The sequence below is a fragment of the Pelobates fuscus genome, chromosome 4, assembly GCF_036172605.1.
Source record: "Pelobates fuscus isolate aPelFus1 chromosome 4, aPelFus1.pri, whole genome shotgun sequence".
NCBI classification, from domain to species: Eukaryota; Metazoa; Chordata; class Amphibia; order Anura; family Pelobatidae; genus Pelobates; species Pelobates fuscus.
In genome coordinates, this window is record NC_086320.1 from 134,541,623 (window position 1) to 134,613,711 (window position 72,089).

Sequence of the window (72,089 nt, forward strand, 5' to 3'; positions counted from 1 at the left end):
CATCTGCTTTTCAAAATAGTGGATCCATGTTTTCAATTTTAAATGGCTTTCTCTTTCTCTGTATTATTAGGGGAGTATTTAGAGTTAACTCTATTTTTAAAGTGAATTGCATTATTTAAGTCAAAGAAAAAGAAAAATGTGTTATCTTTAACATAAACAATTGTTATGTTATATGGTTATATAAAAATAATAAAAAAAAATGAATGGATGTATAGGATAGGTTTTTTCCAAGATTAAGATTCATGTAGTATGCCTCATTGATTATAGCGTAATGATGAAATGGTATTTTTAATAGAGATCAGACAATTTCTGATGATTATATGTGAGGCAATTCTAAACTACTGTATTGGTAAATTGAAAGCATTTTGCAGACCCAGAAGAGAATAAATAATATAATAATTATAAAAGGAACCATACTATGGGAAGAGATAACCCTATTAACTCGCTAAGGGGTTAAACTCATTTTTGATAAGCATATAAAATGTAGTTTTTGTGGTTAGACTTTTGATACTCAATTTGAACTCAATTGAAGTATTACAACCATATCCTTGAAAGTGTAGGAAACAGCTGCAATGTGATTTTAATATTTGCAATATATTAGTGTTTTCAATGTATTCTGACAATGGAAAAGTACCTAACCGCATGTCTGCATTACACCCATGACCCAGACTGTCAGTATTGCACACCCTGTATGAAGACTCTGCTTTCACTGTTTATGTATACACCCCTAGACAACCGTGCTATACATACACAATAAATCTTCAAAAGCTTATTAATATTATATCTGTGTGGTACACAAAGAGGGGGGTTTGAGTTAAGTAATCTTGACCTACATATGGAATATGCTTCCTCCTTGCCCACTTTTGGTCAAACTGTTGGTCTGTGACTGGCCCTCTTTGACCCCAACTGAATTTCTTGAGAAGATTCATGAGAAAGATTGAGCAAGTTGTTTTGATATAAAGAAATAAGGAAATTAGTATGTTGTATAGGTCACAAAGGATTGTGATCTTAAGCAGACGAGACAAGGACATTTGGGAGGTGATAGGAGATTGAATCAGAAAAGTTTTAGAGGCAGAGGTAGATAATTTGATCAAAGGGTTTAACTTTTGTAGAGGTGGCAACTTCAGCACTGTTTTAATTGTGGATATCATGGGTTCACCCCAAGGTGCTCGTGGTGAACACGGTTCTCCCGGTCAAACTGGCCCCACTGGTACTCCTGGTATTGCTGGTGCCCCTGGCGTCCCTGGTGCCTGTGGTGCTCCTGGACCTCAAGGCCCCGAAGGTTCCCCTTGACCTAAGGGTAACAATGGTGAACCTGGTGCTCAAGGAAACAAAGGAGAACCCGGTGCTAAGGGAGAACCTGACCCAGCTGGCGTTCAAGGACCCATCCTGGCAGGTTTCTTAATACCAACCACAGCTTCCAACCTATACCCAAACCCAACAACCCCAGCCTAATACACAGATGGTTCATGTTTTTAATACTTTATATATAGTTTTGAGTGATAAAACAGTATTAATGCTGGCTCTTAGAGGATGTACAAGCTGAAGTTGGGACCTAGACATTGTTTGCATAGGCTGCGCAATGTGAAATAACTAAAATAAAATAGGATAATAATAAGTATGCTTAGTCAATTTGTAACGTGGTATCATAGAGGCATCTGCAATAAAATAAGTGGGTTTCCAAGACCTGACACGTGAGGGCTATTTAATATAACATATGTCTACAGTTTGCTACCCCTTCCTTATCAGAGGCCACTTGCAACCTTAACACAGCAAGACAACTCTTCCGAAACCTGTATTAAACAAAGCACTTTAGAACAATAGTAATTCATTTTGTTTCTCCTATTTCATTCCTAGTTGTTCTGAAAAAAAATACAAAGACATTCTAAAGAGAAATTATGCATTAAAATTTTATAAAGGACAAATTCAATTAAATATAAGCAACACTGAGAGAAGTACATGTTGCACAAGTTAAGGATTTAACTTTAGTCTCTAATTTAAGTTTAGCCTAGATAATTAATTTATTGATGTCGTACTGATCCTTGTGTTTGTATCATTATAGAGACCGTACTGGAGTATTTGTGCCGCCTGATATTTGGGACTACACACCAATCTCTCTGACTGACCTACCTGCCTACCTACCTTTTTTGCAATTAAACCTGTTTGGTCAAAATCCATGCTGGCCGAAGAAACTGAGATGCTTACTTATGAGGACATAAACTAACTTTGAAAGTCCTGAAGGTGCAGTGCTGTCTAATGCCGCTATTTCTGTATTAACCCTTTCAACAATTGGGGTGTTGCACAGAGCATTGTGGTGAACATCCAGCAAACAGAAGAATTAAGTGACAATGACATTGTCTTGTTGTCAGCCATATTGCTACCCTTTGCTATGTTATGGTGTCTAAGATTATGAAACAAAGTTTATGGTGTCTAAGATTATTTATACTCCTTGAAAGACTTATTCTATTTTTCTGGACTATGCTGGACTATTGAACAATTTTTTTATTTTTATTTTTGTAGAGTTAGCTGGAGAGAGAGGAAGTGTTAGCTTACTCAGGCATAGATGTACTATGTGTGTCATTGATGTATGTTGAGTGTACCAAGGATGGATTCCCATGTATTAAGTGTGGATATGACTGGACCATCGATATAGGGATGTGATTAGGAGGCATATGATGCAAGGTCATGATTGGGATTATTGTTAGAATTGCAAACTGATTATAAGTTATCTCATGATTTAATATGTAAATGGGACTTTTTAAACTAATCAAGAAGTGTTTTGCAATCCCGATACCCAAGCTATTTACTTACAAGTGCGGGTTTTTATAAGTCACTAATGATGTCAACGTGAGGGGATGACATGTCTATACAGTCATGGCCCTCACTCAGGGTTTTCCAGATGTGCTTTTTTCCTCAAATATGAGTTTTTGCCACTGGGTTTTTTGACCTGGCCCCAGATCACCGGGTGGTCCAAAGATGGGGATAGATATTATTCCTGTTTTGACTATATGAGCTTACGTTATGAATTATAATAATAATAATATTCCCGTTGTTGGGAATAATACACTTCTTTCTGTATTGACCCATGGCTCAAGCTAAAGATAACATGATTGTCAGTCTGTTTAAAAATGGTTAACATGTCAGCTGTTTGAAATATTTTACTTGTACACTTAAAAGATGTATTCAACAGATAATTAAAAAAGCTGAAATCAACAGCTCGAACTTCTCTTAAAGGGAAAACCTATAGCACAGAGCAAATGGGGGAAATCAAGGTGAAGAAATGACGAAAACCCGCAGACGTGATAAGCACGTCTGAATATACCTCCTTTCGTTTCTCTGCCGCAGGCCTCCCATGGATATTTTCCGTAAGGTAGATCATGATATGATCTAAGAGGGGAATTGTAGGTACAAATATCCATCTCACTATCTATCCTAGCTGTTCATATAAGGGTTAATTTGAACCAAGAATACATTTGGAATTGTGCCAACTGCTGTGGCTTTCTGCAGTGTGCATACCTGCAAGGAGGGCAGGGTTGAGGAGTGGGTGGAAGATGATGTGGAGGATGATGAGGTGCTAGACCCCACATGGAATCAAGGTCATGTGAGTGACAGGTGCAGTTTGGAGGAAGATGTGCTGGTCGCACAGAGGCACCAGCACAGCATAAGAGGGAGCAGGGTGCAAAAGCGTAGCGGCCGTCCCTAGCGCTCATTGGCATGTATTATCTTTATAATTCCCACAGTTATCCAAGTAACAGTTGAAGCGATAAAAAGAACCATAGCAGATTTAATGAGCCTTCGCGGTCCGGTGACCAGGACCCAAACACTGTCTGGGTGGCGGTCGGAAGACCGGGACCCAGTATGCCTGATGTAGAAGTTAGGAGTCACAGTGTGGAATGGATTAGCAGGGTCTGGTGCAGGGTTACCGCACGCCCCCTGGTGTTGAGCACCAGCGTTTGTGCGGCCACGTACCAGGACCCTGATACAGCTTCAGTAAAAAGAGTACTGGATACCAGAAGCCACCACCAGACTGATCCGCAACTTGGAACAGGATGTGACATTCACTGTAGCGGCTGTGCGCACTTTCGGCGCCTCATATGCGACGTGCCCACAAGGTGGAACTCCACCTTGCACATGCTGGAGAGACAGTTTGAGCAGCAGCAGGCGATAGTGGAGTTTCAGCTGCAGCATGCACGGGTCAGTGGCTCTGCACCAGACTTCCCTCCAATTGATCAGAGTTAAAGGATTTCAAGTGGACTCATTACAATTACAGTGCCTCTAAAGAGTACTGTATTGCTATTTGTCATCACTACCTCCCCGGGAGTGGGTCATTTGTGTGCCTGCTGCCTTCCTTGCATGTGGTAGTCGTTTGTCAGGGACGGAATTGAACCCTGATTCCCCATTACCCGTGGTCACCATGATAGGCGCAGTCAATGGCATTGAAAGTTATTATGGATTGACATATGAATGCGTCGTCACCTTCTCGTTGGGGAGCACATTGAAAAAGTGCTCTAGCATGACGAGCTGGGTGATCTCCTCCGGGAACTTGGCTTGATGGGAGTTGAACCAGTTCTGGGTGGCCCTTGTGAGCTGCTGCAAAAAGTGCGGGCCGTCTTTGCGCGCTTTTGGCGCTCTCACCCTGCTGCTGCTCGCTTGTCTGCGCTGCAGCATAACTTCGGCCTTCTCGCTCACCGCCTCATGAGACTGTGCGAGCAGCAGCAGACGATAGTGGAGTTTCAGATGCAGCACGCACGGGTCAGTCGCTCTACGGAACAGTTTTCTTTATTTGTATGTTCCAATACTTTGGGGGCTACCCCAATTAAAATAAAAAATATATATAAAAAACAGTGTTGGCTACCTCCTCCTCGCTACCTCCTCCTCCACAGCTGCTTCCACCTACACTGCCATGGTCACTACCTCCTCAACCTATGGGTCATTTAGTATAAACTATGTACACCATAGCAGAGGCTTGTGAAGGCCTTTTCTCCATGCATCAGGAGTTGAGCATTTCTCCATGCATCAGGACTGCAAGAAATGCACCGCAGGCCGCAAATGTTTCTTTTTTTTGTATGTCCCAATATTTTGGGGGCTACCCCAATTAAAATTATATATATATATATATATATATATATATATATATATATATATATATATATATATATATATATATATAAACAGTGTTGGCTGCCTCCTCCTTCTCCACGACCGCTTCCACCTACACCGCCACGGTCACCGCCTCCTCAACCTATGGGTCACGTAGTATAAACTATGTACACAATAGCAGAGGCTTGTGAAGGAAAAGAGAATTCATTGTGAAATGAAAGAGAATACCCTGCACTCCAACCCTCTCAAATGGATAATTCTGGTGATCCTCCTGACAGCCATGCTTTAGATTTTGCTTTATGTTTTTCCAAAGCTAAAATCAAAGATTCCATCTAGTGCTATTTTATGGCTCAGATGTATTTTACATTTTATTTTGTTATTTTAAGTGATTTCCTCATCACATTTGTTTGCAGGGCACTTGTCCTACTCTTACCCCCATTTTACTTCCTTTTGCAGCCCTCTAGCCCTTTCCAGGACTTTTTTAGAGGCATTTTTGTGGCCAAAAGTTCGGGTCCCCATTGACTTCAATGGGGTTCGGGTTCGGGGTCAAGTTCGATCACGAACCCGGACTTTTTTTCAAAGTTCGGCCGAACCCGCCGGACCCGAACATCCAGGTGTTCGCTCAACTCTGATTGTGACATTATCAATCTACTAATTGCAAACTCTCATGGTCACTACTCTATCCTAATTCTCCTTGACATTTCCGCTACTTTTGATACTGTTGATCATCAACAGCTTCTTCTCATCCTTCATAATCTGGGTCTACGACATATTTCTCTTTCCTTGTGCTTCTCCTATCTCACCCAGCGCTCTTTTAGTGTTTCTTACTCTGGCTCTGCCTCTTCCTCCCAACCTCTCTCTTTTGGTGTTCCCCTAGGTTCAGTGCTTGGTCCCCTACACTGCATCCCTTGGTAAACTTATCAGCTCCTTTGGCTTCCAATATCACTTCTATGCAGATGACATGCATTTCTACCTGCCCTCCCCTGATCTCTCCCCACCCCTCTTGACTAGTGTCTCTGACTGCCTCTCTGCTATTTCTAACTGGATCGCTGCCCACTTCCTTAAACTCAACTTGTCCAAAACAGAACTTTTGGTCTTTCCTCCCTCAAGTGTTGCTACTCCCATCTCTGTCTCCCTCCATGTTAATGGTGGTACCATCAGCTCAATCACACAGGCTCGCATCCATAGTTGTTCTCTTTGACTCCGACCTCTCTTTCACCCATCATGTCCAGTCGATCGCCGAATCCTGCCGCTTCAATCTCAAAAAAATTATGCGCATCCGCCCCTACTTAATGCCAGATGCGGCTAAGGTGCTGGCCCATGCCACTGTCCTCTCTCGCCTCAACTACTGCAATCCGCTTCTTAGTGGTCCTCCGTGCTTCCAACTTGCCCCATTGCAGTCTATAATGAATGAGGTGGTGAGGCTTATCTTTTTGTTTGCCCACACCTCCCATGCCTCACCCCTCTGTCAGTCCCTGCATTGGCTTCTTGTAAGATTTAGGGTTCAATATAAAATTCTGGTTCTTGCTTTTAAATCTCTACATAATGCTCCCTAATACACAAGTATGTCCAGTCTAGGCCCATACGCTCTGGCGAAGACCTATGTCTATCCTCTGTTCGTACTCCCACCTCTGATGCTCGCATTCAAGATTTCTCTAGGGCTGCACCATTCCTGTGGAACTCCCTTCCCTTCTACGTTAGACGCAGTCTCCACTCATTCAAAACATCATTAAAAACTCACTTTTTCACGAAAGCATATCAATTAAACTGTTAATGGCTCCAAAAAAAACCCACAATAAGTCTTCTTAGAGTATTATTCTACCAATTTACTTCCCTAATACTTCCCTTATGTTTTGTGTCACTATACCCCACTCCTTCTAGCATGTAAGCTCATTGAGCAGGGCCATCAACTATTCTGTTTCTGTGCACCAAACTTGTCTGGTTACAATTGCATGTTTGTTAGTCCACCCATTGCAAAAGTGCTACAGAATTTGTTGGTGCTATATAAATATAATAATAATAATAATTATTATTATTATTATTATTATTATTATGATGATTATTATGAATTTCAACAATTAATATAACTATATGGAAAATTTGGTAGCCAAGAAATTTAACTTTAACCTTATTTCTTTAAAGAAAAATCTAAAAAGTTAAATCTTTAAAATAAGAATGAGCAGAAAGCAATGTTAAAGCGGCACTGTCATGCTGAACTTACCTTCAGTTCTTCATGTCTGCACTAGTTTGCTTTAAATCTTAAGCAAAAGTAGTGACTATATGTCTTATGGAGGTTTCCTACTCCTGACCAGCTCTGACCAGTGGAGGAACAAAGTGTGCTCCGTTTGCTGTGGTCAGAGAAATTTTCCCATAATTCCTCCTTTCCTCCGTGTTCTCGCGATGTTTCCTGTCAGTATTCCCGAACATACTGTCACTTAGACAGAACGCCGGCGAAACTACCGAATTTCGTCTTAACAGAATGAGAAAAGTTTCTCCATTCATGTTAGGATGCAACTCAGGACTTTGTTCAGATCGAAATTTCATTTGAATGAATGAAACTCTGATCCTATTCGTGCCACGGCTGCTGCTTGCAGCCGCTTAGTAAATTACTCCCTAATTCCAACGGTATTAGGGAGCTGTCTACCAAAAGGCTGAAAGACCTAAATTGAGTATTTTAGGTATTTTAGGTCTAGTATTAGTAAATTCTGCCCTTACTCGCTATGCCGCAAGTAGGGTTATGTCTACTAAACAGTGGGTAGCCAGTGGCGAGGGTGAGAAGAGAAGGTAGGAATTTATTTCATTTTATTTGGGTAGGGTGGTTACTAGGGGCTTGGTGGCACTACTTCCTGACGCTTCTATTTTTAAATCTTACAAGGAGGGAGCTGCGCACTGATAGCTTCCTCCTTGAAATAAACTAAACAAATGAACACCGATATTCTGTGTTTGTCTGTTCGTCTGACATTTCTATTCATTCCTTAGTCTTTCTGACCAATGAATGACTAGATTAAATTCTTGTAGCGAATTCCCAAGTGTTTAACTGGGAATGCGCATTAATTTCACAGAACTATCTAGTGTGGGCAGATGACGTGTCCCACCCAAAGATGGCGGCGCCCAGGACCTAGGTCTGGGCACAAAATAAAGATTTAAAAAGAGGTAATATGGGGGGCTTAGGGGCATTTGGGAGTGGCTAAGGGGACAATTAGATGTAGTGGAGTCGGGAGGGGGGGTTAAAAAAAACTGGATTCGGCCATGAAAGTGCCACTTTAAGTCAATGATCTAAATTATAAGACAGTATAAAATGACCTTTTATTGGTTAAAATGTCCTAGGAGGAAAGGGAAGTTCTGAATGGCAACCGGGAGGGTTCAAATGATGAGCTGTAATCACTAGCAATGTACAAGATCTCTAGTAAGCCCAATGAGCAGTATGCTTGTGTAATAAATCCTGTATAGTTACAATCAATTGTCCCATTGTTCCATTTACATGTTCTACCATTGTATATCATTCTCTCAATATGGGCTATTCACACAATAGCACACACACAATATGTCTCTGGCCCAATAGGAGGGGGGTTTTCAACCACTAAAAGAATGGTCATATAGGTTTATGACCACCAAAAAGATGAAATTCGGTGGCATTGCCACCAAATATGAGGTATGTACCTAGGTGTTGCTGACCTATCCCACACACACCAGTCTCCGTAGATATGTAGACTTGTATAGCTACTGGGGCCCTATACCAATGGGACATACATTTATAGGTTGTCTCTTGAGTGCATGAGGAAATAGAGCAATATTGTGTAAAAGTGCACATTTTCTTGCCACTATTAATTAGCCAAATGAAAGTGTAATTCTTCATTCTATTTGTCCCTGTATGGGAGCTAGTGGAAGTGGATGACATAAGCAGGGTATAACTGATTGATACCATGGGAAATAGTGTTCTGGCAAAGTTTTTCAATATAAGATCAAGGGTGATCAGATTGCAATGTCCAAAAGGTATAACAAATGTGTGGCTCAAGACTCAGACCTGTCCTGCGAAATGGTCTGTCCCTCTTCTTCCATTAGAGGGACCACTGACATCTTCCAGGCAGGTATTGATCCCTCTGTCTGTCGTAATTCTTCCAGGCAGGTATTGACTCATCTGCCAATCCTCCTCCTTCCAGGCAGGTATCAAGCTAACTGTCTGTCCTCTTCCTTCCAGGCAGGTATCAAGCCATCTGTCAGTCCTCCTTCTTCCAGGCAGAAATTGAATCTTCTGCCTGCACTGAACCCAATTACTGTCTTTACAAAAGTCTAGTTCCCACACTTTTTTTAGGGTGTCAAAGATGATGTGGACCAATCAGAATGCTGATGTATATATGCTTAGGTTTTTAGCTCCATAGTCTGTTTTGACCTTGCTTCGTTAATGGCTCTGTATTGTTCTTTATCCTGACCTTGGCCTGTTCCTGTTTATATTTTTTTTCTCTTTTCTGTTTTTAGCCTGGCCATTTTAAGGAAATGCTCTGTCCAGGGGCTAAATGCACTTTCCTTAGTGTAAGCACGTTAACATGCAGGTTCCGGGATGGTAAATAGGCCGATATATGGTATATAGGTATATATACAGGATTGTCCAACCACACATGAGAAGCTCATTTAATTGGTACTCATAACAAAAGTGAATTTTTTACCAGTGCGTAAAAGTAAGATGGAAGCAGAACCAAATGGATTCTGCTTGAGGTGCTAGATAGAGAGACCAGGGCTGTCTAAAAGCGTAACCCTGATGATTGGTAAGTAACAAGACAAGAAAAAAGCATGAACTCCCCCTCCTTTTCACCTCACGCTTTTTTGCACATTAGTAAAATTACAGTGCTATAAACTTTCTTATATCCCACATTTGATTTTGTTACTTTTACCAAGAGAGAGGCTGGTCATGTAAATTGTCAGTGATTTCTCACTCTCGGTCAACTTGTCTTCTTATTCTGTCCCCCTTATTTCCTATCTCTGGTTGTTTTTGTGCTGACTATGCACACTCTTTGAGCCAAATTGTGTGGGGTCTTTCAATAATATACCTCAAAGGGAGGAGATACATGTCTAATGTCACTATACTATTGTCAGGATCGGGACAGGGATCCAACACGCAGAGTACAAACAGTAGAAAGGTACGTATACCGGACCTTAGAATGGCCGGACTAACGTACAGAGAAAAATAGAGAATGGTCAGAGACAAGCCGAGGTCGAGGGAACGAGAAGACAGGTAAGCGAGAGACAAGCCGGATCAAAGGGGTAACAGAGATAAGCAGGGTAGTACAACAAGCCGGGTCAAAACCAAAGAGAAAACTAGAATACCAGAGCACTGAGTGACTAGACAGGCTAGAACCACGACAGGGCAATGAGCTGAAGAGAGAAGCAAGCTTAAATACCCTGGCTCCGGAGAGTAGACACGCCTCCGACGAGTGCTGATTAGATATCAGACAATTGAGTGACAGGTCGCTCGGGATTGGCGTCATGACGTCGAGTGCCGAGCGTCATGTTAGAAAAGGAAGTGGATCCCTCGCGGCCAGCGTTTAAGTGACCGGATGGACCGCGAGGAACGGAGGAAACGGCTCGTCTGGACGGATAAACGTCTAAGTCTCTACCTCTCTCAGAGGTAGAGACTTCAGGTACCCTGACAGTACCCCCCCTCTCAGATACGCCCACCGGGCGGAAGGAACCGGGACGGGATGGGAAGCGGGAGTGAAACGCCCTGCGGAGGCGAGGGGCATGAACATCCTCTTGAGGTACCCAACTCCTCTCCTCAGGACCATATCCCTTCCAGTTGACCAGATATTGTAGCCTCCCCCGAGAGAATCGGGAATCGATAATGGAGTCGACTTCGTATTCCTCCTGATCCTCCACCTGGACAGAACGAGGTGAGGGAACCGTTGAGGAAAATCTGTTGCAAATTAGCGGTTTCAACAAGGAAACATGAAAGGAGTTAGGGATGCGTAAGGCAGGTGGAAGAGCTAGGCGATACGCAACCGGGTTGATACGAGTCAGAACCCTGTAAGGACCAATGTAGCGAGGAGCGAATTTCATAGAGGGAACTTTTAAACGAATGTTCCTAGTACTCAGCCATACTCTATCCCCAGGAACAAAAACTGGTGCCGCCCTTCTGTGCTTATCAGCGTCTTTTTTGAACAACATAGAATTATGCAGGAGAATTTGACAAGTCTGATCCCACAACTTCTTCAGATTGGCGACATGATCATCAACCGATGGTACTCCTTGGGAAGAAGAGACCGAAGGAAAAATGGAAGGATGAAAGCCATAATTCATGAAGAAGGGGCTAGAACGAGTAGAATCACAAACGAGATTGTTGTGTGCGAACTCCGCCCAAGGAATCAAACCGACCCAATCGTCCTGGTGTTCAGAAACAAAGCAGCGCAGATATTGTTCAATCTTTTGATTGGTACGTTCAGCAGCTCCGTTAGACTGAGGGTGATAGGCAGAAGAAAAGTTCAATTTGATGCCTAATTGAGAACAGAAGGATCTCCAGAATCGTGAGACAAATTGAGAGCCTCTATCAGAGACAATTTCAGAAGGTATCCCATGTAAGCGAAAAACTTCTCTCGCGAAAATCTCCGCCAATTCAGGAGAAGTCGGAAGTTTAGGTAACGGCACGAAATGAGCCATCTTAGTAAATCTATCAACCACCGTGAGAATAACCGTCTGTCTCTTGGAAACAGGCAAATCCACAATAAAGTCCATGGCCAAACAGGACCATGGTCTCTCTGGAATGTCCAAGGGGTGTAATAGGCCACATGGAGATGTATGAGGTTGTTTAGTCTTGGTACAGATCTCACAAGCTCCGATGAACTCCTTAATATCCTTTCGTAAGGAAGGCCACCAGAAATCCTTGGAGATCAGGGAATATGTCTTGTGAATGCCAGGATGACCAGCCACCTTACTCTCGTGGAAACACTGCAAGAGCTCCAGTTGGAGTTCAGGAGGAACAACGTTTCTTCCCTCAGGAGTCTGTCTAGGTGCCAGATGTTGTGACTTCATGATCTGGGCAAGCAACGGAGAATGAATTTTGAGACTTGTGTTAGCAATAATATTGCATTTAGGTACTATAGAGGACAGAACCGGTTCAGATGAAGCAGAAGGTTCATATTGGCGAGATAGGGCATCGGCTTTAGAATTCTTTGAACCAGGTCTATAAGTGAGAACGTAATTGAAATGGGTAAGGAATAACGACCAACGAGCTTGCCTGGAAGACAATCGTTTGGCCTCTCCAATATAGGACAAGTTCTTGTGGTCCGTTAAAATAGTAACAGGGTGTAATGTCCCTTCCAATAAATGTCTCCATTCTTTTAAAGCCTTGATAACAGCTAGTAGTTCTCTGTCACCAATGTCATATCTGCTCTCGGCACCAGATAATTTTCTAGAAAAAAATCCACATGGATGTAATGGTTTATCCACACCTAACCTTTGAGATAGGATAGCACCTATACCAGTCTCTGAGGCGTCTACCTCAAGTAGGAAAGGCAGAGTAGTATCGGGGTGAACTAAAATTGGAGCAGAAGCAAAAAGCTCCTTGAGAGTTTTGAAAGCAAGGAGAGCTTCAGTAGACCAATTCTTAGTGTCGGCCCCCTGTTTGGTCATATTGGTAATAGGCGCAATAATAGAAGAGTATCCCTTAATGAAGCGCCTATAATAATTGGAGAATCCAATAAATCTCTGAACGGCCTTGAGACCCTTAGGTAAAGGCCAATCTAGAATGGACTGGAGTTTATCCGGATCCATCTTAAATCCCTCCCCAGAAATCACATAACCAAGGAAGTTTACTTGGGATTGATCAAAGCTACATTTCTCCAATTTGCAGTACAAGCCATGTTGAAGAAGTTTGTGCAAAACCCTTCTGACTTGTTTGTGGTGAGTCTCAATCTCTCTAGAATGTATGAGTATATCATCCAGGTATACAATAACACAATCATGCTGAAATTCCCTAAGAACCTCATTGATCAGATCCTGAAATACAGCCGGTGCATTACATAACCCAAAAGGCATTACTGTATATTCATAGTGACCATATCGAGTATTGAACGCTGTCATCCACTCGTGTCCCTTCTGGATTCTCACCAAGTTATATGCCCCTCTGAGATCTAACTTGGTGAAAATTTTAGAACCCTTTAAACGATCAAAGAGTTCGGTAATCAAAGGAATGGGATAAGCATTCTTAATAGTTATCTTGTTCAAACCTCGATAATCAATACAAGGTCTCAATGTACCATCCTTCTTTTTAACAAAAAAAAATCCAGCCCCGGCAGGAGAGGAGGATCTCCTAATGAATCCCTTGTCTAAATTCTCATGAACTGAGAACTGAGTTCTCTTTAGTAGATAACGGGTATACATGACCCCTGGGAGGCATGGTACCCGGGAGTAGGTTAATCTTGCAATCAAAGGACCTGTGTGGAGGTAAGGTGTCGGCTTTCTTTTTATCAAATACCGCCTTTAAATCCAGGTACTGAGGCGGTATTTGTGTCTCTGTAGAGTTGGAAGAATTAGCCGATGTGTTAGCTAGACAAAGGGGCGAGACCCTCCGCAAACATCTCTCTTGACAACTCTGACCCCATGAGACTATCTCCCCTAACTCCCAATCAATGATAGGGTTATGTCTTTTTAACCAAGAATACCCCAGGACTATGGGAATAGAAGGAGAGGAAATAAGCAATAAAGATATGTCTTCTCTATGTAAGATACCAACAGTTAAGTTAACAGGTATGGTCTCACGGAAAATAACAGGCTCAAGTAAAGGTCTACCATCTATGGCCTCAATGGCCAGGGGTGTCTCCCTTAACTGGGATGGGATAGCATGCTTGGTAACAAAAACTTGGTCGATAAAGCTCTCAGCAGCTCCAGAATCGATCAATGCCATGGTCTTTAATACTCCCTTCTCCCAAGTTAAAGAAACGGGTAACAGAAGCCTGTGATCTTTATAATTGTGAATAGAGGACAAAATAGAAACACCCAAGGCCTGTCCTCTAGAGAAACTTAGGTGCGTGCGTTTCCCGAACGATTAGGACAATTTAGGCGTAAGTGACCTCTGACTCCACAGTACATACATAAACCCTCCCTTCTCCTGTACTGTCTCTCCTCCTCTGTGAGGTGAGTGTTACCAATCTGCATAGGCTCTGGAAAACGTAAGGTTTCGGTCTCAGAATTTTGAAATGAGGGAGCTAGTTTAAAGGAAGGTCTACGGGTCCTATCTCGAGTGTTCTGCCTCTCTCTTAAGCGTTCATCAATGCGAGAGATAAAATAAATTAAATCCTCCAAATTCTCAGGGAGCTCTCTAGTAGCGACCTCGTCAAGGATTACATCTGATAACCCATTCAAAAATACATCTATATAAGCCTGTTCGTTCCACTTAACTTCTGCCGCCAAGGACCTGAACTCTAGTGCGTAATCCACAAGTGTTCGATTCTCCTGTCTAAGGCGCAACAGTAATCTAGCTGCATTGACCTTTCTACCAGGGGGGTCAAAAGTTCTTCTAAAAGCAGCTATAAAGGCATTATAATTATAGACTAACGGATTATCATTCTCCCATAAAGGATTGGCCCATCTCAGAGCTTTCTCAATGAGTAACGTAATAATAAATCCAACCTTCGCTCTATCTGTAGGATAGGAACGGGGTTGTAATTCGAAGTGGATGCTGATCTGGTTTAAAAAACCACGACACTTCTCAGGAGAACCGCCATAACGTACTGGTGGGGTAATACGGGAAGAGGCACCTACAGTGGCTACCTCTAGACCTGAACTTACAGGAGAAATAGAAGGAATACGCGTCTCCTCTGGTGGGTTACTAGCACGAGACAATAGCGCCTGTAGTGCTAGGGCCATCAGATCCATCCTGTGTTCCATGGCGTCAAACCTGGGGTCGGAAGAACCAAGCTGACTGTTTGTACCTGCAGGATCCATTGGCCCTGTCGTAATGTCAGGATCGGGACAGGGATCCAACACGCAGAGTACAAACAGTAGAAAGGTACGTATACCGGACCTTAGAATGGCCGGGCTAACGTACAGAGAAAAATAGAGAATGGTCAGAGACAAGCCGAGGTCGAGGGAACGAGAAGACAGGTAAGCGAGAGACAAGCCGGATCAAAGGGGTAACAGAGATAAGCAGGGTAGTACAACAAGCCGGGTCAAAACCAAAGAGAAAACTAGAATACCAGAGCACTGAGTGACTAGACAGGCTAGAACCACGACAGGGCAATGAGCTGAAGAGAGAAGCAAGCTTAAATACCCTGGCTCCGGAGAGTAGACATGCCTCCGACGAGTGCTGATTAGATATCAGACAATTGAGTGACAGGTCGCTCGGGATTGGCGTCATGACGTCGAGTGCCGAGCGTCATGTTAGAAAAGGAAGTGGATCCCTCGCGGACAGCGTTTAAGTGACCGGATGGACAGCGAGGAACGGAGGAAACGGCTCGTCTGGACGGATAAACGTCTAAGTCTCTACCTCTCTCAGAGGTAGAGACTTCAGGTACCCTGACAACTATTCACAGATATGATTTAGATATGACAAGATTTCTCTAGGACTGGGGCAGAGTCAGTTCCAATTTCTCTATACCATTTGGTTCTTGATCAATTTACTCTTGATACTCCATCTCCTCCATTGTTTTTACTTTATAATAGCCTGTGGCAACATTGATTTTATGATTCACAATTGTTTAACCATGTAGGCAGTATGTGAATAAAGCCTGAGAGAGGTTTTCAACAAATTGTGACTTTGTACTATTTACTATAGAGTGCTACTCAGTATCACTTTGTTAGGACAAGATATTATTTTCACTTGGTGGTTTTTATGATTACACTGTACAGATTAGTATTAGTTTCATTGATCCAATTTTAATGTAGGGGATCAGTATACTACTAGGCAGGATTATTTATTTTTTTTACAGGAGGAGTCCATACTTTTTTCTTTTCTTCTTGCATTTCCATTTATAACATATAAATTATTTTATCAAATTAATAAATCAAAATGTTGTCTGTTTCTCGGGGTTGCTGATTTCTCTTGAGGCAGTCTGTATAACTTCTTTTTCATTATTATTTATAATTCTTTATTTTTTATTCATTTTTCCTTACCATATTCTAAGAAAGTTCAAAGTGCAAATGTGAATTTTTACAATTCTTAATTAATATAATTATCTTACACAAGTTCATAATGATTAATAGATTGTGAATTAACAATGAGTAGTTGAAAATAATGCATTTAAGCACATTTAATTGGTACAATTCCATTCATACTTCATTCATACTATGGGCACTTGAGAGAGAGAAGAGTCAATAAAATAATTTTAGCTTAAATTGTGAGTCCGAGGTATGTTTTGCGAGTTACTTATTATGATGCTAATTATTTATATACTACTTTATCCAAGGTTGCCAATACTTTTCAAATGTCTCCACTGCATCTGTATTTATAAAGAAACTGTGTTCCAGACTATATTGGTATGAAATTTGTTCAGATATTTGGCCAATCTTACTTAGTTGATTTCCAGTTGTGTGCTATCATTATCTTAGTAGCAAAAAGTGTGTGTTATTAAATATTGTTGAGATTTATTGCATGCTGGAAAATCAATGTTCCAAACGATTACGGATTTCTGTTGAGGTAGTCTGTATAATTTCATTGTGATTTCATCTAACTGACTTCTCACCAATGTCCCACCTAATGCTTCCCATTTTATTTTTTATATTTGTCACATACATTGTAGTGATTGCAGATGAACACTACTGTCCATCTGTAGCACTTCCTCATGAAATTCAGCAATCTACCTGTTTAAGTATCTTCCAATCTGTTTATTCATCTAACCTATCTAGATACCTGTCTATTACTGTAAATGTAAAAAAAAAAAGGTATAGGATTTAATAAAATATACATATTATAGAAGTAGTTCTTACTTCACATGAAAATCTAAACAACGATAGTAAAATGTATTTTAGAGACATTTATAACTCTTTAGCAACAGACACTTTTCATATTCCACCTGTCCAATATTGTTACTAATGTGTAATTTAATATAGTTACCATGGAAAAATGATATTACTGAACAAATTATATCAGGATGAATGATTTTATACTAAATAATTGGTGAGCTGGATAACCCAATACGCTGATTTGTTATGGTTGACTTCATTTAAACAGTAGAAACCCTGTAATTAGAAAGTAGTTTTGTCAAAACACCTGTCAAAAGGCAGTGGCTTAATAAAAAATTTTTAAAAAAACATTAATCAGTAAACCGATGAAACATTCTGTACATAAAACAAATTGTAAACAGCAAAAAATGAACTGACTTTTTACAACAATTGTAAAAATGACTAATATGTTAAATACATACACAGATTTTCATGTTACCTTCATATAATTTATGAATGGATTGTGCATAAAATAAACACAGCGTATATATATATATATATATATATATATATATATATATATACGCTAAGTGCAATTGTACACACCCTTACACACCATCTTTGTTTGGAAGCCCCACTTATCTGTCCAAAAAACAATGAAAGTTTGTAAACATTTATGAATTCTGATGTGATGTGCACGCATCAGGTTTCTAAAAATATGTTTGCATATGGTTTTATTTGTTCATATTGTGAAAATAAGCTATGCTTCTTACCAAAGGATGACTGACTACACAGAGTAAGCCATTAGATGCCCTGAAGTATTAAGTTGTATCTGTGGATTACAAAATAACTATACATACATACTTTACTTGAAATCTCTCATTACATGATAATCAGTGATACAAACAAACATATTTTTTGTTAAATAAACAGTCATAAATGTTATTTACCTGAAAATTGTCATGGAGCAATGTATATTTTTACAAATTGAATTGGGCACCACTTAACATTTTTAGGGAAAACAGGCACTCACAATAACCCAAGGGATTAGGGACTGCAAAGTCCATTCTTTAAAGGGAGAAAAGGATAAATAATTGAAGTGCATTTATTTAATTACCATCCCTATCCTAACATTGACAGGATAGAGGGAGCCACTTGACAATAAAATAAGCTTAATAACCATTAGTTGCTTTGCTGGGTTGACATCTTTAAGATCGTGAAGTCTGTAAATAACAAAAACAAAACTCAAGGAATGTAAGTATTGAAAACATTAAATAAAAAAAATTTCATAAGACCACACTAAATCAGGTTTGTAGTTACTGAAATTAAAGAGTAGAGTTACAAGCCAATGTAGAGGCAAATCTATTTGATAACAGTTCAGTGAGGCAAAGCTTGTAATTCTTGTAAAACCTACAAATATATTAACCCTGAATAATAGAATTATTGGAGTGGTGGCAGCACTATAACAATGCTGTGTAATGGAAACCTATCAATTTAGATAACAGTTTTCAGGGTTGTTCACTAAACACAGAATTGTGACGAGATAAACAAAATGATTTAAAAATAACTGAATTCCAAATGGAATGGCAGTTTTCACATTTACTAAATCCAAATCCAGTTGAAATTTAGCATTTTATTTTTTTATTTTTTTATATTTATTTTTTATTTTATTGTGGTTATAAAACATTATAAAACGTTGAAGATGAGATAGTTACAGTGTACAGAAACAAGGATGGAATTGGTACCATAAACGTTACATTTCGTGAAAAGAGCAAGCAACAGGTTTCATACATGGGATTACAAGTTAACAATTGTTCCAAAGTTCCATACTTGCGGTAAAACATTGCTTATCAAGACAGTAGAAGAGAGGTGTAGAAGAGTTTACGCTATGCTGAGTTTTCTAAGTGTGCGGTCTTAGATAGGGTAAGATAAGATAAGGTGCGGGATTCTTTAGGAGGGAGCGAATATCTCTTTTCTAGGAATTCATTCCATGGGCTCCATATGAGCTGAAATGTCTGGTAGTTTCTGGAGGTTGCGTAAATGAGTTCTTCCATTTGTTTTATACCCTCTACCCTGCGCAACCACTCCCTAACAGGGGTTGTTGGTTTTTCCACTTAGCTGGAATCGACAGGTTTGCTGCTGTGAGTAAGTGTGTTATTAAGGATAGGCTTTGTTTTATTAATGCCTGGTGGTGGGAGGAGGAAGATTAGGTATTCTGGAGAGAAGGGTATAGACACTCCTGTGGCCAACCTGATCAGCTTGAGGATTCTCAACCAAAACGATTGTATGTGTGAACAGTTCCACCAAATATGTGTCGTGTTAGCATTTGGTTGGTGGCATATCCAGTAGGAGTGAGCGGAGGAGGAGTACAGGTTATGTAGCTTCGAGGGTGTGTAATGCCACCTGGTTAGTTTTTTGTAGTTCCCTTCTTGTGTGGACGTACAGACAGAGGAGTTGTGGGTTCTCATGAATATTTGCCTCCATTGGTTCGGTGATAACACTACTGGCAGTTCCTTCGCCCATTGCCTAGTAAAAGTTGGTAGTGGGTTGCCCTGGGTATTAATCAGCAATTTGTACAGTGTGGAAAGTGTTTTACTTTTGAGGGGGTGGCTTGTGCAAAGGTTTTCAAAGTCAGTAAGGTCTCTTGCCCCTTTTGGTAGTAGCTTCATAAATTGGGTGAAATGTGTGAGCTGTGCGTATTGCATTTGGTACGACCAAGTAGGGTGGTGGGTTGCCGCTAGTATGTGTAAAGATTTAATAGATTCCCCCTCTGTCACCTCTCTGAGCTGTGTGTGTGGCCTTGTCTGATGAAAGTCTAGCAGTTTCCCTGAAAGACCTGGTTCAAATAGAGGATTATTTGTAATGGGGTATAGTGGGGAGGGGAATTGGGATAGTTCGTTTGATTCTCGGATAGTTTGCCATATCTTGAGGGATGTCCCTATTGTGGGGTGTCGATTACTAGAGATTAGTTGGAGTGGTGATTTGTGCCAGGGGGCCATGTGGATTGGGACTGATAAGAAGGAGCTTTCGATCGACTTCTATTGATGTGATGTTGACTGTTTAGTCCACTCATATAATCTGGTTAAGTGTGTGGCTTTGTGGTATGTGTCGATGTCTGGTAAGCCTATCCCTCCTTTGTCACGTGGTGTCGTTAAGAAATTTAGCATTTTTAATCCAATATACAGCATTTGGCCATGTGCATTTATTGCCTGGTTTAAAATTAGTGCTTTTTGCAACCAAATTCTACAGAAATTAATGGATCCAAACATTTTTAAAAACACAAATTGTAATCAAAATCAGGACGAAATGCATCCAGTGGGATACACAGTCACAAATTATAGTTCACTTGCTTTTTGATTGAGAGTGAGCCAAATATGTGATGAGAACCAGTAAAACGGAAAAATATAAAGTGATGTGTGTAAAACAAGTGCAGTGATAACAGAAAAACATATAGTCAGTCTCTCACTGTGTAAATGCCAAAATCACTGTAGTATTACATACTGTAGCTTAAAGCTAAAATGTAAACAAAGGCAGCAAATGTGGTAAACAAAAAGAACAGTCTGTTATTAAGTAATTAAACTAAACTAAGTTAAACTAAAAGATCCGGAATGCGCTATGCACATATAATTACAATATAGGACTATCCAGTCCATATCAGAGATCATACATCCTATATATCAGAATAAACCATTACAAAAATAAAGAATAAGTGTAAAAAAAAAGGAATAGCAGAAACAATATTACTATTTTCAAGAAACATAAAGTAAACAACATTTTCATTTAAACCCCTAGGGGCAACTGTGTCCAAGTGATGGATTCAGTACACCTCATTCTGTAAAAGAAGCCTAGACCTGTCACTCCCACGGAGAGGAGGGTGGACATGATCTATCGCTATAAAGCAGAGCTGAGGGACTTGATGTTGAACAGCCAAAAAATGTTTGGCTACAGGCTTGTCAGCAAGGCCAGACTGGCCCACCGGGATACCGGGAATTTTCCCGGTGGGCCGCGGCACCTGGGGGCTGCTCTGAACAAGTATGTGCCACCGGGTGGCCGGTCCGGTGGCACATACTCTGAAGGGGCCGGTCGGCGGCCGCATTCCGCGCTGGAGCCGCCGGACCGGGTGGCAGCCTCGCCGGTCCGGCGGCACTGCTTTCACTAATGCAGACATGCTGGGGGCTGATGGAGGAGGGAGGAGCATGTCTCTGTACCATGCTCCCTCGCGGTTCCCACAATTCCCAGCACAGGAACCACGAGGGAGCATGGTACAGAGACATGCTCCTCCCTCCTCCATCAGCCCCCAGCGTGTCTGCATTACTGAAAGCAGTGCCGCCGGACCGGCGAGGCTGCCACCCGGTCCGGCAGCTCCAGCGCGGAATGCGGCCGGCCCCAGCCCCACTCAATCAGGTAAATGGGAGGGGAGGGGAGGGGAGTGGAAGGGAAGGGAGGGGAGGGGAGGGGGGAAATAAAGAGACACAAGGGGGGGGGATAAAGAGACACAAGGGGGGGGAATAAAGAGACACAAGTGGAGGATAAAGAGACACAAGGGGGGATAAAGAGACACAGGGGGGGGATAAAGAGACACAAGGGGGGGATAAAGAGACACAAGGGGGGATAAAGAGACACACGGGGGGGGATAAAGAGACACAAGGGGAGGGGGGAAATAAAGAGACACAAGGGGAGGGGGGAAATAAAGAGACACAAGGGGAGGGGGGAAATAAAGAGAGACAAGGGGAGGGGGGAAATAAAGAGACACAAGGGGATGGGGGAAATAAAGAGACACAAGGGGAGGGGGGAAATAAAGAGACACAAGGGGAAGGGGGAAAATAAAGAGACACAAGGGGAGGGGGGAAAATAAAGAGACAAGGGGAGGGGGAAAATAAAGAGACACAAGGGGAGGGGGGAAAATAAAGAGACACAAGGGGAGGGGGGGAAATAAAGAGACACAAGGGGAGGGGGGAAATAAAGAGACACAAGGGGAAGGGGGAAATAAAGAGACACAAGGGGAGGGGGGACATAAAGAGACACAAGGGGAGGGGGCAAATAAAACAGGGGCACAGTGAAAGGATGGGGGAAAGAGACAGAGGGGGGATAGAGAGATGGTGGAGGGAGGAAAAAGAGACAGGGGGAGAGAGAGACAGAGAGGAAGAGAGATGTGGGGGAGAGAGAGACAAAGGGAAAGGGTGGAGCCGGCAGGGGAGGGAGAAAGGACCCGGGAGGTCAGCCTGCAGCTCCTCTGCGTCCTTCTCGCACGAGCACAAAGCGTTGCCGCGGTTACCACGGCACTGCTCCGGCTCTCACGAGAGTGAACTCTAGCCCTGGAGCTATGGGCTAGAATTCACTCTCACCACGAGTTACTGGTGGTCGCAGTGTTGAGAGTGAACTCTAGCCCCATAGACACACTGCCCCCACACACACACCATACACATTCACACACTGCCCCCCATATACACACTGCCCCCACACACACACACCATACACATTCACACACTGCCCCCCATATACACACTGCCCCCACACACACACACCATACACATTCACACACTGCCCCCACACACACACACCATACACATTCACACATTGCCTCATACACACACACAGTGCCTCCATACACACTGCCCCCATGTACACACACACATTCACAGCCCCCCCATACAAACATTTCCCCACACACGCTACACATTCGCACACTACACCCCCCCCACACACATACACTGAACCTTTCACACACACACTGCACCCCTCACACATTGTACCACTGCTCCTATACCCTACTACAGACCCATATCCCAGCAAACCCCAGGTAAGTTGTCAAACTGTTCTTAAACGGTTTGACTACTTACTCTGTGAGGGGGTCCCGGTGTTCTATCATTCTGCTATACCTGTCAGATTTCTATACCCTTGTCACTTCCAGGGAGGGGAAGCAGCTGGATCCTGTGCTGCACATGCGTGCTAGCACTCCTGCTACTCCTCCACAGCCAGGTCCTGGAAGGTAAGTAAAACTAGTTTTACACTTTCATTATAGTTAGTGCATTCACTAAGCTTAGGACATGGGACATTTAGGGGTAATGTTAGGGTTCAAATTAGAGTTAGGATTAGGGACTTGTTCACATTTAGTGATATTTCACAATAGGGGAATATCACTAAATAGGGATTTCTCACACTCTATTTTAACCCTTACCCCAAGGGTTAGGGTAAGAATAGAGAGTGAGAGAGGTTAGTGTGGCGAAACCAACCTCGCCACTGGGCCCTGGAGAAGCCTGTTTGCTAGCCTCCTACCTACTGACTATGGCCCCTGGGTTATTTGGGGCATATTGTACTGTATATTGCTGCTACTGGCCCTTTTAACAGCATCTATGGACATATTGGGACTTTTGGGACTACTGTCCCTTTAAGACTGTGAAGCATATTCAAGTGTACTGTCTGTAATATTATATATGTATTTATAGATGTGTTAAGTTTATCCTGGGTGATTTGTATGCAGCATTCTGATTGTTCGGTAGAATCACTCCATTCAGTATATTGAGTGAAACTACCGAACAACCAGACCACCCAGGAATGAGTGTGCCTCCAATTACCGTTTGCAACAATGTTGCAAACGGGTGATTGGCAATCAGTGTAATGTATTCTTTGTCCTCTGGGTGGCCGCCATTCAGGAAACAAACACGTGGCGGCGGCCATCTTAAACTACCGAACAGCGGTGTTTTGCCGTCGAGTGTCTGGAACTAAAATCGGACACTTGACTAGGCAAACACCGCTGAGACCTCCATACTTCCAGAAATTCGTATGGAAACTACCGAATGACCCGCCGTTCGGTAGAAAGAGCCCCATAAACAAGGGAATTCATTCAAACCCTCTCCAGGCTCTATAACACAGGCAATTCGCCTGTTTTCATTCCCTTGTTTGTGACCGACCGCAGGGCCAAAATGCATGGAACTGTTTTCGGATACTTTACCCATGCGGTCGGTCAAATCTTTGGAACCCCATATCTCACGAACCATTCATCCGAATGACTTGAATTTTGGATATGTTGTCCCCCTGAATAAGGGCTATCCAGCGATGCTGGATTTAAAGGTGTACCCCCGGGTTTTGGGGTACATCCAGAACTTGGCTGAAAAAGTGTACCGGATAATTGAGTTTAATGTTATCTGAGGGGAGGGGATGTGTGGGCTGAACCATGTATGTGATTGGTTATTTTATGCCTCCCCCTGGGTGTGGCCTGTATGTGGATTAGTGTAATAAAAGCCAGGCTGGATGAGACAGTCCAGAGTTCCTGTTTTACCCTCAAAGTGATGTGTCGTCTCATTATTGGGGGAAGGATTTATTGCATGCTGTTCCAGTTGACTGCTAGGAGTACAAGCCTATTCGTATGGTTCCTATTCAATGGTCTACAGCATTCATATGCTTGGGAGAATTTAAAAGGTTTCTCGGATTCGGTGATTGTGGTGTCTGCCAGAGTGCTTGGAGTTCTCAGGAAGCACTAGGAGCATCCATTAACGGAGGTACCAAGTCGGGGTGCCAGGTGATCCGTTACAGTTAGAAGCACTTACCTAACCCTAATTTGAACCCTCACTTAACCCTAAATGTCCCGTGTGCCTAAGCTTAGTGAATGCACTAACTGTAATGAAAGTGTAACACTAGTTTTACTTACCTTCCAGGACCTGGCTGTGGAGGAGTAGCAGGAGTGCTAGCACGCATGTGCAGCACAGGATCCAGCTGCTTCCCCTCCCCGGAAGTGACGAGGGTATAGAAATCTGACGAGGTATAGCAGACTGATAGAACAATTATGTCTATTATATTTACACATATATTAATGTACATTTATATATGCATAATACACAGATAAATGTCATTAATATGTACCATATGTAATGAGCAGATATTGGCCCAGTCTTGTTGCTAGGTAGGTGAACACTCCAGCACAATAACATATTTAAAAGTGAAGAGCGCACCCACAGGACTTCAAAGTAAACAAGATAACGTCAATTTTTTACAGTTGTGCCCAACATACATTCACCATTTCAGTCCCATTACCAAGCTTTCCTTAATATGTCATGGTAGTTGGACTGAAACATTGATTACATGCAAGGCACATCTGCTTAAAATAAATCAGCACTTTTGTTTATTTTGAACCATATGAGTGCTTTTTTTTACGTTGGAGTAATAATTTTTAATTTTAAGTTCTCTTTTCTAACTCTGTATCTGCACACTATGCTGGCGCGACGCATTATGGGGCTGGTAAAAAAAATTTTTCCAGGGCTGCTTTTAATGCCCAGTCCGGCCCTGCTTGTCAGTGATCACATACTGCTGTCATGATTCCAGATCTGTGCCATTCGATCCGATCCCTAAGAGTAAGATCCATTTTTACCGCATACAAGATTCCACAAGGGCAAGTGATCATGTAAATGACATGACCAGTAGTGCAAGTAATGTAGTGTCTAATAGGGATCCATTTGCCACTATGGGGATGTGCAGAGGTAGATCCACTAGTCAGATGTGCTGAGGTAGATCCACTAGTCATGTGACTACACATAACACACCCTGGGCATTTCATACAGCCCATTTATTTTAGCCGGTTTCCTATAGAAATTAGTTGAATCACTATGTACAAGTAGATCACGTAGGCTTTGATTGCTCTTGTAGCTTACAGTGGGAATTTCTTGAAAAATTGGCAGAAGATTAGCATCCGATTGTAAAATGTCCCAGTGTTTATGAATGTAGTCTCTGATTTGCATAATACCTGTGTGGAATGTTAAAAGTAAGAACATCCTCCTCCATTGGGCTCCCGTCGTAAATGTCTCGTGAGTATGTTAGGACCAGCACTACAAAGCTTTAGACTTGACTGTGGCTAGTACTTGTGGGTGGTATCCCCTTGTACGGAACATATCCCACATCTGTTGTAGTTGTTTTTCCCGGGCATCTACCTCACTGTTGTACATAAACACACGCAGAAAATGGGAGATTGGGAGAGAATACTTGAAGTGTTGTGGATGAAAACTGGTGGCTAAGAGGAGTGTATTGCAATCCGTCTGTTTATGGCACAAAGTATAACCCAGCCTGTTGCAAATTATGTAAATTATGTACACTGTAACATCCAGAAACTGAATTGTGGACTTATTCCATATGGGTGTCAGCTTTACAGATAATAGTAGTGAATTGATCTGTTCAGCCATGGAGCACAGTTCATCAGACGTGCCTCTCCAAATGACAAAAATGTCTTCCACAAAACGTAGGTATTTTATTTTCATTTTGAAAAGTAGACAAAATATATTCATGTTTAAACCAGAACATAAATAAATTGGCATATGAGGGAGCCATAGCCACCCCTATCGCCGTTCCGTAGATCTGTAGGTGAAACTTGTCCTGGTATTTAAAGTAATTACAAGCTAATGCAATGGACGGAAACTCCAACAGATATTCAATGGGAGGTCCCGTGTATGAATTGGACTTGGATAAGCTTTCTCTAACTGCTTGGATCCCTTGGGTATACAGTATGACAGTGTATAAGCTCTGCAAGTCCAGAGTAGCAAAGAAGACATCTGTTTCATTGTTGAGATGTTTTTTGTTTTACTATTAAATCGCCATTGAAAGTCTTGTGAGGGCACTCTGGATTCCTATTATTTTGAATATATATCAACGCAGGTGGCACCCAGGATAGTTATTCATAAACAATTCTTTTTTTCAAGGAAGGAGAGAGCCAAGCTCTCAAAAATTATATATATGAACTCATATGCCTCGCACTTCAGCTCCCCAGTCTTGTCAGTAACTTGGGGCAAAACTCCATCCAGAGATATAAAAATGACAAGGTGAGTACACTCATAAGATTTACAATTCAAATTAAACCTTTATTGATGTAAATTCATAGGATTTACACTCATAGGATTTACAATTCAAATTGCTGCTGTTATTGCTGCAAATTCATGAAACCAGTGGTCAACATTTCAATCCTGCCAGCACTTTTTTCAAGTCTTGAATTTTCATTAATTTGGAAGTTTCTGAATTGTTGAATCATCATTGCACGCAGGCATGTATAGTTTAGGACAGTGTAAGCTTGCTAGCTTAAAGGGAATCTTCAGTGCCAGGAAAACGATCCGTTTTCCTGGCACTGGAGGGTCCCTTTCCCACCCCCCAATCCCCGGTTACTGAAGGGGTGAAAACCCCTTCAGTCACTTACCTGAGGCAGTGGCGATGTCCCTCGCCGCTGTCTCCTTCTCCACGCTGCTCCTCCTCTACATTGCGTCGGCCGGTGGGCGAGACTGATCCCGCCCACCGGCCGAGGAGACCTAATGCGCATGCGCGGCAATGCCGCGCATGCGCATAACGTCTCCCCATAGGAAAGCATTGAAAAATAATTTCAATGCTTTCCTATGGGGAAATGAGCGACGCTGGAGGTCCTCACACAGCGTGAGGACGTCCAGCGACGCTCTAGCACAGATAATCTGTGCTATGAAGGAGGAAGTAACCTCTAGTGGCTGTCTCGTAGACAGCCACTAGAGGTGGAGTTAAACCTGCAAGGTAATTATTGCAGTTTATAAAAAACTGCAATAATTACATTTGCAGGGTTAAGAGTAGTGGGAGTTGGCACCCAGACCGCTCCAATGGGCAGAAGTGGTCTGGGTGCCTGGAGTGTCCCTTTAAATAACTTTTAGAGCAATGCTCAATGCACTTTAACCACTACTGCACACTGTAGTGGTTATAGTGCCAGGAATGCACTGGAGCTATTTCAAATTGTCAAATATTTTTTGAATGGTTTGTGTACTGGCTATGGTGCTTGGAGTGTTAATCTGACAAACTGGAAATATAGCCGAACTGGAGATTTATTTATTTTTTGCAATCCCTTTGCCAGTTTCTACATGTCCTTGCTTAACAAATAAAATACATCTTCATGGCTTATATATGCAATAGGTACAAATAATAAAGTTTGTTTAATATCATACACATTTTAATTATCCGATAACCTAAAAATAGAAAGAAAAATAAAGTACCTGTGTTGCATTTCTTGTGTTTTGGTTAAAGAAAATAATATCAAGCACAGACCTATTTAAAGTTAAACAGATACTGTTTACTGTAGTGACTTTGAACTAACCTTATATATTTGGTGGATTGCATTTGAATGACTATGAGGACTTTTCCAATAAAAGAACTCAAAAATGGTCAAAGACAATTAATTTGGGGTAAATAAAACCACTATTTTTTTTTTTCATTTTTTTCATTATTATTAAAACATTATCATGGACCCATGGAGAACAAAAAATAATATCAACTCATAAAGCCTGGAGAGCTTTTTAGTTCTGATCTTAGAGTATATGCAATATAAAACAATCAAGCTCTAGGTGATATGGCAAATTTGAGGAGAGGTTGTATGCTTATCCTCTGGTACCTTCTCTGTTAATGAGAATGTCAATCAGGTGACAGAGAGGGAGAGGACTTACAAAGGTGAGAAGCATTGAATTTGGATAACAAATCAGGAGCATGCACATCCAATGTGGTACCCCCAATTTTTCTTCAGGGCCATATCCCTTCCAGCGAAAAAGATACTCAGTATGTCTAGACTGTTTTTGTGAGTTATGGATGGCAACAGTTTCATAGTCCTCCTCATTGTCCACCTTTATAGGTGGCAAAGTTTGGGATTGTGATTAATTGGATGAATCCAATATGTATGGTTTAAGGAGCGAAGTATAAAAGACAGGATAATTCTTGTAGGAGAAGATAACTTTTAGAAAACAGGATTGAATGAATTAGCAAGCAGAACAGCTCTCTCCACCAAGGCAACCTTTTGGAGCAAGGATTGGCAGGTATGGGAGGCCTTTGGAGGCCGCAGCCCTCCCCCGTCATTTCTAAGGACACGGTTTGAAGTCTTGACAGCCGAGTTCATCATAGATACCAAAAAAAGGGAATAATAATGTATACAAATGCAATGTATCCTAGGGGGTAGATCACCTGGGTAAACAGGATTGATTTGTTTTTCCACTCCAAATGGACCAAGGTATGTGTTAGGAATAATTTACAAGTGGTGGAATACCTCCTTCCCCTTTAACATGCACTGGGTATGGCGTGCGCACACCTATGACTTGTGTAGATGTCTTCAGCCAGGCCAAATCACTAGACTTCCCTTCTCTGGAGCCTCAGTGAGTGGAGAACTGTCCGATGGTGTGGCGAGGTCTGGCATATGGCTAAAAGGAGTGGTGGAGATAAGTGCCAGCCCAGATGAGAGGAAGCCAGATTATTATGTATTCATCTGGTATATCTAAAAAAAAAAATCATGTATACATTTCTGAAAAGTAGCTGGAACATTACATGCCCAAATAGCATAACAATGTCAGGGTTTTTCCTTGATTAATTTTGGGCTTAAGTGTCTTTAAGAAGGAACTGACGTGTGAAACATTAAGTTATTTAACCCCTTAAGGACACATGACATGTGTGACATGTCATGATTCCCTTTTATTCCAGAAGCTTGGTCCTTAAAGGGTTACGCTTTTGACGTCAGTGCCTCAGTACATAGTTAATGTTTTAATACGTGTGTTTCTGCATGTTTACTATTTCTCCACTCTCCAGGATCTGTAAATCTGTGCCCTATTGACCCTATTTCAGATCTCTCCTGATAACCATCTCAAATTCCACCCTGTCTACTTGTTGCTGACCTCAGACTGAACTTCAAACAACTCTTACGGATCATCCCTCAAACCTGCTCTCTATCTGACAAAATCTCTCGTTAGCAACCTCAGACTGAGATGTACTGATTTTACTGATTTCCCTGTAACCTACTTTTACATGCTTGATTCCTCATTGCCAAACTTGGACTGAACTTTAGACAACTCTTTTGGATCATCCTATAAACATACTCTGTCTCTGCCTGACAACCTATTAACAGACCTTGGATTGAAACTCACCTCTCTTTTGGATTTACCTTATCTGACATGGACTGATTCATCTGCTGCTAACCTTGTGGATTATTTATTTAAAACATATTTTACCAGGAAAGATACATTGAGATTTCTCTCGTTTTCAAGTATGTCCTGGGTCCACAAATCATTGCATTGTTACAGTTAGTGTACGATAAAATACAAAAACAATATTAATATCCAATATATACAAAATTTAACATAGAACAGGTAGGAAATATATAATCAACCATGACAGGTGCATTCTGTTTTGAAGTATGTAGAGAGGGATCTCTTAAAGGACTTTAAGCTTAGGGAAGATTTTAAATTGTGCGGGCGGCCGTTTCACAATTGTGGCACTCTGTAGGAGAAGGAGGATCGGGCTTCTTTCTTTTTGTATTGAGGTAGACTAAGTAAAGTGTTGGTACTGGATCGGAGGTTATAGGAAGTGGGAACAGCCGGGGAAAGCATTGTGTTCAGGTAGGGTGGGAGTTTCCCAGAAAAGCTCTTAAACACAAGGCTGGAAAGATGAAGGGTGCGTCTGGATTCCAGCGATAGCCAGTTTAGTTCTTTTAGCATGTCACAATGGTGGGTCCTGTAATTACATTGTATAACTCGTTCTGCCGATTTGTGCTACAATGTGTTGAGTTTATTAATGTGGGATTGCGATGCAGATGCATATACTGCATCCCCATAATCAATGATTGGCATCAGCATTTGCTGTACAATCTTTTCCTTTACTGAAGGGCTTAGGCAGGATTTGTTTCTGTACAGGGCACCTAGTTTTGGATAAAGTTTAGATGCCAGCTTTTCTACGTGGAGGCCAAAAGATAGATTGGGGTCTAACATCATACCCAAGTATTTGAAAGAGTGGACTGCAGTCAGTGTGCCATTTGAAATTGTTTTGATGGATAGGTGGGAATTGTGTAATTTGTGTAATTTAGGTACTGTTCCAAAGATCATTGTGACAGTTTTGTCAGTGTTCAGGAACAGTTTGTTTTTTGCGATCCACTTTTCTACCTCTGTAAACTGGTCTTGGAGCACAGCCTCAAGCTGCGGTAGATCGGAATTGCTCGCATAGATTACCGTGTCATCTGCGTACATGTGTACATTTGAGGATTTGCAGACATTAGGCAGATCATTTATAAATAATGTAAATAGTAGGGGGCCGAGAATGGAACCTTGGGGAACACCACACGTGACTGGGAGAGGGAGGGAGTCGCTGTCAGAAATGGACACATATTGCGAGCGATCCGATACATACGATCGAAACCAGTTTAGCGAATGATCACCAATACCTGAGTTTTTGAGTTTGTGCAGTAGAATGTCGTGGTCTACTGTGTCAAAGGCCTTAGCAAAATGAAGGAAAATAGCTCCAGTTAGGTCTCCTTGTTCCATGCCAGTTTGGATGTCATTGCAAACTTTTAAGAGGGCAGTTGTAATGGAGTGATTCTGGCGAAAGCCCGATTGATCAGGGGTCAGATAGTTTGATTGTTGGTAATACTCACATAGTTGCGTATGGACACATTTTTCTAAGATTTTTGACAATACCGGGAGCAATAATGTAGGGCGATAGTTAGAAACCAAAGTAGTGTCACCACTTTTATGGATAGGCACTACTCTCTTTGCTCTGTCATTTCTAAAACATGAATACCCCTGTATTGCAATGGCGGTGTCTGGTATTTTAGTCGTTAACCAAGATTCTGAGAGCACAATGATTTTTGGTTTGTAATGGGAACACCAGGCCTGCAGTGCATCCAGTTTAGGGAGCAAACTACGGATGTTGCAGTGCACAAAAGAGAGGCATTTTTTATCCTATTCAAAAAAATCACTTTTGTTCTTATTTTGGATTTTATTTGGAGAACTCCCTCCATATACGAAAATAAGAAATGTCTTAAAGAGGTAAATGGTCTTTATTTTATATTTTTTTGAAAATTGTGTTATATTGTGACAAACAACATATTCATAGGTTTCAACCTGGATTCAAGGACAGGAAATGTATGGCCATGAGAAACTTTGCACCTTCTAATCATCAAGGGGGGCGATAGGGAGATAGAGAAGCTGTTTTTCTTCAGAGAAAAAATGTCACAGAATTATTAATCATGCAGGGGAATAAAACTGTCACAAGCAGTACAAATTATTTTATCAAATGGCTTACATCGTGTAACACAGTGTGGAGAATTAAAGGTAATGTTATGTTTTAACAAAGTTCAAAATGTATTTTCTAAACAAAAATGTCTGTTCCTGACAGGATTTCTTTTCTAGCAAAACTTACTTCAATCAGAGCAGTTGTTGCTGAATATTAATATTTATTGGAAGAGGAACAATGTTCATAAAAGTTATGAGTTACCCAACATATTGTCATTCATTTAGCTAGGAAAATACATTTGTCACTTACAGTTTTTGTGTTTATGACAGGACTGCTTTTGTAACCTCTGTCTGAATTACATACCACGGGGATGTCATGGCTTCCACAACCAACATCATCATGTGATCTCTGCCACATCGATCTTAACATGTATAGCTTGAAGGAAAGACGAGACAGGGGTTTAAGAGAAACATTTAAATACATAAACAAAATCAACACACTAAAGGAGGAGAGTATATTTAAAAGAAGTAAAACAAGAGTTACCACAACAAGAGTAAATAGTCTTAAATTAGGTTCAGGAGATTTAAAAATATCAGGAAGTATTCCTTTACTCAGAGGGTAGTGGATGCATTGAATAGTCTTCCAGCTGAAGTGGTAGAGGTTAACAAAGTGGGAAGTTTAAAATGCATGGGGTAGGTTCAAGGCTATCCTAGTTATAAGATAAGGCCAAGGACTAATGAAGGTATTTAGAAAATTGGGTAGACTAGATAGACTGTCTGTGCCTCTTTCCCCCCTCAGACCTCTGTGTGCCTCTGTGGGCCTCTGTGGGAGGATGAGGAACAGTATGTTTCTTAGTAAAATAGTACATACAATAGTATAATAGTACTAAATTCTCATCTATAAAATAATCCACTAGCACCAGTGTCTAGAATGGCTTTCATTGGGATTTGTTTATAATTCAAGAATAGCAGGAGATTCACTTGGAATGGTTTGGAATCAATATTAGGTGTGGAAGAAATCAAGTCTGATTGTTCTTTTTTTAGAGTAATAGTGGACATGAAGACAAAAGATGTTCAGCGGATGCATAGCACACAGGTTATTTTCCCTTTCTTTATTTTTCCCTCTGTCAGAGGGGGACAGATGGATGCAACTTCTAATGCTTCTCATTTCTGAGGCTCAAGAGTAGATAAAAAGGCATATTCTGTGGTAAAGCGACTGGTCTTTTCCAAGCACCCATATGGGTTTTTCACCAGTCATCTTTGAAAAGAACCAATGTAAACCTTGTATTATCTGTGTGAGAGCAGTTTCAGCAGTGGTCTGTTATTTATTTATTTATAAAATATTTTACCAGGAAAGATACATTGAGATTTCTCTCGTTTTCAAGTTTGTCCTGGGTCCACAAATCATTGCATGTTTGCCAGCATCATTATATTACTGAGATAAGGCTTCAGTAGGCAGGACTAATGATAATGTTATAGGGTTATTGATAAGCAATAAATTGTGCTTCCACTTGGCAGGATCGGTTTGAAGAAGCATAATCATTAAATGGGCGCAAATTGCATTAGAGTAATTAGTTCTGGGCTCAAGATAGAAAAGCAGTTGACATTAGACCTTGCGGTTTTTTGCGGTGCGTTAAACGGGGAGTTTGGTCTGTCACTGTGAAGCGGGCGTAACCCTTACACTACCTGATCGATACAACATCATACCTGATGTTTTAAAGCACGTTATTCCAAACAATTTAGGAATGTTAGGTGATTTATGCACTTTATGGATAAAAACCAGACTCTGCATTAACTATGTAATTTTCCATGGGAGTTTTGTCATGGATGCCCCTCCGGCATGCCACAGTCCAGGTGTTAGTCCCCTTGAAACAACTTTTCCATCACTATTGTGGCCAGAAAGAGTCCCTGTGGGTTTTAAAAATCGCCTGCCCATTGAAGTCTATGGCGGTTCGCCCATTCGCGAACATTTGCGGAAGTTCACGTTCGCCGTTCGCGAACCGAAACTTTATGTTCATGACATCACTAGTGTTAACATGCTGGGAGACTTAGTGCTCACCAAACCAAGGTTCTTTGGTAAGGGCGTGTATGTACCCGGGGCTCACGCAGACAAGGCTGCCTCTATTACTCCCATTCACCCTCGAACTCTCTCCCATACCCATCCATGTTCCCTGTCAGGATAGGTTTTTGGCCCGCATACCCGAGATTATAGTGAAAAATAAAATAAAAAATAGAGATAATTGATGCATATTGGCTGGCGGGTCAAGCAAATGGTCTATTTGTAATTAAATAGACCCATTTTGTGTAAATAAATTGATTTTCTTGTAAACTGATCAATTGAAGATATAAGATTATTTTTTTATAAAATAATTTTGTTAGTATATCTTTAATTTACATTTATTGTTGACACTTTTCATATAGTTTGAATTTGATATGCACTTTTTCATGCACTTTACAAATGATTGGCGATATGCACTTTAAAAAAAAATCAGTAACAGAGCCAACTGACATCAGTATCAGAGTCAACTGATTGGATAATCATTGGGACTTTTCCAAACAGAGTGCAGCATACATAAACATATACACAAACTTTTGATTTTTTTTGATATTTGATATTGTTGAAGCCAATCAGAAACCACTATTGTCTGGTTCAACATGTGAGCACCTGGGACTGATGCAATTCACAATTCCTGCTGTGCTACACATTGTTGATAATCAGCTTGCAAAGCCCTCGACTAGGCCACTGACAAAACTGCAAATCTTTAATGTCTATAATGATGTGTTTACTGGCCCAGTAGTATCTGCTCCAGGAGTGGTTCATTTTGAACTGGATTCTAACCTTCCACCAGTACAATGTTCCCCACGCAATGTGCCCATAGCCACTAAGCGCAACTGGATAAATGTGAAGGTGACACCCAGAGGCGGCTCTCTAATTAGGCGGTTTAGGCGGCCGCCTAAGGCCTCGCGCTGGCTGGGGCCTCGCGGCCGCCTAAACCACCTGTTGGCAGAGTGTGTCAGGTCCTCGGTCAGTGACCGAGGACCTGACACCAGGAGGGGGCCCGGCGGCTTGCCCGGTATGCCGCCGGGTGCGAGGCCCCTCCTGGCTGCCAGGCCGGCCACCGAAGACACTGGTCTGCAGCTCCGCAGTGAGCAGAGCTGCAGACCATGTGTCTCGCGAGAACTGGCCAATCAGAGCGTTGCCGCGGGTTACCACGGCAACGCTCTGAAATCTCGCGAGATTACACGGTCTGCAGCTCTGCGGAGCTGCAGACCGGGAGCAGTGGCCACCGGACCACCTCCCTCCCCATCACCCCCCACCACACTCAGGCTCACCCCGACCACCATCACCCCCCACCACCCTCATCTTCACCCCCCACCACCATCACCCCCACCACCCTCAGCCTCACCCCCACCACCACCCCACCCTCACCCTCACCCCCACCACCATCACCCCTCCCCACCTTCACCATCACCCCCACCACCCTCAGCCTCACCCCCCACCACCATCACCCCCACCACCCTCACCATCACCCCTCCCCACCACCCTCAGCCTCACCCCCACCACCCTCAGCTACACCCACCACCACCATCAGCTTCACCCCCCACCACCATCACCATCACCCCCCACCACCCTCAGCCTCACCCCCCAACACCCTCAGCTTCACCCCCACCACCATCACCCCCCACCACCATCACCCCCCACCACCATCACCCCTCCCCACCATCACCCCCCACCACCCTCAGCCTCACCCCCACCACCCTCAGCCTCACCCCCACCACCCTCAGCTACACAGCCCACCACCGTCACCATCACCCCCCACCACCATCACCATCACCCCCCACCACCCTCAGCTTCACCCCCACCACCCTCACCATTACCCCACCCTCAGCCTCACCCCCACCACCCTCAGCCTCACCATCCCCCATAACCCCCCACCACCCTCAGCCTCACCTCCCACCACCCTCAGCATCACCCCTCACCACCCCAGCTTCACCACCCACCACCACCCTCAACATCACCACCCTCAGCATCACTCCCCCCACCAACCTCAGCATCACCCCCCTCAGCATCACCCCCCTCAGCCTCACCCCCACCACCCTCAACATCACCACACTCAGCATCACCCCTCACCACCCTCAGCATTACCCCTCACCACCCTCAGCATCACCACCCTCAGCATAACCCTCCGTCACCACCCTCAGCCTCCCCCACTCACCATCACCCCCTCTCACTCTCACATTACCCCCTCTCACTCTCACATTACCCCCACCACTCTCACATTACCCCCCACTCTCACATTAGCCCCCCCACTCTCACATTAGCCCCCCCACTCTCACATTACCCCCCCACACTCACATTACCCCCCCACACTCACATTACCCCCCTCTCACTCTCACATTACCCGCTCTCACATTACCCCCTCTCACATTACACCCCTCTCACATTACCCCCCTCTCACTCTCACATTACCCCCTCTCACTCTCACATTACCCCCTCTCACTCTCACATTAACCTCCCTCATTCTCACATTAATCCCCTCACTCTCACATTAACCCCCCTCACTCTCACATTGCCCCCCTCTCACTCTCACATTACCCCCTCTCACTCTCACATTACCCCCTCTCACTCTCACATTAACCCCCCTCACTCTCACATTAACCCCCCTCACTCTCACATTACCCCCCTCACTCTCCCATTAACCCCCTCACTCTCACATTAACCCCCTCACTCTCACATTACCCCCTCTCACTCTCACATTACCCCCTCTCACTCTCACATTACTCCCTCTCACTCTAACATTACTCCCTCTCACTCTCACATTACTCCCTCTCACTCTCACATTACTATCACCCCCGCTCCCTCTCTCATTACCATCACCCCCCGCTTCCTCTCACATTAACATCACCCCCCGCTCCCTCTCACATTACCATCAACCCCCCGCTCCCTTTCACCATCAGCTACCCCGTACACATAGGGTCTCAGACAAAAACGCAAACATGCTCACAGAGACATACATTCGCACACACAAGAATACTCTCTGTCAGACACACTCTCAGGCACATACACAGGTAGACAGTGCATCAATGTGTATATGTGACACTTTTTTGTTAGTGGGGCCTCATGTTTGCTTTTCGCCTAAGGCCTCATAAAGTCTAGAGCCGCCTCTGGTGACACCAGTATCAGAGCCAACTGATTAGATAAGCAACATGGTAGTTATTAGGAAGCCTGAAAAGAATTTGCCATGTTCCAAAGTTTCTTAACATGGCCCTGAGAATGTCACACTATATAATGCCAACACTTGAGGATGTTTTGCACAAGCTGCCCAAAGCACAGGTTTTTACACTTGTTGATGCAAGATATGCCTTTCTACAGTGCATACTGGATGAAATTAGTAAAACTAATAAAAGGCACAAATACAAATAAAAGTATTAAAAACACAGGGAAAAAGAAGTGTTCAAAATACAAGAATAAGCAAATCTGGCCCTAAAATAGAGGGAGTCAAAGTAAATATAAAATAAATATACAGTAGATATAACTATAATTATCAAATAGCTCTAAAACTGAAAGGAGGGCCACCAATCCTTCCTAAGAAAACAGGTATATCAGTATCATGTATAGAAATAAGATGAAGGGGTTCCAGGATCAATAACACAAAAAACAAATATATCCAATAAAAACACAGATAAAAAGTGACTCAAGTTCATATAAACTCAGATAAAAATGTGTGTGATAAGTCCAAAATTATTCCATGTATAAAAGCCAATGTGGTGAAGAATGATATAAATCCAATAGGCTAAATAAAGTCCTCAAAAAGTAGCATAAGGGTAATCACACTAAGCTGTGTATATAGATAATGCAGTCGTGGGATCCTATTGCCAGTACGATATAATTCACTGACTATCAGTAAATGTGAAAAATAAAATAAAAATGGTAAACCAAACTGTATAGGAGATACAAATAAATAGAAGAATAAATAAATAATTTTAATTTAGAAAAAGTGTATCATAAAAATGCATTTCAATGCAAGTTCAAAATCAACATTTAAGCCTCTCGGAGCTAAGGTATTGAGGGTGAAGATCCATCTAGCTTCTGCTTGGTCTAGATTTTTATCCAGATCTCCCCCTCTCCAGTGCACATTGACTTTTTCAATAGGTACAAATTGTAAACCACCTGGATCTCTTCCATGAACATCATTAAATGTTTTGACAAATTATGTGTAGGCAACACATAACCTTTTATAATATTTCTTATATGTTCCGACACTCTTATTTTTAAGGATCTTTTTGTTCTTCCCACATATTGTTTTGGACAAGGGCATGTAAGTAAATAGATTACCCCTGTTGTGTTACAGTCCATACTAGATTTTACTCTATATTCTTTCTGGTTGTCCAGTGAGAGTAACTTGTCTTGAATATAATCTAAGTTAGGAATATTCCTGCATTCTATGCATTTCTTGCACCTTATGAAGCCTTTAATAGATGTTTTTGTGATGCCATGAAGATGGTTTAGAATTGTCGGTAGGTGCCAGCATACGTTTGGGAGCCTGGAAAAAGATAATATTTGGTTGGTCATCTAGAGATTGATTAAGCATGTGGTCACTCTTCAGTACATCTTAGTGTTTAGCTAACACCTTTCTGATATTTTGGGATTGATTGCGTATTTCGTTATGAAGGCCGGGGCTCTTTTCTGTTTTTCTGTTTGTGTTCTCTTATTATGGAGTGTATCTTCTCTTGGTATAGATATGGCTTTCTTCATTGCTTGTTCCAAGAGCGGTTCTGGATATCCTTTCATTGTAAATTTCTGCTTCATTTCTTGCATTTGAGTCTGACAGATTTCCAATTTTGAACAGTTCTTCCTTATTCTTCCAAATTGTCCATATGGGATGTTTTCAAGCCAGGTGCGTTTATGATAACTACTAACAGGTATAAAACGATTACATGAAAATATATTACATAGTTACATAGTTACATAGTTGAAAAGAGACAAGTTCAGCCTTCCTCACATATGTTTTTGCTGTTGATCCAAAAGAAGGCAAAAAAAAACAGTCTGAAGCGCTTCCAATTTTGCAACAAACTAGGAAAAAATTCCTTCTTGACCCCAAAATAGCAGTCAGATGTCTCCTTGGATCAAGCAGCTATTACCCCACTAATTAGAAATTATATATTCAGCTAAGGTCCACCCTTACTGAATTAGATCACCGGAGAGACCCTCCAGTAATGTCTCGAAGCTTAACCCCTATATTAAAAATAGAAACAAAAAATTCAAAACGCTCTCATGTAAAATAGTTTTTGAGCGTGAGCATTTAGCTGGAGAAATAGTTAATAATGTTAAATATGCACTTAACCAAATAGTAAAGAGAGCTGGTGTTTATTATCAAAACCTGTTGGCTAAGCCTCTGACTGATATATGGAAACCATGATAGTAGTACCCTTTCAATATCTGGCTTTATTAATTTATTTGCCAATGTATGGTAAAAGATAGGTATCTTGGAATGTAAAACGTACAAGTATTTATTCCTTATCACTTAAAATCCCTCTGTCCTTGCCGCAATCTAGTAGTTCTTTTAATTTGGCAATAAATTATACTGTAGGATCCTTATCCATCTTCTGGTATGTGGATATATCTTCAAATAGTGTTTGTTTTCTTTTTTGTTGTCTTCTGTATTCAGATTGACCAATCCGCCACCCTCATCAGCTGATTTGATGGGTATATTGTCTTCCTTCATTAGTTTTTTTTTTTTTTTTTTTAGGGATTGTCATATTATCGTTCTTCAATTGTTTATTATTATTATTGTTTTGTCTTCTAAAGTCAGCCTCCACCATTTTTTTCAAAAACTCTAATTGGTTCACTCTTTACATATTGTGAATAAAAGGTGGAGGTAGGATGTAAGTCAGTGTGTTCATAATCTTCTGTTGTCATTTGCGTGCTTAAAGTCTTGTCCATAAAGAATTTTTAGTATTTATTTTACGGATAAACTTGTAGATCTATAAATATATTAAAATCAGAATTCTTAGAGGTAGGGGCAAATTTAAGACCTTTCTTTAAAAGTTACCTTTCTCCATCATTTAGAATTTTATCTGATAAATTAAATATTGTTATTTCTTCCTTTTCAGTTGTAATGCTTCTTCTTGATTTTCTAGTTCTTCTGCGATTTCTCCTAACATCCTTTTTCTTCTCACCATGGATGTTTTTAAATCCTCCATTGTAAATTTTCTGGGGGGTATTCTCCCCCTTTTCTCTAAAAAAATATTGTCTATATTATTGTGGGTATTGGATATAGTCAATCTCTGGTCAGGAGATCTATGTGTTTGAGATATGTCAATACCATATAATTTGGTGTATATTATGTATAGTTGGATTTGATATCGGCCGTGTCCCTTTAGTTAATTAATTCTATATATATTTTTGATACATTTTTTTCATTTATGTGGTAGTTGTAACCATAACCAGGCATCACTTAACTCTTCAAATGGATCACTACACTATCTGAATATAATTTTAATTAATGCGTATATGGGACATACGAATCCACTCCCTTACCAGTCTCTAATCTACAGTAGGAGCACTATGGGAATAACCACTGTTTAGAAGTGTAGCCCCTGCTCGTGCGTCAAGCTCTGTAGATATACTAACCATTGTCGTCAATAATATTATGAGAATATTGATTGTGAGATATTCATCAATATCATATGACATAAGGAATTCTATTTGTCCACCACTAGAAAATCTACTCTGGAATTCAAGTGTGCAAACCCCATACTGATTTTGAGTTCACAATACTGACACTAAGGGTATAATCACTGCCCACAAGTTTGACCTCTACTTCTGTGCTGGACCCTGTAGCCTTATAGATTTCTCCCGTTAAGAATACCATATGGATGTAATTGGGAGACATCCATTAATGCCATTGAATATAAGGCACCACATATGTTCATCACCAGCCACTCTATCTAGGCTTGGTGACTTCAAATTTATTGGGAAATATACCTGTGCCCGACGTGCACATTATGCTATGTAACATACTGTCTCACAACTGTAAGCCCCTCCTCCTAGGTGTGAGAAGGAGAGGATTGTGATACATACACACAGGGTTCAATAAGACTTTTCCTCTCTTACTGCCACATTTAGGTTTATGACAGTTTAGAGACCTAAGCCCTACATTTTAACTTGATGTCCCATACAGATGCTTTTGAGTGGGTTCCCTTTTTCAGTATAATTGTCTGCAATCACCTACGTGTAAAATCCACTAGAACTAGACAGTTATAAGTACCTCATTTCCATTACTATGATGAGGGATATCATAGTACCCACCCACGGGTACAAACAATTCTGTATTACGCCCCAAAACACCCAGGATTGGCTATTTGGAAGGGGGTGGACCGGACTTCCCTGCAGGCCAGCCCTCCAGCCCTCCAACGTTCTACTCACACTGATTGGACATAACCGGCTGGAGGTGTACCTTTATGTCCCCTTATAGACAGCCACTAGAGGAGGAGTTAACCCTGCAAGGTAATTATTGCAGTTTATGAAAACTGCACTAATTACAGCTGCAGGGTTAAGGGTAGTGGGAGTTGGCACCCAGACCACTCCAATGGGCAGAAGTGGTCTGGGTGCCTAAAGTGTCCCTTTAAGCATGTTGCTAAGTAAATAAATTACATTGTTTTCAATTCACTACAGTTCCCAACTTAGTAAATAAACCTCTCGGTAAAAGGTAGTACAATCCTATTTCACATTTTCTACAAGATTAACAGATTACACAGTTAAATTTACATTTCTAAACTTTTCACCAAGCAACATCATAAACTTTTTTATGTTTCTTAAACTTTTTATCAGTCTATGTCATAATGCATTTTTTTATACTATTATTGTTATTATTATTTAAAAATCTAACAACAAAAAGGGCACATTTTCCACTGGGAAACATATGACAGTTTAAATATTACTGCTGTAATAGAACATTTCCTGTAAAGACAAATCACTGGTTAATGTGTAGCGTATGTGTTAGAATAAAACCAAGTTAAAATATTAACACTGCTATACACGCCTCACCTTCCATTCACCTACGCTAGAAGTCCTAATAAAACAAAATCCTTATCCCAGAGACGAGTGCTCTCCAGAGACAAGACAAAAGAAGACATTGAGTAGTATACAAATGTTAAAGCTTCTAGCATTATTCCCTTGCTGCTACTCTACCACTCCTTCCTTTTCTTTCTTGTGACATGATGAATGAAGCAAATGCACAAGAATTTTTCTTCATCTGCCTGAAAAAAAGCATTACCTTCGAAGCTGAAACTAAATTACTACCCTGACTCATGATATAGAGATATGAGACAGATTTTTGCCTTATTATTGCAGTTGAATTATTCAGTGGAGCCCATTAGCAAAACGATAGCATGACAATTTTATATTTAGACTACCTTACTGACTGCATAGCAACTTACATCTAAAACTCGTTTAAACCACTTCTGACAAGAAGCATGTACAGTGACTGCAATTAGTGAGTAGGTGAATATGGTAATAGCTTATTTTGACTAAAGTGGAAATATATGAGCTACTAAGCCTTGTCCAATATCTATATTTCCCCACCAGCCCCTTCCATTAAAGAAAAACCTTTTTAATTACAAATGGAATGAGGTATTCATTCCTTTAATGTAATTACTCATCCAACACATTTTAAACTGAATCCAGAGAGGGACATTCATCCTTATTAGTTCATTTTATTGTTAAAAAAAAAAGACACATATTTTCTTTGAGACTTCCCTGTAATTCATAAACTGTCAAACCAATCCTCCCTCACTTTGTTAAAAGCTGTTGCCTTCTGCAATTGTTATATTGCAGTATTTCAAAATTGAATCTTAGTGATCTGATGTCATTTTAGTCTGACAAACTGAAGACTATTTCTCAACTTTCTCCTGTGGATCAGCTATAACTTTTTTAATCGTCTGTGTACAGATGGTGTTTTTTTTTTTTCATAAAAGAAGCATGATTAAATTTCAATTTAAAGTGACATTACATGCTGCTTCATTACTTAGCTATATTTTAAACATCTGTAAACAAAATCTTGGACTCAAACTGCAGTTACTTGTTAGAATAAAAGTAAAACACTTCCAATTAGTCATTTAATGTCTGTCATCAATCAATTTGTTGAAACTTTTCACTTGTAGTTAATTTCCTCTGTCATTAGTATGCAATACATAATGCGTTCTGTATAACAGAAAAATCTTTTTTGAAAGGAATTTATCCAGAAAATACTGGCGAGAGTTTGCATGGATTATGTAGAAAAATTAAGCTAAATGGGCATTTTCACATAACATATAGACAAGGATTAAAGTGGACGTTTCATCTGCATATTTTAGACCATTGTAAAGTAAGTGTTAAAATCGAATTTATATGTTGTGCAGAATTGCCAGAAGTTGTATATATTATCATCATTTATAGTTGCTTCCTGGTTTCTTTCAGTAGCCTTTGCATACATTATTATTTTCTCAATGGAGAGTAGATTACCAAGGCACAACTATATTTTAGGCTTAATATCCAACCCCCCAGAATGTGGGAATTAATTGACAGGTTTAATCCCAAAACTTAAAATTGTACAGACTTAAAATCTAAATCTCAAAATTAATGATAAAATTGCCAAGCCCTGACTATAGAGATTGGAGATTTATTTTTCAGACTTTTTTCAACTATATTAAGTCAAAAGCTATGGAGTAAACTCCCAGGTCCCTTTGCACCACTAACACTATTTTCACTTCTCTTAGATGATTCTTTACATGAAGTGTTTAGGAAGGCTGTGCAAGTCATATGCAGGAAGATGTGACTAGGGCTGAATTATCAAAGTGATTTAAAGGAGCACTATAGGGCTAGGAACACAAACATATATTCCTGACCCTATAGGGTTAAAACCACCATCTAGCCACCCTGGTCCCCTCATGCCTCCCTAAATATAGTAAAATCTTACTTCTATTCAAGTCTGGAGCTGCTTACTTTGTCCCTGTTTCCTTTTGACCTGCCCACTGCCTACTGACATCTTTAGAAGTGGTAGCCTGATCCAATCAGAATGCTTCCCCATAGGATTGGCTGAGACTGACAAAGAGGCAGATCAGGGGCAGAGCCAGCAAAATTCAAACACAACTCTGGCCAATCAGCATCTCCTCATAGAGTTGAATTGAATAAATGAATCTCTATGAGGAAAGTTCAGTGTCTGCATGCAGGGAGGAGACACTGAATGTTTGGATGCATTTTATGCAGCCATGACCCAGGAAGGACCTATAACAGCCATCTGAGGAGTGACCAGTGAAGTTATCACTAAGCTGTAATGTAAACACTGCATTTTCTCTGAAACCAGCAGTATTTACAGTAAAAAGCCTGAAGGTAATGATTCTACTCACCAGAACAAATTCAAGAAGCTGTAGTTGTTCTGGTGACTATAGTGTCCCTTTAACTACTTAATAGCAAATAATTGAGCAGTGAGACTAGAATGGTATGATATATACACGGAAACTGCTTTATTAAGCAAAGGTTTTTTTGATGACTATAGTGTCCATTTAAACTCATCTAATAATAATAAAGGCTAAAGGTCACATGGCACTGTTCACATCAAAGAAAAAGCTAAAAGAAACTAGCAGCCTCAGTAATTAGCATGCAAGACACTTACCTCTAGTGAAAAACTCTACTTATTTGACACACAGGATGCATAGTTAGTACACATACCTCTCAACATAAGAAATAGGGACATACATTGGTGGTGCTAAATAGGCATGTAATTGACATCACCAATGATACAAAATGAGTGATCCAGTCAGGAAAGGGGGTGTGCTACCCCAAGAATGGGTGTGTAATTTACCATCTTGTATCTATTAGACAGATGTACAGTGTCCATTTTAGGAAAATTGTCAGATAAAATGGACACTGTACTCCTGTGTAATAAGTGTGTGACAGTGGGGAAGTGTCAACGAGAAAGCAAGGGACATGGTATGTGAGAGAGAAATAGTGTATGAAATAAGTAGTATATGTTGAGAAATTGCATATTTGTAAGTTAGTTAGCTTTTCAATTGGGTTGCTCTGAACTTAACCCTGAAGGGAGATATCACCAGGAGTCTCATACTGTCAGTACATGAGGAAGGAGAAACAAATGTGAATTTAATAGACTGCTTCTGCCATGTTTAGTAGTTTAATTGACAGTAGTATTGTTTTACACAGTCTGACATAAATATAGGTGTACTTGGCTTGTTGCAAAGTTTGCAGAGGTTTTGCTTATCAGTGCTACTGAGTGTTCTGCTTTATGTTGAATGGTGTAGCGGTACTTACCTTATCCGGGGGCCGGACGCGGTCCTCTCTTCAAGCCGCGCGCGGTCCTGCGGCTGCACGAGCCGCGCGCGGCTCGTCCGACTGTTCAGACAGGAAGGCGGGCAGTGACCGCGAGAAGCGGTCACGTGTCCCGCCTGCAGCTAAGAGCGCGCCGCGAATCTCGGGCGCGCTCTTAAAGAGACAGTGGGAGCCTAAATTGCAAAAAGGCTCCCATTGGCTCCTGTCATGCCAATCACCCCATACACTTACCTGTTGGGGGAGTGGAAGTGACAGGAGCCAATCATATTAGTTTGAAGGCTACTTATACTTACCCTTTTCCCTTAGTTCCTTGCCCTATCGTGGTTTCTGCTACAGTTCCCTTTAGTGCTTGTTGTGTTCAGTTGTGTTTCTCCGTATTTGACCTTGGCTTTGTATTCTGACTTCGTTTTCGCTTTATCCTATTCTGTACTGTTTGCCGGCTTGCTGATTCCTGTGTACCAGTCCCCGGCTTGTTTTCGTTTACGCTGTCTCTTTGTGCCCTTGACCTCGGATCGTTCCTGACTCTGTCTTATCCTATTACGTCGAGTCCGGCCACTCTAAGGTCCGGTAGACGTATCTCTCCTCTGTACTGTCTTCTGTTAGGCTGGATCCTGCGTGTAGGGGTATATACTCGTTACATTACGATAGGGCCATGGACCCCGCAGATTTAGCTCAACAGATGGCGACCCATGAGGCTAGATTTGTAGAGCAGGATCACCGTATGGATCAAATAGCTCAGGCTCTCCAGACGCTCTTAGCTAGAACCATTCCAGCAACCGCACCTAACCCTCCTGCACCCCTGCTTCCTGAAGTATCGACTATGCCTAACGCTACAGCACATTTAACGCCTCCTCCTAGGTATGGAGGGGATTCTAAGACATGCAGAGGGTTCATTAACCAAATAGAGTTTCATTTTGAAATGTATCCACGTTCATTTCCCACAGAGAGGTCTAAAGTTGGGTTCTTTATGCACCAACTTACCGACAAAGCACTTGAATGGGCAAACCCTATTTGGGAGGCTAATGGACCTATGGTGCATAACTTTCACAGTTTCCTAACAGCTTTTCGCAGAACTTTTGATACTATGAAAAGGTCTAAGAATGCCGCTAGAGCATTAATGAGGGTTAAACAGGGTTCTAGGTCTGTGGCTGATTACGCTATACAGTTTCGTACCCTTGCCTCACAGGTCGATTGGACCAATAATGGGTTAACTACGGCCTTCATGGAAGGTTTATCAGACTCTATATTGGATGAGGTAGCAGCTAAGGAGCTTCCTATTGCCTTAGAGGACCTTATTGACTACCTCATCGATATAGATAATAGGATTCGTGACAGGCTCTATACTAAGAACAGGAATAGACGTTTTGTTACACCTATTCAACCCAGAGTTAATATACCGGAGAGTGTTAAAGTATCTGAAGAGGAACCTATGCAATTAGGGGTTGCCAAACTCTCAGATACTGAGAAATTACATAGGAGAAGGGAGGGACTCTGCATATACTGTGGTAAGAGAGACCATATGGTAAAGGAGTGTCCTCTGCTCCCGGAAAACTCTCGCACCTAAGACCTTATAGGGGACTGGCCTTGGGTGTGATTTCTAAGTCTCCTACATTGCCTCCTAACCGACTGCTTCTCCCTGTTTCTTTACATATGGGAGAGAGTTGTATAGTTGAAAACATAGACGCCCTGGTTGATTCTGGGGCAGCCGAGAACTTTATAGACTCTGGTTTTGTAAAGAGAAACAATATTCCCATCAGAGAGAAGGAGATACCCTTGGCCGTTGAGGCCATAGATGGTAGACCATTGATATCTCCTGTTGTTACTCACGAGACTACACCGCTACACATGTACACAGGGGTTCTACACTATGAAACCATTCGGTTCCAGGTCATCACCTCTCCCTCTTCACAGTTGGTGTTAGGGTATCCATGGTTACGTGCCCACAATCCCATTTTTGACTGGGAGACAGGGCAGATAAAATCATGGAGTGAAGCCTGCCATGAGTCATGTACTATTGAAGTCACGCCTGTGAATTCTATTAACGTTCCTACTGTTCCTCCTTTATCTACGACAATACCCTCTCAGTATTTAACTTTAAAGACTGTCTTTGATAAAAGAGAGGCTGACAAATTACCGCCTCACAGACCCTACGATTGTGCTATTGATTTGTTGCCTGGTACTATACCTCCTAAGGGCAGGGTGTACCCCCTATCGGTTCAAGAAAACCGTGTCATGGAGGAGTACATTAAAGAGTCATTAGACAAGGGATTTATTAGAAGATCCTCTTCTCCGGCTGGAGCGGGGTTCTTCTTTGTATCAAAGAAAGAAGGTGATTTAAGACCTTGCATTGATTATAGAGGTCTTAACAAGATCACCATCAAAAATGCTTACCCTATACCTCTAATAACAGAATTGTTTGACAGGCTCAAACATGCTACGGTATTCACCAAATTAGATCTTAGAGGAGCACACAATTTGATACGTATTAAAAAGGACCACGAATGGAAGACAGCCTTTAACACTCGGTCAGGTCATTATGAGTATACCGTCATGCCATTTGGGCTTTGCAATGCCCCAGCAGTGTTCCAAGAATTTATTAATGATGTCTTAAGGGACTTTATTCACTCATTTGTTATTGTGTACTTGGATGACATTTTAATATATTCTACTGACATTCACGCTCATCACAGACATGTTACAACAGTTCTGAAGACCCTTCTTGCTAATGGTCTTTATTGCAAATTAGAAAAATGTCTATTCGACCAGTCCGAGGTCCAGTTTCTAGGGTATTTGATTTCCGCCGAGGGTTTTCGGATGGATCCCCAGAAGCTCGCTGCAGTCATAGAATGGCCTCTGCCGCAAGGTCTGAAAGCCATCCAGCGTTTTCTGGGTTTCTCTAATTATTATAGACGTTTTATCAAAGGTTTTTCGTCTATAGTAGCGCCTATTACTCGTATGACTAAAAAGGATGGCAATACACGTGTCTGGTCTACTGAGGCACTTCAGGCTTTTGACTTTCTTAAAACTACGTTCGCCTCTGCCCCTATTTTACAGCATCCTGTCCCCTCATTGCCATATATACTTGAGGTTGATGCTTCCGATATAGGGGTAGGTGCTGTCTTATCCCAAAGAGAGTCTCCTGACAAGCCATTGCATCCTTGTGGATTCTTTTCTAAACAAATGTCCAAGGCAGAGAGGAATTATGATGTGGGTAATCGCGAACTCCTTGCTATCATTTTAGCACTCAAAGAATGGAGACATTTGCTAGAAGGAACTAAGGATCCTATTCTCATATTTACAGATCATAAGAACCTATCCTACCTTAGTGAAGCTAAAAGATTGTCTTCAAGGCAGGCTAGGTGGTCACTGTTCTTGTCTCATTTTAATTATATAATCACCTATAGGCCAGGTGACCGGAACACCAAAGCGGACGCTCTGTCCAGACAATTCGAGACTATTGACAAACAGGAGATTGATGTCACTCCTGTCATTCCCCCAGACAGGATAATAGCAACTACTATATTGTCTATTTCCTCGTCCCTCTTGCAGGCCATACAAGCGAAACAAGGCATGGCACCCAGCGAGAGGCCTAATGATAAATTGTTCGTTGACATTCCCGAGAGACGGGATATTCTGTCACTTTATCACGATACTAAGACTGCTGGACATCCTGGTATTTCCAAAACAGTGTCAGCCGTTTCTCGGTATTTCTGGTGGGATACCTTACGTAAGGATGTTACTGACTATATAAGTGCTTGTACTACTTGTGCATGTATGAAAACTTCTCGTAGAGTTCCTTGTGGGCTGTTGCATCCGTTACCCGTTCCCGAGAGACCTTGGTCTAATCTATCAATGGATTTTATTGTTGAATTACCCCCTTCGAATGGTAACACAGTCATCCTAATGATAGTAGATCGGTTTTCCAAAATGGCTCACTTTGTGTCTCTTCGCAAGTTGCCCACTTCCAAGGAATTGGCTCTTATCTTCGCTAGAGAAGTGTTTCGATTACATGGTATTCCCTTATCTATTGTATCCGATAGGGGTAGCCAATTTGTTTCCAGGTTCTGGAAAGCCTTTTGTTCGGAGATGGGTATTTCCCTCTCATTTTCTTCCGCTTACCATCCCCAGTCTAATGGAGCTGCTGAACGTGCCAACCAGTCTCTTGAGCAGTACCTCCGTTGTTTTGTGTCTCACCATCAGGACAATTGGTCTGACCTGCTTCCTTGGGCTGAATTTGCTCGGAATAATGCCACTCATGATTCTTCCGGCAAAAGCCCTTTTTACGTTGTCTATGGCCAGCATCCCGTTGTTCTTCCGGCTGCATTCTCCTCACGGGGCATGCCAGTTCTGGATGAGCATTTGGCTGGTTTGCGTAATACTTGGGAGCAGGTTCAGCGTTCTTTGGTGGACTCTGCTGCCCGCCAGAAGGCTCAGGCTGACAAGCATCGCAGAGCGGCTCCTTCCTATGTTGTGGGGGACAGGGTTTTGCTTTCCACACGGAATATTCGCCTCCGGGTGCCTTCTATGAAATTGGCTCCCCGCTTCATTGGTCCTTATCGCATTATACATAAGGTTAATCCCGTTTCTTATGCCTTGGGTCTGCCTAAGAATCTGCGTATACCCAATGTATTTCACACCTCTTTGTTGAAGCCTTACGTACGCAACCGCTATACCCGGCATACTCCCCCTCCCCCTCCTGTCTCTGTGGAGGGTCATGAGGAGTTCGAAGTATCTGCTGTTATTGACTCTCGTTTTCTTAGGGGTCGGCTTCAGTACTTGGTACATTGGAAGGGTTATGGGCCTGAGGAGCGCAGTTGGATTTCTGCGGATGCTGTTCATGCTCCCCGCCTTGTACGTTCTTTCCATTCGCGTTTTCCTGCCAGGCCTGGTCCTGCCTGCCCGGAGGGCGTGTCCTCAGGGGGGGGTACTGTAGCGGTACTTACCTTATCCGGGGGCCGGACGCGGTCCTCTCTTCAAGCCGCGCGCGGTCCTGCGGCTGCACGAGCCGCGCGCGGCTCGTCCGACTGTTCAGACAGGAAGGCGGGCAGTGACCGCGAGAAGCGGTCACGTGTCCCGCCTGCAGCTAAGAGCGCGCCGCGAATCTCGGGCGCACTCTTAAAGAGACAGTGGGAGCCTAAATTGCAAAAAGGCTCCCATTGGCTCCTGTCATGCCAATCACCCCATACACTTACCTGTTGGGGGAGTGGAAGTGACAGGAGCCAATCATATTAGTTTGAAGGCTACTTATACTTACCCTTTTCCCTTAGTTCCTTGCCCTATCGTGGTTTCTGCTACAGTTCCCTTTAGTGCTTGTTGTGTTCAGTTGTGTTTCTCCGTATTTGACCTTGGCTTTGTATTCTGACTTCGTTTTCGCTTTATCCTATTCTGTACTGTTTGCCGGCTTGCTGATTCCTGTGTACCAGTCCCCGGCTTGTTTTCGTTTACGCTGTCTCTTTGTGCCCTTGACCTCGGATCGTTCCTGACTCTGTCTTATCCTATTACGTCGAGTCCGGCCACTCTAAGGTCCGGTAGACGTATCTCTCCTCTGTACTGTCTTCTGTTAGGCTGGATCCTGCGTGTAGGGGTATATACTCGTTACAAATGGTCCACAGGTGTCTGGTTACATAGTCCCCGGAGTCACTCTCAGCACATGTGACACCCGGATCAGGTGACAACAGTGCAACAGGACAGAATGTCTCCTGAGTCCTCCTTGGTTTCTGTTTTGAGAAAGTCCCTGTGACATCATCCCCCACTCCCTCCCATGGCTGTGCACTGTCCGAGCGGAAGCAAGCAGACAAAATGAGCAGACCATCCTCTCTTAAATCAGTAACACTGCTACTGCCTCCAGCCAAATATTATACACACTGATAAATGTTATCTGATACAGGGAAAATCGGGACAAGATGCTGTCTTGGTGGGACGGCAAGTTCAGAGATCCTTTATGAGGATGGTCCCACCTAAATCAGGACAGTTGGGGGACATGGTACATAAAATAAATAATATGTAGATATAAATAAATACAATATAAATTTGTGTTGGATTTTCTTTTTCACTTAACTTTACTCATATTTTGGAAAGTTTGGCATTTCGAGACTTTATGGTAACCCACGGCTTACAATTTTTCACAAGAATCTGAAGTTTTAGAATAGAAGCAGAAATACAGAATAGTCATAAATAACAATTAAATCTGACAGAATGGTGTTAATATACCATATATACAGTATCTCACAAAAGTGAGTACACGCTTCACATTTTTGTAAATATTTTATTATATCTTTTTATGTGACAACACTGAAGAAATGACACTCTGCTACAATGTAAAGTTGTAAGTGTACAGCCTGTATAACAGTGCAAATTTGCTGTCCCCTTTAAAATAACTGAACACACAGCCATTAATGTCTAAACAATTGGCAACACAAGTGAGTAGACCCCAAAGTGTAAATGTCCAAATTGACCCAATTAGCCATTTTCCCTCCTCGGTGTCATGCGACTCGTTAGTGTTACAAGGTCTCAGGTGTGAATTGGGAGCAGGTGTGTTAAATTTGGTGCTATCACTCTCACACTCTCTCATACTGGTTACTGGAAGTTCAACATGGCATCTTATGGCAAAGAACTCTCTGAGGATCTGAAAAAAAGAATTGTTTCTCTACATAAAGATGGCCTAGGCTATTAGAAGATTGCCAAGACCCTGAAACTGAGCTGCAGCACGGTGGACAAGACCAAACAGCGGTTTCACAGGACAGGTTCCATTCAGAACTGACCTCACAATGGTCGACCAAAGAAGTTGATTGCACATGCTCAGAGTCATATCCAGAGGTTGTTTTGGGGAAATAGGCATATGAGTGTTGCCAGCATTGCTGCAGAGGTAGAAGGGGTGGGGCATCAGCCTGTCAGTAGTCAGACCATACGCCGCACACTGCATCAAATTGGTCTGCATGGCTGTCGTCCCAGAAGGAAGCCTCTTCTAAAGATGATGCACAAGAAAGCCTGCAAACAGTTTGCTGAAGACAAGCAGACTAAGGACATGGATTACTGGAACCATGTCCTGTGGTCCGATGAGACCAAGTTAAACTTATTTGGTTCAGATGGTGTCAAGCGTGTGTGGCGGCAACCAGGTGAGGAGTACAAAGACAAGTGTGTCTTGCCTACAGTCAAGCATGGTGGTGGGAGTGTCATGGTCTGGGCCTGCATGAGTGCTGCTGGCACTGGGGAGCTACAGTTCATTGGGAAACTATAAATGTCAGTATGTACCGTGTGATACTGAAGAAGAGCATGATCCCCTCCCTTCGGAGACTGGGCTGCAGGGCAGTATTCCAACATGATAACAACCCCAAACACACCTCAAAGACAACCACTGCCTTGCTAAAGAAGCTGAAGGGAAAGGTGATGGACTGGCCAAGCATGTCTCCAGACCAAAACCCTATTGAACATCTGTGGGGCATCCTCAAACGGAAGGTGGGGGAGCACAAGGTCATTAACAGCTCTGTGATGTCATCATGGAGGAGTGGAAGAGTACTCCTTTAGCAACCTGTGAAGCTCTGGTGAACTCAATGCTCATGGGGGATAAGGCAGTGCTGGAAAATAATGGTGGCCACATAAAATATTTGGGCCCAATTTAGACATTTCCACTGAGGGGTACACTCACTTTTGATGCCAACGGTTTAGACATTGATGGCTGTGTGTTGAGTTATTTTGGGGAGACAGCAAATTTACACTGTTATACAGACTGTACACTTACTACTTTACATTGTAGCAGAGTGTAATTTCTTCAGTATTGTCACATGAAAAGATATAATTAAATATTTACAAAATCTTCCACTACCCTCTTACCTGGGCAGTTCTCAAATCGGGTGATATGTTAACATGGTTACCATGTGGACTTCTGGTGCAGCTTTTCCTGACAAAATATTTTACCTGTACTGACCTTCAGGCACAAAATCTGACCGCTCCGGGTTACCAGCTTACTTCAAACTGCATCAGAGTTTCATTGCCAGTCTGCTTCCAGGTTCCTGTCTCATGGTCTCCGCAGATAAAATGAGGCTTTCTCCCGAATGCCTGTTGCTGGTGTTAGTGCTACTTTATATATTTATACGTATGGTGTTCGGTGCATCATAGGAGCTTTCGTACCCTTCGCGGTGTTCGTGGAAACCAGGTTTCGTACGCATGCTAAAAAACTGTACGTTTGCATGTGTATGTGTTGTTTAACACTTAGCCCTTACATTTCATATGTTTCTCAGACATTTTCAAGAGCTTGAGCCCTTAGCAATGTTACACAGAGACTTTTTGTTTAAATATTTTCCGTTTCGGTACTTTCATGTCACTTAAAGGGAAACTCCAGTGCCAGGAAAACGATCCGTTTTCCTGGCACTGGAGGGTCCCTCTCCCTCCCACCCCCCAATCCCCAGTTGCTGAAGGGGTGAAAACCCCTTCAGTGACTTACCAGAGGCAGCGACATGTCCCACGTCGCTGCTTCCTCCTCCCCGCCGCTCCTCCTTCTGATTACGTCGGCCGGTGGGCGAGACTGATCCCGCCCACCGGCCGAGGAGACCTAATGCGCATGCGTGGCAATGCCGCGCATGCGCATTAGCACACCCCATAGGAAAGCATTGAAAATTAATTTCAATGCTTCCCTATGGGGAATAGAGCGACGCTGGAGGTCCTCACACAGCGTGAGGACGTCCAGCGACGCTCTAGCACAGAAAACTTGTGCTAAAGAGCAGGAAGTTCCCTCTAGTCGCTGCCTGCTCCTCCCCCGCCGCTCCACCTTCTTCCTCCGTCGGCCGGTGGGCGAGACTGATCCCGCCCACCGGCCGAGGAGAACTAATGCGCATGCGCAGCAATGCTGCGCATGCGCATTGGCGCACCCCATAGGAAAGCATTGAAAATTAATTTCAATGCTTCCCTATGGGGAATAGAGCGACGCTGGAGGTCCTCACACAGCGTGAAGACGTCAAGCGACGCTCTAGCACAGATAATCTGTGCTATGATGCAGGAAGTGACCTCTAGTGGCTGTCTAGTAGACAGCCACTAGGGGAGGACTTAACCCTGCAAGGTAATTATTGCAGTTTAAAAAAAAAAACTACAATAATTACACTTGCAGGGTTAAGGGTAGTGGGAGTTGGCACCCAGACCACTCCAATGAGCAGAAGTGGTCTGGGTGCCTGGAGTGTCCCTTTAAGTGCTTCCTTATCTATAGTTTGGTTATCATGATATTCATTTCACATAAATTCACATCTGTTTGCTTAAATCCGTGATTTGCAAAGTACCCCCTTTTTTCTTTTTATAGGTTATCTACTAAAATGGGTTTCGAACTTGTGATACTTACATACTGATACCGGAGAAACTGACGGAAGCAAAGCACAGAGAGATGGACACAGGTTTCTTCAGGAAGGAAGAGATTCTTTATTGGATCACCGATCGGGACTCAGAGGGACTAATGTCACCAAAATACCACAAGTTCTGAGCCCCGGACAATAGTGCAGGCTCCTTATATAGGCACATAACTCCTCCCATATTAAGCTCCACCCGCACATTCTCTTAACCAATCAACACAAATAAGAATTAACTTCCTGTTTGACCGCATGGCTTGTCCAGCACAATGGAGGAGGGGGAATACTACATCCTGTATTCTTGCACATGCTCCGTACACTACTGATCGTATCTTGCCTCGTGCAACCAACTGATCGATACGTCAGCATATGCACGTACACATGCCACGTGGTAATCTCGGCCTACTAAATTTATTTTTACCGAGATTCCACCACATTCCCCCCTTTGATGCCTCTTGATATTTTACAATTACTTGAGGCATCATTTAACCTTAGTTTGCATACACCGCAAGTTACCTTGAACCAAACCAGACTTATCTTATGATGTGAGTCTTCAACACTCATCTTCCTGCATTGGTTCTCCCTGATCTAGAGCCTTATACTTATAAATTGCCATTATCTGTGCAGCAGCCTTCCTCTCTGCTATATTTTCTATCAGGCTTTGCACAGACCTAACTACTAAGGGTATAAGACACGGCAGGAGTAGACACAACATTAAAATCAGTAGGACTCCACCTACCACTGCCTTAAGCCCTCCAAACCACTCATACCAGCTACCAAACCAACTGCTTGGATTATACCCTTTCCATACCTGAGTAGGCACATGCGCTAGTTTAACCATATGGCTAGTAAGCTCAGCTATTGCTTGCCCTTCGTCATCTATTTGAAGACAGCAATTGCTCAGGTTAAACTTCCCACATACACCTCCCTCTACTGCCAAAAGGTAATCCAAGGCTAATCTATTTTGGTAGACTGCTGTCCTCATCCTGGTATTATGCTTCGCTAGAAGATTGAGCGCTTGTGATGTTTCGTTAGAAATAATCTCAACCACCGCCTGTAATCTTATAATACGGTTGAGCATATAAATAGGGGTTCTATAACCAAAGGTACCATCTTCTGCCCACGTGGCTGGCCCATAATAATCTATGATACGCTGGGGAGGCCATTCATCATCTTCCCAGGCGCCTATCTCTATGGGTCCCCTTTTCTTCCTATGATTCACATCATACACTTTAACACCTAAAGTCTCACCTGTTTCAATAGGTAACAAGAAGAAGGATGGTTTGAGCATACCCAACACACATGCCCCTTCCCAGTCCTGTGGCAACTCCGAATAGGCTTTCTTACCACAGATCCAGTACAAATTTGCTGGGGCTCTCCAGGTAGATGTGATGGATAAATCAAACCACACATCCTTTAAATTGGCGTATCTAGCAAACGGGTTAGATGGTTCTGAGACATTTGAAGCCGACCACCAAGTTGTATTCTTTGTATCATCATCATAAGCTTTTTGCCCTAGACAAGTTAATTCTCCTACAGAAGTATTATACATTATTCCTTTCCTTGCTATGCAAACATAACCTATGATGGAGGTCTTTAATCTCCACTCAGATTTACCTCTAACACTCATATGATAATCGGCTTGTGTAGATATTAGTTGGTCAACTGCCTCAGAACCGGACATTACCTCCTTTGCTTCCCAAGGCCATTGGTCTCCCATGTTAGTACCTCCACACACATAGCAGTTAGTAACATTAAGACTACCGGCAATACTTTCAGCTAAGTCAATGAACAGGTTTTTAGCATTATGGGGGATCTTATTATCTATACTCATCTCTTCATAAAAGGAATGGTATACCTGATGAGTTTGGGAGGATACCGTATCAGTCTCTATCCCTATAAACAATACTGTCCCAGGATCTAAACCCGTCCCGTATATCTGAAACCCAAATAAATTGCCATATTTGTCTAAGAACTTATCGGGTTTATTTATAAGTATATGGATGGGATTGCATTCCATAGACCTACAATATGGGCTGGTAGGCAACTTAGTCACTATCATGTCTTTGTCTACTGTCTGTCCCCAAGTTGCCCACCCCACACAAGACCAATATGGGCAAAAGTTATAGTCTTTATTTGGGCATCTAGGACTCACATATTTATTTTTACTACTGGGACAAATATATTTATCATTAGACCCATACGTCCTCTCCCATCTAAGATCCCCACATACATTCCACGGCTTTCTACCACTTGATATTGCTTTACACGCATCAAATAGCAGAACACCCGAAGAATGTACGGATTCTAACACTGTCTTATTAATTAGGGTCCCCTGAGGATCTCCATTCCTGAGAGTCAACCAAACTGTACGGGGTTGATACTCTGGACTGAAGCACTTAGGTTCTCCTTCTCCTAAATGGCACACACTATAGTCTATATTTAGGTATCTACATCTCGATACATCTCCTTTACACTCGTATTGTGAATGCCAAATTAGGGTTTGGGAAATATGGTTACCTGTTCTTGTAGTCTTAATGCATACCTCACAGCTAGGAGTGTCGGTACCTCTACCTTCCTGAATATAAAAATACACATAAATAAACACTATCATCAACACATCTTTCGCCGTCATCCTCAGTCTTCGTCCGTGCGAAGGCACCTCAGCTTCCAGGATGTAAGGGCTGCAGGGAATGGAGTTCTGCTCGTCTTCACAGGAGTCCCTTCGAGACTTTCCCTGGCTTATAAACTATACGTCGGTGGGCGGACAGGCTTTATTATGGCCTTCTCACTCACGCACCAAATCCCTGTAACAATAAAATTTGTAATCCACAAAAGTTCCTCGTTACTCCGACTGAGTAGTGCGTTTTAACCGGATCTTGCAGGGATTCTCTGGATCTGCTGTAACTTGCCAAGAATCGACTGCTGCTGGTTTAACCCTGGAGTGATGTATCCACGGAGTCACTTCGGCTACTTTTATCGCTGTAGGGGTAGACAAAAGAACAACATAAGGACCTCTCCACTTGGGCCCTAACGGTACATTATTCCACTCTTTAATCCACACTTGATCTCCTGGATGATAACTATGAACTGGGGGATAAATATTCACAGGTAATCTATCTTGTACCCATTTCTGTACCTCCTCCATAGTCTTACCCAACTCTACAACCTGCTGCCGGGTAATTCCTTCTCCCAACTGACTCAAGTCCCCCCTTAAGTTACCAAGTACGGGAGGTGGTCGCCCATACATGATTTCAAAAGGAGAAAGGCCCATCCTTCTGGTAGGGGTACTGCGGATTCGCAATAAAGCTATGGGTAAGAGAACGTTCCACTTAAGTTGGGTTTCCTGACACATTTTAGCCAACTGATTCTTAATAGTTCTATTCATTCTCTCTACCTTACCAGAACTCTGGGGTCTATATGCCGTATGAAGCCTCCACTTTATACCAAGCATATGAGTCAGTTGTTGTAGGCACTGATGAACAAAAGCTGGACCATTGTCCGATCCTATAGAACAGGGTAGTCCATATCGGGGTATTATTTCTCGTAGCAGGAATCTCACAACTTCTCCTGCTTTCTCTGTACGAGTAGGACATGCTTCTACCCAGCCTGAATAGGTGCACACAATTACCAACAGGTAACGATGTCCACCCGATTTAGGCATCACTGTAAAGTCAATTTGTAAATCGGACATGGGGAGTCCCCCCATAAACTGGACTCCTGGTGGCTTTACTGGTCCTTGTCTTGCATTATTTTTAGCACACGTTACACATCTTCGTACAATGGCCTGAGTCAAGTTGGACAATCTTGGTATGTAGAAATGTTTTCTGAGAGATTCTTCTGTGCTGTCTCTCCCAGAATGTGTCCCGTTGTGATAATTTTGGACAATTTCTACCGCTAGTGATGCTGGTATGACTATTCTTCCATCTTCTAGCTGATACCACTTGTTCTCCAAATACTTTCCTTGTTCAGTCTTTAACCACTCCTCTTCTTGAGCTGTATAAACTGGAGTCCACATATTCCTGTCTTCCTGATTCAGCAGCACGCTTAGCTGCACTATCTGCCATCCGATTTCCTTTGGTTACATCACCATCTCCTCTCAGATGCGCTCGACAATGTATGATACCGACTTCTTTCGGCTCCCACACTGCTTCCAATAGTTGTAGGATTTCAGCTGCGTACTTGATTTCTTTGCCTTCTGAATTCAGTAGTCCTCTTTCTTTATACAAAGCTCCGTGGGCATGAGTGGTTAAAAACGCATACTTGGAGTCCGTGTAGATGTTCACTCTTAAACCTTCAGCCAATTGTAACGCTCGTGTCAGTGCTATCAATTCTGCCTTTTGTGCTGATGTTCCTTTCGCCAGTGGCCGAGCTTCTATCACCTTGTCTATTGTTGTTACTGCATATCCTGCATAGCGGATCCCTTCTTTCACATAACTACTGCCGTCGGTGTAATATTGAACATCGGGGTTCTGGATGGGAAAATCACGAAGATCTGGTCTACTTGAGAATACTTCATCCATTACTTCCAAACAATCATGTTGACTTTCAGTAGGTTGTGGCAAAAGGGTAGCTGGATTTAAGGTATTTACAGTCTCTAAATGCACTCTTGGGTTTTCACACAACATTGCTTGATACTTGGTCATACGGCTGTTACTAAACCAATGATTTCCTTTGTAATCCAACAACGTCTGTACTGCATGTGGGACTCGTACATAAAGTTCTTGACCTAGAGTGAGTTTATCGGCTTCAGCTACTAGCAGGGCGGCTGCAGCTACAGCTCTTAGACAAGGTGGAAGTCCGCTGGCCACTGCATCCAGTTGCTTAGACATGTAGGCAACAGGTCTTTGCCATGATCCCAAGTACTGTGTCAATACTCCCACAGCCATTCTTCTTTGCTCATGTACATACAGGTAGAATGGTCGTGTGTGATCAGGTAGACCTAATGCTGGGGCACTCATCAAAGCCTTCTTCACAACTTCAAATGCCGTTTGCTGTTCTTGGGTCCATAAGAAGGGGTCGTGCTCTGTACCTTTGATAGCTGCATACAGAGGTTTTGCCAGTATCGCGTAGCTGGGAATCCATATCCTACAGAAGCCTGCTGCCCCCAAGAATTCTCGCACTTGTCTTCTATTCTTGGGTATCGGTATTTGGCACACAGCTTCTTTTCTCTCTGGTCCCATAATTCTTTGACCTTCAGAGATATGGAATCCCAGATATTTGACAGTTGGCAAACACAACTGAGCCTTCTTTCTAGACACCTTGTATCCTGCCTTCCAGAGAATGTGTAGTAGATCGTGCGTTGCTTGCTGACAGATTTCTTTTGTAACTGCTGCTATCAACAAGTCATCTACATATTGTAACAATACACACTCTCCTGGGATGGACTCGAAATCCAGTAGATCTTGACTTAGAGCTGAACCAAATAGGGTAGGTGAATTTTTAAACCCTTGGGGCAGTCTTGTCCAAGTCATTTGGCGTTTTGAGCCCGTTACAGCATTCTCCCATTGGAAAGCGAAAATACATTGACTTTCTGCGGCAATTCGGAGGCAAAAGAAGGCATCTTTGAGGTCTAAGACTGTAAAGTAAGTAGCCCCGCCCGGAATTAAAGCAAGCAGGTTATATGGATTGGGCACAACTGGATGTATACTAACAACCGCATCATTGACTGCTCTCAAGTCCTGCACAGGTCGATACTCATCTGTACCGGGCTTTTGAACAGGCAGCAATGGGGTGTTCCAGGGGGAAGTACAGAATTTTAGGATACCATACCGTATGAACTTATCCAGATAAGATTGGATGTTCTTCTTAGCCTTCTGCGGGATGTGGTATTGTCTTAGGCTCACTGGATAAACCCCAAGTTTTAGTTCAATTTTAATAGGTGGAATATTGCGGGCCAGTCCTGGTGGGTTGTTCTCTGCCCAAACTCCTGGTATGTTGAATAAAGACTCATCACTCCTAGGGTTTTGGCTAGTCAACGCTGTATAAAGTCGCCACTCTTCTTCCTTTGGTACGGATAGTGTCATAATACCTGAAGGTCCATTAAACTTTAAGGATGTTGTTCCATTTGGTAGGAACGTAATCTGCGCTTGTAATTTTGATAGCATATCACGTCCCAGCAATTGGACTGGACATTCAGGCATATAAAGGAATTGATGTTTTACTACGTGGCCTCCCAATGTACAGAGTCGACTTTTAAGAACCGGTTTTTCAGCACTTCTTCCAGTTGCTCCTATTACAGTAATAGTCCTTCCAGATGGAGGAGCAACTAGATTAGTCACCACTGAATGTTCAGCACCAGTGTCGATCATGAACGCACTCCTTTTTCCCCCTATTGATACATCGACCATAGGCTCCGCTCGACCAAGGGGGATGGAGCCCGGTCGGTATCAATAGTCCTCCATGACCGTGTCAGCCAATCCTACAAAGTCCCTGCCTTCTCTATCGCGGGACCTTTGCGCTGCTGGGATATACCTATCTTCCCTAACACTTCCTCTGTTCCCATTACTCCCTCTATTACCATTACTCCCTCCGGGGCCTCCTCTACCTCTCGCTCTGCCTCTAAAGTTTCCATAACCTGTCCTAGGTCTGTCTCTCTCACACTGTTCTCTTCGAGGACACTCATTTCTCCAATGCCCTTCTTCCCTACAGTATGCGCACTGATTTCTACTTAGAGGTTCCTCATTCCACTTACTATCTCCTCTATCTGGGCCCCGTCTATCTACGCCTGCGATCGCTACCGCTAGCATGTCTGCCTTTCTACGCATCTTGCGCTCTTCCGCTTTCTTACTTTCTGTTTCCCTATTCATGTATACCTTATTCGCTACCTCCATTAGTTGGGTGATAGACATACCTGCAAACCCTTCTAACTTTTGTAGCTTGCGCTTAATATCTCCGTAAGCTTGGCTGACAAAGGCGGAGTTCACCATTTGGGAATTGTCTGCGTCTTCCGGATTAAAGGGGGTATACAAGCGGTACGCCTCCAATAATCGGTCATAAAAGACACTGGGCGCTTCATCACTTTTCTGAATCACCTCAACTGTCTTCGACATATTAATAGCTTTCTTTCCTCCGGCTTTCATGCCAGCAATTATAGCGTCTCTATAGGCTCTGAGTTGAACCATATCAGCACCATTTACATTCCAATCGGGATCGGTGTTGGGATAATGTGTTGCGGCCCATGCTGATGGATTGGCTTGGTTTAAAGTACGGGCTTTATCCTCTAGTGCTTTAATGGCTGCTTGATTAATTCTTGTCCTTTCCTCATTGTTGAACAAAGTCATTAATAACTGCTGGCAATCAGCCCATGTCGGGTTATGTGTCTGTACTATTGAGGTGAACAGATCAGTCATAGCTTGTGGTTTCTCAGTATACGAGGAATTGTGGGTCTTCCAATTTAAGAGATCGGTTGTCGTGAACGGGACATATACAAAGACCGGGTCAGCATGTGCCATTTGGCCTGCGGCATCGATATAGGCTGACCCAGGATTCAGACGAAGAGGCATCTGATAGTGTTTTAATTGTTGGGCACCGGTCAGTTGTCGGGTCTGTATGGGGCTACGTGGAGGGACGTCAGTCATAGGTTCCAGTCGGGGAGAAATAGGGTGGGAGCTTGGTTTTGGGAAAAGGTTGTAAATAAAACACTTCGAGTCGAGCTGGATGAAGCTTGACCGGAAGTCTGAAGTGGCGCCAAATCAGGATATTCGGATTTAATGGGGGTTGGTTCTGATTCCGGAAGGGGAGATTTAGTACGAGGGGGGGTGGATTCTGTACTGGAGGAGGAAGCGGAAGTGGATGAGGGTAGTGAGGGGAGGGTTGCAGGACTTCCTGCATTTGCGTCACTTCCTCTTAACGGAAAGTAAGGGGGCGGCAAAGGGATCTCGGACTCAGGGGGCGTGTCCAAAATGGGCCTAACACCAGTCCTAGTGGACAAACAAGTCCTAGCTACCATGAGGCGACACTGCTCCTCGTGGCATGTCTGGAGCCATTTTGGCGAGTCATTTACGGCCTGTCTCCAACAATCAATATAAGGAAACTGGCCGTAAAGTTCAGGCCTACCCGATACAGCCACGTGTAAGCGCTGTACCAGAGTTGGATCCAAACTGCCACGTGGCGGCCATGCCGCAACCAAAGTAGGCCACTCCCTAGTACACAAAGTGACCAAACGTACAGGAGACATTTTAACCCCAAAATCACATGTCTTGAATCCCTTTTTAAAATTCTTCACCATACAACCTAAGGGATCCGGAATCGTTGACTGCGACGCTCCCATACTTAACAATGGAACGTCGTCGACAACGAATACTATGCACGCGTACTATTCAACAGTCACACCCGTTTCCTCTGGCAACAGCACCACGTGGTACAGTTACCAAGTGAAACGTATACACTAACACAATAAACACTCAGGGAATTCCCGTACACACACAGCTGTTACACCAGTCACTAAATAATCAATATTATGCCCTTTGGCGTAACTATACAGTCACCCACGCTATAATTCTCTATATATGAATTACCCGTCTATAACACACCCCAGTAACATCGTCTTTTACAAATAGCGGTTACAGTACGGTTAGCATAGGTCAAAGCACAAGTTAAGGTCACAATACAATTATTAGTGGTTATGATGTTAGACATGCAATGGACGACAATGATTAGTATTTATATACAGTGTCAGTAAATATACAGGGTTATGGTACCGTGCACTATAATACAGCAACACACTATTAACACTCTCGCTAGACGGCTGAGCTCGCGCTATCTAACAAGATATACACTTTACTAAACAATCTTTATCACATTTACAATTCCCAACTAAACTATTGGCCAGTACCTTGATGGACTACCTAAAAACAATCTACATACGTTTTGGTTAGCCACACTGCCCAAGCACCACATATAGCGAGCTAGAGGACCGAATTTACACAGACGCCTCTTAGTCGATAACTATCAAAAGTCTAGTGGGTTCCAAATTTACACGCCTTCCCACTTAGCCCAGATAGGATGAGAGCTAGCGAACCGAATTTACACAGACGCCGCTTAGTCTCCCGGTCCCTCCGACCTAGCGAACAAAATATACACCCTAGAACGCTAGTCTAGACAAGACACCGGTGTCCGGCTAGGGCTATTTACACCAGAGCCCCGCCTGACTAACAAAATCAAACGGTCTGACTAAAGAGCGTTCGATCGAGCGGTGCGCCTTCGCTCCTTCCCTCCGACAGAGGGGGCAGATACACAGATTTAAACCCCTTTGGGCCTACCGCACAATCGGTATACCCCTAGTGGGTTCTGCCGTCTAAAACAGCAGTTGTCTTACCTCCTCGTTCCTGAACCTGAGTTCACACTCATCGACGGGGACACCCCAGCACTTCTTACGTAGAGGCCGATGATCTCCTGGACAACAGACCAGTGGCGCCGAGACGAAGGGAGGTCCACGCAGAAGTTCAGGGGTGCAGCCGTAGAGAACGTGGGCAAAGATAGACCGTCTCACGCCTCTGCCTCTCAGCTACCGTTGAACGATGAGCTTCCCGGCCAATGCACCAAATGATACCGGAGAAACTGACGGAAGCAAAGCACAGAGAGATGGACACAGGTTTCTTCAGGAAGGAAGAGATTCTTTATTGGATCACCGATCGGGACTCAGAGGGACTAATGTCACCAAAATACCACTAGTTCTGAGCCCCGGACAATAGTGCAGGCTCCTTATATAGGCACATAACTCCTCCCATATTAAGCTCCACCCGCACATTCTCTTAACCAATCAACACAAATAAGAATTAACTTCCTGTTTGACCGCATGGCTTGTCCAGCACAATGGAGGAGGGGGAATACTACATCCTGTATTCTTGCACATGCTCCGTACACTACTGATCGTATCTTGCCTCGTGCAACCAACTGATCGATACGTCAGCATATGCACGTACACATGCCACGTGGTAATCTCGGCCTACTAAATTTATTTTTACCGAGATTCCACCACAATACTTCATAGAACTTATTTAACCCCTTAAGGACACATGACATGTGTGACATGTCATTATTCCCTTTTATTCCAGAAGTTTGGTCCTTAAGGGGTTAAACTAATTTATGGCTCAATATTCATTTATTCATGTATGAGCTAACTCTATCTGGTCATTATATGTCCTCACAGTGTTCCTTTTCCTAAACTACTTTTGTGGCCCTCCTGAAGTTGTCACATATCTATCTCTTCAATTACGCTCTATCTATGTTAAGGTACTTTTATTACGTTTTTAAATTTTACATTACATCCTGGAAAACACAACATTGTCTGTGTTTTCACTTGCTAGCAGTCAGGCTTACTTGTAATGCCCATTAGTCCTTGGGGGATGGCATGGGGCTTGCCTCTTAGCACTGACCATCGTATGCTCCACGATATGCATACACTAACTTTCTGACTGTATAATTATGGTTTAAGTTCTATACGTTCCTTTATTTCGTGTCATTTCAATTCCTGCTTAGAATACTTTCTATACTTTCCTGATATTAGAGGATACAGTATATTTCAGTTTCTCACAGGTATTTCCAGCTCCTTTAATATATTTTATTATTATCCCCCGTATTATTATTATTCTCATATGTATACGTTTTACTTTATCCTAGGAGAAGCCTACTTCTGACACCTTTTTGGTAGGTGATTTGTCCTATCGCCCCCTTTTTACTTTCTATTTTACTTACCCCTCAATAATTTCGTAAATTCTTTTTATAGGTGTATACTCCAGGTATTTATCCTTTTTTCTGTTGTTAGGCTAGGTTATTTCTTTCAAGGTTCGTGCCTTATCCTCACACATTACGATTCATAAGAGTCAAGCCCACGTCTAGGGAAAGTGAACTGGCTTATAGGTTTCAGGTGCTAACCTTCACTTTTCCTACTCATATTGGCCTCACACTAGCAAGGCCAGACAATCCCACAATATAGTTATTGTCTCACAGACCCTTCTTTATGGTGTTAATTAGTTGGAAGTCACCTATCACGGCCATACGTATTGATTCTCTTCACATCACCGAGAGGCCAACATCCTGCCACAACGTTTCAGTGGCCACGTTCTCATCGGGCCGAATCATAGCTAGAGCCTCTCCCTGCCACTTGGCAACTAGCAGGGCCTCACCTATTACAGGGTAGATTAATTATTTGCCTAACGCCACTATTTCAGCCAGCCAGTTCTATAAGTCGGTCCTCTGTGGTATGGGTCATTGATTTTTATTTTATTAATTTTAGCATGTCTTAAGCCTCTTATCATGAAGACGACCTGCCTCTTCCTGAAACTCCCACTAGGCCCTGCACTCCCTCTCGCCCTAGTTCCCCTGCTGAGTCACTCACCCTTGGCACTCCCAGGTCCTTGAGGTCATGGACTATACCCAAATTTGCAGCTGAGCTGCGCAAGAGGTGCATCCCCTTCCCTGCCACTGAAAGGAAGGCGGGACTCTTTAAGCTCCTATCCACTCAGGCCAATGACCCCAGTACAAGTTCTCAGGGAAGAAGTTTTGACTGCATGGGGAAAGTGCAGGGCAGGATGTCCATATTGATTGCCTCCATGCACGTCATAAGCGATCAGCTGACAGCACTTGAAACAGCTCACCCTATTCCCTGGCCCACTGCAGCAACTCTGGCAGTGGTTACTACCCCCACGGTGGCAATCTCACAGAATAGCTCGGTAACAGTTCTCCCCTTCCCTCCACATTTCCCATTTTCACACTCGCACATTTGATCCCCACCTCCATCAGGAAAGAAATCATTGAGGGTAAGGATGTTAAGTTAGTCTTTCTACTGATTGCTTTGCAGGACATTGTAGAGAACATTGTAGAGAACAGGACCTAACTATGGGGATTTGTCAAGGGCCCTTAAAGTCAGGGATCAATTACCGAGTTCGTACTCGCCTTTGGTCTCTACAGAGACCCCTTATGTTCCGTGTATCCCCAGAGGCGAGAGGAACTGGATATCTGCTTACACAAGTTGGTGGATTTAGGGTACAAGTACCGGCTTTTCTTGTTATGGCTATCACAAGTCGGTGTCAGCTACAGCCGCAGCAGCTCTGGTCCAGTTTAACCTTCAAATAAACTAGACATTTGTGTAATGGATTACCTGGCACCCCGACTGGGTACCTACGTTGAAGGATGCTCCTAGCGCTTTCTGAGGGCTCCAAATACTCTAGTCGACACCATAACCACCGTAGACTCCTTCAGAGAGCAAGACAGGAACAAGCTCTTACAAGAGCTTAGTAGTGATATAGCAAGAGAGTATGACTAGCATAGCAATCCCTTGTAGCGGATTCCCCCAATTTGAGACGACACTCCAAATTGAGGGTGAAGTAGAACTGTTTAATGGAAGCAAGCACTCACAATTTATACAATTCCCCAGGCCAGAGGCACACCCCCTGGATTTGATGGAACACTGGCACACAAAGGACACAAACCAATCAAAACAATACAACAATGTCTGACACACCCAGTCATTACAGCAAAATCCTCCCCTCCGCCTGTGATATAATTACTGAACACAATGGGCTAACGTAATTATCACAGGCAGGATAATACACAGTTTTACATAATATTCATAACTTTAAAAGTATACATCACATTCACATAAAACAGAATCAGCATACTCCAAATACAAACATATGTCAAAATCATACAAATTGGTCCAGTGGTTCAAAGGTTAGTCGGAAGTCCCTTTTTGACCGACTGCAAGCATGGCTTGGGTGTGGTAAGTTATCTTCAGCATAAAAATACATAATTCCTACTATACTGAACAGAACCCCCACATTCAACCCATCCCCAGATAGCCTGGATCTGAGCGCTCAATATATCCGAACAGCGCTCAGATCCCACGAACAGAACAAAATCGCCATGGGGTTAAAGTTTAACAAGGGCCATACACAGTCCAATAGAGCCCCAAATGCTGTTTTTAAAGTGCCCAATCTCCCAGGGGCCATAGTCCCAAGGCATGAGGCTGGCAATCAGTCCCCTCCAAAAAACCAGTGGCGAGGTCCCTTTCGCCACAGTTTGGATACTAAGCTGTTCTGTAGGTATTTCACCATCTTGAAGCCACCAGGTTGTGCAGTTTGTTCACCCTCCTCCCATTCCCCCAACTTTTGCCACTGCGAAGCTGACCCATCCATATCCACCACCCCTGCACGTACCACTCTCATTTACTCTGTGGGTCAAGATTGGGGTCAGAAGGACAAGTTGTGCAGACCCCTAGTTTGCTTGGGGAAAGCACATGTGTGCAACAATTTTAACGCTGGTACTTGTAATTGCAGTGCCTGTAGATTGTTGCCCATTTGCTCTATATGTTTCAGGGCACGTGCAAACTCAATGTGCCCCTCCAAGCTCTTTCCCAAGAAATGACTTACAATCTAAGCCATTACTTATGCTTCCACGCCTCACCCCACTTGGTGGAATTCTTGGTTTCTGTATTTTCCATTGGTTTTCATAAAGGTCTTGTGGCACTTCCCTCAGGCACACTGGAATGCCCCAATTATTATCAGCTTATTCCGATCTAGGTTTTGTCTTAGGCCCATTTCTCATTCACCTTTTCAGACTTGGCGCACAAATCCCATCGGTGTTTAGACTCACAAATTGTCAAATATAAAGGCTTATCATTGATCTTTCGGCTCCTCATTCTTCACACACACACAAAGCATTAACTCTCTCATTCTTGCTGAAGAATTTTCCCTTCATTATGCCACCATTGACTACGCCATTCAGGCCATTTTACACGCAGGTAAGCCCGCTTGGCTTAGCAAAACTGACATCTCTAAAGCTTTCAAGCTGCTACTAATTCACCCGACCCTATGGCATATTCACGGTGTTAAGTGGAGGGTTAATTATTACTTTTACACTAGATTTACTTTTGGTTCTGTAAGGAAACCAAGTCTAGCCAAACCGCGTTCGGTAGTTTCCTCCCGAAAGGTCAGAGTCTAAGGTAGTGAGAGTTCTGTTCGGTAGTTACAGGAAACGAAATCCATACGAAATATAACAGCTGCATAAGATAATTCCCTTGGTACAGCATACGAATTCCAAATAACAGTCAGAGTCCAGGATCAGGATACAAGTAGAACTAACTTTTATTCACATACATGGCTTTTTTTTTTTTTAAATTGACAATTTTTATTTGCAGCACCTCGCAAATCATTGGTTGGGATACAGAATGAAGAGATAAGGAGGGGGAGACCAGAGGGCCTAGTGGCCATAAATCATTGCTTAACATCTGTTGTTTGAAGTTAACATCTTTTTTACATTTTACACGTCAATCATATGGTACATTTCAACCGAGTAATATGTCACTCTTGAGGTTGTCCCACGTGATGGTGCGCTTATCCCTTGGAGTGTTCTGTCTGTGATGTGCCCAAGTTTTTTATATGAACAATGGAAGTAAATGATACAAAATAAGAAACATAAAAATGGAAACAGAAACTTATGTACAGTGAATGGCAATTGTTGTGAAATTATGCTGTTGTAATGTGTGTCTATCTTACAACGAGCTTCGACTGGTCTGCACGGTGAGGGCTGCCTTTATGTGTGCAGCTGGTAAGACTAATATGTGGCGTGCATCGCTATGCGCTCTTCATTGACAGAGGGGAGGTGCACTTTAAATTTCTGCCACATGTCGTAAGTCTTTATGTTTGAGGGCACCTGGGGTGTAGCAAATCTTTCGTACGCCACATTTGTGGATATCAGACATATTACCTCTTCTAAGGGAGGGAGCAAATCTGACCTCCAGTATCTGGCTATTGTCGTTTGTGCTGCTATAATTATTAAAAACATTAATTTACGGACATGTTTCGGTTGGTTGAGAGGTGTAATGTGTAGTAAGTAGTATTCTGCTACTAGCGGCAATTGTGTCTCCGTGCTTTTGTGGATTATTTCTGCTACCTTAACCCAGAATTACCTGATTCGTGGGCACATCCACCAGACGTGAAACATGTCCCCGGGTGTCTCTTGGCATCTCCAGCAGATGTTACTCGTTGATTGGTACATTTTGGACAGCTTGCTGGGCGTTAGGTACCATCGGTACAGTATTTTCCTCGCTACTTCGAGGTGCGAGGCGCACTGGGATGAGCCTTTATGGGCTGTAAACGCTCTGGCCCATTCCATGTGTGTCAATTCCCTACCTAGATCTTTGTGCCAATCCCTCTGGAACCCTCATAATTGTGTCCGCGGTTCTCCTACAATAGAGTTGTAGCAGAATGAGAGGGTTTTTGTTAGTTGACTCGTGTTGAGACATTTGCTTTCAAATCGTGTCATTAGACTTGTCTCTTGGTTCTCGTGTGTCATGGGGTGGCCTCCCCCAATTGTGCTGTGCAGTTGTATGTAAGAGAATTGGGCTGTTTGTGGTATATTATGTTGGGATTGTAGATCTGCGAAGCTCTTCAGGGCCCTTTTATTGGTCATCTGGTGTAGGTGGGTTACCCCACGTGAGGCCCACGTCTTATAGTCGAACGACGGGTTCAACGCATGCAGGGACCTCAGTGGGGTCACTGGGGACCACCTGGATGGCAAGCAAACTCTATATCTGTTCTTGTCCCAGATTGAGAGCATCAGCCTGGTAGTCGGCAGCATTTTGGGTGTTTGGGGTCGCAGCTCTCTGGGGGCCCATAGTATGTGTGACAGATGTTTCCCTCCCAGTCTGGAGGATTCCAATGCCACCCATTGTGGGGGTTGGGCTAAGGCGTGACATCCCATTACATTGGCTAGTTGTGTGGCTCTGTGATATTCCCTGACGTCTGGGAAACCCACGCCCCCATCTTGTATTGTGCGGGATAGGAGCTTCCAAGGGACTCTTGGCTTTTTGTTTTGCCAGCTGAACCTGAGGAGCAACCTTTGTAGGGCCTTGAGAAATTTAGGGGGTGTATGGATTTGTAAGGAGCGGAATAGATACAGGATCTTTGGCAATATCACCATTTTAATAGCCGCACATCGTCCTATCCATGACATATATTTTCCCTCCCAGGTCTTAAGGGTGGGTTCTATTTCTGTGTACAGTTTTTGATAGTTCATCTTGAAAAATCCATTATGGGATCTCGTCAGTCTAATACCCAGAAACGTGAGATAGTCCTGTCTCCAGTCATACTTAAATGCTGTTCGCAGTCTGTCCATTATGTCTTTCTCTATGCCAATCCCCATTGCTTGGGTTTTTGTGGTGTTGAGTTTATAGTAGGATTGTTCACTGTATTTCTGTAGTTCTTTTTGGAGGTTGGGAAGGGAGATGTTTGGTTGGGATAAAGTCAGTAGGACGTCGTCTGCAAACAAGTTTATTTTATAGTCTTGGTCGTTTATTTTTATGCCATGAATGTTTGGATTGCGTCTAATTGCTTCAGCAAGTGGTTCCAGGGCCATTACTTATAGAAGTGGTGACAGGGGGCACCCCTGTCTGGTCCCATTGGTGATGGCGAACGGGTCCGATTGGAACCCTGATGTGGACACTGTCAGGGTACCTGTAGTCTCTACCTCAGAGGAGGTGAGAGACTTAGACGTTTATCATCCCAGAGGGGTTGTTTCTTCCATTCCTCGCGGTTCTCTCGGCCATTTACAAGCCGACCGCGAGGGATCCACTTCCTTATATGACGCGACGCTCAGTAGTCGACGTCATGACGCCAACCCGGGTCGACCTGTCAGTCAAGTCCCGAGCACTAATCAGGACTCGTCGGGGGCGTGATTACCCTCTAGAATCAAGGTATAAAGTAAGGCTTTCGGCATCTGCTCATTGCCCTGTCGTGGTTCTAGCCTGTCTAGTCACTCAGTGCTCTTGTATTCTAGTTGTCTCTTTGGTTCTGACCCGGCTTGTTTGTTCTACCCTGTTTATCTCTGTTACCCTTTGACTCGGCTTGTCTCTCGCTTACCTGTTCTCTCGTTCCCTCGACCTCGGCTTGTTCCTAGACCATTCTCTACTTACTCCTTACGTTAAGTCCGGCCATTCTAAGGTCCGGTATACGTACCTACCACCTGTTTGTACTCTGCGTGTTGGATCCCTGTCCCGATCCTGACATTACGACAGGGCCAATGGATCCTGCAGGTACAAACACTCAGGTTAGTCCTTCTGACTCTAGGTTCGACGCCATGGATCACAGAATGGACCAGATGGCTCTAGCACTACAGGCGTTACTATCTCGTTCTGGTAATCAACCAGAGGAGATGCGTAATACTTCTATCTTTCCTGTGAGTTCAGGTCTAGAGGTAGCCACTGTAGGTGCTTCTTCCCGTATCACTCCACCTGTACGTTATGGTGGTTCTCCAGAGAAGTGTTGTGGTTTCTTAAACCAAATAGGTATCCATTTCGAATTACAACCCCGCTCCTATCCTACAGATAGGGCGAAGGTTGGATTTATTATCACATTACTTGTTGAGAAAGCTTTGAGATGGGCCAATCCATTGTGGGAAAATGATAATCCGTTAGTATATAATTATAATGCCTTTGTAGCTGCTTTCAGAAGAACTTTTGACCCTCCAGGTAGAAAGGTCAATGCAGCTAGATTACTG

The 72,089-nt window shown here is 42.8% G+C and overlaps 1 protein-coding gene across 1 annotated transcript; it reads right to left on the minus strand.

Moving 5' to 3' along the window:
- Positions 1 to 1,147: 1,147 nt before the first annotated feature.
- On the minus strand, positions 1,148 to 60,736 carry LOC134609375 (uncharacterized; the record flags this gene model as incomplete). The annotated part of the gene is made up of 3 exons (XM_063453052.1): positions 1,148 to 1,294; positions 57,523 to 58,266; positions 58,628 to 60,736. Coding segments are annotated over 3 exons (3,000 nt in total), but the record flags the coding sequence as incomplete, so codon positions are not given.
- Between the last annotated feature and the right edge of the window lie 11,353 nt (positions 60,737 to 72,089).